Raw genomic sequence first — 72,089 nt, forward strand, 5'->3', positions numbered from 1 at the left:
GTTTGATTCACTAGCCATTGGTTTGTCATTTTGAACTTTGTTTATACCTTCCATCAGTCCCACTAAAGAACTTTGCATCAATGTGGTGCCTTACTCCAGAGCAGATGGCACTATTTTGTTGAACCGCCATTCATTTCAATAGCTGTACATCAAAATGGCACCTTCTGTTCGGGAAGAAGATGCCACAGTGGCATCACTGCAAAGCATCCTTCAGGTGGCTGATGTTATTTTTAGTCTCCAGAAGAAATAAAATGGCTGAAGGCCCAGTCCTGGGCCTTGGCGATAGGACCCGCTCTTAGGCCAGGCCCTGGCATCAGACCCAGGACTAGGCCTCAATCTTAGGCCTGGGCATCAGCAACAGCACCCGACCTCAGGCCTAGGCCCATGCCCAGGCCTCGGCAATGGGACTCAGCCGTGGTCTAGGTACCTGCGTCAGAGACTAGGAATAAACCCAGGCCTAGATCTCAAAGATGAGACCCTGACCCATTTTTTTGTTTTACAGCGAAGTCAATGAGGACTTCAAGGTACAATGAAAAAAACAAATGAAATGTAGGAACATTTTTTTTTTTTATTTCAAACAAACCTGATGAATGACTGTGACCTACAAACAAATGAATGAACCAAACCAAATTTTTGACCCTGCATATCCCTGCAGGTAAACTCTGTGGGATAGGGGTCCTCCTCTTCTGGCTCTTCCCCAGATGCAGCTCTTCTTCCTTCTTTTCTGTCACTTCTCCCAATACTCCAACATCAGCTAAGCCCCTGGCTGATTCTTTATTGTCAGTCAACAATTCTGTCAGATCTTCCTCTGGCAGACAGTTTTTCTTTAAATTCCCCAAAGGACAATCCTCTTTTTCTCCACACTTCTTCCAATACTCTGCTTTTCTCTAATATCAACTTGTGTTGAATGCTTACCATCTACAACTACAGAAAATTATCAAGGCACCCAATCCAAGCCACAAATAACATGAAAACTTCACCAGCATTGTTCAGACAAGACTAGGTCCACTGGGATTAATGCTCCAGCATTAAACACTATACAGGTATTCATTACTCTCATGGCTCCTCTCCAGTAATGCAAAATTACTTATAAAGGATAGAGTGAAATAGGCTGAGCAGGGCACATAATAAAGAGGATAAAATCCTACAAAGCAAAAGTAGGAAAAGAAAGAAAAGGAGAATGTAGGATATGGGAGGAGAGTTGAGCAAGGGGCAGACAGAAGAAAATGACTGGCCTGTGGAACAAGAGGCCTACCACTCCTCCCAGCCACAATTCCTGACTTTCTGCCAGAAACCTTGGCTCTTGAAACTAGCTGATCAGAAGCAAATAACCTGGTGGGCAGATGTAAAACAGAAGATTCAGAGAATAAGCTCTGACTATCTAACCTCTGATATGACCCCTGATATAGAGTCTGCTTATCACCCAAAACCTTTTCCTGACCCTGAAGTATCCTTCTTCCTACAAGACTAGACTAGGTAGCCAATAGCACTGTGTGTTAATTTAGGCGGTTGTGGCTTGGGAAACAGCAAGCGGTATAAAGGAAGCATACTCTGGCTGTTTCCTTATTTGCAATTTTATTTGCAGTGAAAAGCAAATCAGAAAATAATGCAGCTCTGGTAGCACTCAAAATTAAATACAGCAGGACTTTGCATATACTGGGTTCCTGCCTGCTCCTCAAGGCCTCTCTAACCCTTCTGGGCCCTGACTCCTTATAGTAGGGAGAGGGGAGCCTCCCTTCATGCAAAATCCCATGCGGGGCTGATCCTTAAGGAAGACTGGGCCAGAAAGCTGTGGCCAGTCCCTTAAGGTGGTTTGAGGGTGTTTTCTGTATACTCCTTCACATACCCTCCCCCTCAGCTCACCCTTATTCAGGTAAGTGCCTGCTTGTACCAGGGACACCTCTCTGGACAGTAAATCTGCACTGATGTTTTCTTTTCCTGTGCTATGTCATGTTTTATAGGTGAAGGGCTGTAGGGCCAGGAACCTCGCATTGGACTCCTTATTTCTGTTTATCCATAGGAGCAGTAGATGGTCCGTTACGAGTGTGAACTGTTATCCCATCAGATAGTACAGCAAGGCCTCGAAGGCGCATTTGACTGCCAAGGCCTCCTTCTTGAGAAATACCTCTTCTGTGACATCAGCTTCTAGCTAATGTATGCCACCGGATGTTCTTGCCGTTCTTCTTTGAACTAAAACTGCTCCCAAGCCTACCTCTGAGGCAATGGTCTGCACCGTGGAGGGTTTGGTGAAGTCTAAACTTAGCAGGACTGGTTCAGAGCATGACACCTCTTTCAGAGCCTGAAAGGCCTCCTCTTCTTCAGCACTGGACCTTCTCTGGTGCTTTCTTCAACAACAGCCTTGTGAGAGCTCCGCCTTCCCCGAGTAATTGGAGATATACCTTCTGCAATACACTGTGAGGCCTAGTAACACTCTCACTTTCACTTTTGTTAATGGGACCTGCACCCGGGTGATCGCATTGATCCTCTGCATCTATGGATGGACCTTGTCCTTTCCCAGGGTATAGCCAAGATACTGGACTTCTGCTCTCCTAGCAAGCACTTCTTAGAGTTGGCCATCAGTCTTACTTTCCTCAGACTGGTTAGCATGGCCTGGAGTTGGCTTAGATGTGTCTTCCAATCTGGGCTGTTCACAGTGATGTCATTCAAATAGGCAGCTGCATACCCTTGATGTCCAAGGGTGCCCTTGGACTTCATGGCACCCTTGCAAGGGTGCCATGAAGTCCAAAAGGGAGGATGGTGAACTGGAAAAGTCCTACTGGCACTGAGACCGCAGTCTTCTCCTTTGCCACTGGCATGAGAGGCACTTGCCAATACCCTTTTGTAATGTCCAAGGTAGAAATAAATTGGGATGATCCCAGATGCTCAATCGGCTCATCCACTCAAGACATCAGGTATGCATCAAGTTCTGAGACCTCACTGACCTTTTTAAAGTCAATGCAAAACTTTATGCTCCCATCTGGCTTTGGCATCAGCACTATGTGTGAGGACCCATCACTGTTAGACTCCTCTATAGCTCCGAGCCGGAGCATCTCCTTCACTTTGGTCTCAATGACATGGCACCTGGCTTCGGGAATCTTATAGGGTCATTGCCGCACAACAACTTCAGAAGGTGTAAGGATCATATTGCACCAGGCGGGACTGATCTGGTAGGTTCAAGAATATATCCTTGATTTACTCCACCAATTGATTTAAGTCAGCTGTCTGTGGAGTGGACAGCTGCTCTCTGAAAGGAATCTGGGTTTGGTTTCCTTCAAGTCTGATTTCTGGACCAAAGTCTTCTTGCACAAATCTGCACAACTGTGCGACCCACTTCTTCAGAAGGTTTATGTGGTAGATTTGAGTTTTCTTTCATTTATCTGGCTGAACTATTTTGTAATTCACAGGCTCTGTTTTCTACAAAACTTCCTATGGTCCTTGCCAACAGGCTAACAACTTGCTTTCTGAAGATGGGAGGAGGACAAGGATGAAGTCACCCAACTGGAATAATCTTTGAACCATGAGGCGAATGTAACCTCAGGCCTGGGTAGCCTGAGCCTTCTCTAGGTATAGGCAGGCTGCCTCCCCAGCTTTTTTTAGGTGATCCTGCACTTGGAGAATGTAGTCAACGAGGTTCTGTCCAGGGTTCCCTTCATCTTCCTAAATTTCATGAGCTATATCAAAGATTCCTATCGGCCTTCTTCCACACAGTAATTTAAAAGGAGAAAACCCCATCGAGCTCTGGGGTACTTCGTGGATTGACAATAGCACATAGGGTAGCAATGAGTCCCAATTCTTGCTGTCTCCATCCACAAATTTCTTCAACATTTGCTTGAGCATCTGATTGAACCACTCATCGAGGCCATTGATCTGCGGGTGATACATTGAGGTATGCAGAGTTTTTACCTTGAACAAGGTGCAGAGTTGTTTCATTATCTTGGGCTTGAACAGGGTTTCCTGATCTGTCAGGCAGCCCAAACTGTGGGAAAAAACCTCCATTAGGGCAATTGTCACCATCAGGGTCTTCATATTCCGTAGTGGTACTACCTCTGGATATCTTGTGGCATAGTCAAGAATGATGAGGATGTATTAATTTCCTCAATTAGATCTCTCTAGTGACCCCACTAGGCCCTTTTAAAAGGTGTCTTAAAGATGGTCATGGGTATGAGAGGTGCCATCCATACACCAGCAGAATTTGTGAGTTGGTAGGTAGGGCAGGACCAACAATTCACAATGGACCAGTTTAGGTAGGACCGTCCAATAGAACTGTGCCAATATTTTCTCTTGGGTCTTTCCTCTCCCAGGTGACACCCTAGAAGGTGGCTGTGCATTAATTTCATGATCTTCTGACAATGTGGTTTGGAACTAGGAAAGGCTTCTAGGAAAAGTAAAATGTCATAGGATAGGTGGTGATGACTTTTCGTGGATTACAAACTGGTTAAAAGACAGGAAACAGAGATTAGGATTAAATGCACAATTTTCTCAGTGGGGGGGGGGGGGCAGTGGAGTGCCTCAGGGATCTGTACTGGGACCTGTGCTTTTCAATATATTTATAAATGATCTGGAAAGGAATATGACAAGAGAGATAATCAAATTTGCAGATGATACAAAATTATTCAGAGTAGTTAAATCACAAACAGATTGTGATAAACTGCAGGAGGACATTGTGAGACTGTAAAATTGGGCATCCAAATGGCAGATGAAATTTAATGTGGATAAGTGCAAGGTGATGTATATAGGGAAAAATAACCCATGCTATAGTTACACAATGTTAGGTTCCATATTAGAAGCTACCACCCAGGAAAGAGATCTAGGCAACACAGTGGATAATACATTGAAATCGTCAGCTCAGTGTTCTGCGGCAGTCAAAAAAGCAAACAGAATGTTAGGAATTATTAGAAAGGGAATGGTGAATAAAACAGAAAATGTCATAATGGCTCTGTATTGCTCTATGGTGAGACCACATCTTGAATATTGTGTACATTTCTGGTTGCCACATCTCAAAAAAGATATAGTTGCGATGGAGAAGGTACAGAGAAGGGCAACCAAAATGATAAAGGGGATGGAATAGTTCCCTTATGAGGAAAGACTAAAGAGGTTAGGACTTTTCAGCTTGGAGAAGAGACAGCTGAGGGGGGATATGATAGAGATGTTTAAAATCATGAGAGGTCTAGAACGGGTAAATGTGAATCGGTTATTTATTCTGTCGGATAATAGGACTAGGGGGCACTCCATCAAATTAGTTTTAAATGTGCTATTTGCTAATCGGAGAAAGTTCTTTTTCACTCAATGCACAATTAAACTCAGGAATTTGTTGCCAGGGGACGTGATTAGTGCAGTTAGTGTAGCTGGGTTTAAAAAAGGCTTGGATAAGTTCTTGGAGAAGTCCATTAGCTGCTATTAATCAAGTTGACTTAGAAAATAGCCACTGCTATTACTAACATCAGTAGCATGGGATAGATTTAGTTTTTGGGTACTTGCCAGGTACTTATAGCCTGGACTGACCACTGTTGGAAACAGGATACTGAGCTTGATGGTCCCTTGGTGTGACTCAGTATGGCATGTTCTTATGTTCCATACTTCCCTTTGTGACTCGGTAAAGTAGGCCCCCTTTCATTACAAAATAAGGAGTCATAGGGTCTATGGAACTAGCTTTCCATCCACCCTTTGTATATGTTCCCAGACTTTCTTAAATAATTCATCGTCCATCAGGGCTTGTTGGAAGAGTCCCAGGTCACCCCCATTTTCCCACTCCAAGGGTCTAGGTATGACATTCTGGGTGGGTTGCTGCTCTTCGCCTGACTCTGGCCCTTCCTTTCCAGTTGCCTCTAAATTAGTCACATAACTGTATTTTTCCTGTCAGTGTTGCCTCTGGGATTTAGGAGTTTTACAGTCTTTATGAAACAGGTCTGGATCTTCTAAGGAGAAGAGCTCTGGAAATGTCAGGTCTTCATTATTGGCCTGAGGTGAGCTCAACATGAGCTGGTTCCATAGGTTTTTGAAATTAGGACAATCCCATCCTATCACTACAGAGTAGAAAAGCCAAGGAAAAGCTCCCATTTCTATTTGGTCCTGACCAACTGGGGTCTTCGGTTGTACTTGGCTTCTGAATACTGCTGTTTGTTCTCATGGATTTACACTATGGTCATAGTTTTCCTGCAGTTGATCTGGATCCACTTCACTAAGTCTCTTCGAATGAGCGTTTTCACACTCCCCAAGTACACTAATGCCTGAGTTGCATCTAACTCCACCCTAACCACAAATGTAGAGAGTTCCTAGTTGGTTACATCCACAATATTACAATAATATGGGGCCATAAAATTAACATCCATTCGCTCATCTTCAATGTGGGACAATCTCTGGCAAAATGGCCCCTTTCTCCACAGCTGAAACATGGCGATCTGGATGAGGTTTGCAATTCAGGTGAAAACTCCTGCCAGATCTGCACTACTGCTTGTTGGGTCTCTGGCTCATAGGACTCCATCGTCCTTTACCCAGGTTGAGTGGCTTCTCTGGGGACCTTGGCAACTCAGGCGGTCTTGGCCTGGTAATAGGCTCTGCTACTTCCAGCAAATTTTCAAGCATAAAGTTTGGGTATCGGCAGACTATCTAGGAATTGTTCCAGCAGAACTGCTTTAGCTACCTCCACCCTGGCCTTCCCTTTCAGGCACAGCCACTTCCAAGCGACATCTTTGAGTCTGTAGAATAGGTTCTTTGGATTTTCCCCAGCTTGAAGAACTCCTCGCCGAAATCACTATCAGTAGGCTTCTGGAATAAGTCCAGCTCTCTCTCTAGAAAGGTATGTAGCCTCCCTTCTGGACTGGCTGTTTGGAAGGCATTTTGAATACTTCCAGTGAATAGATTCCCCAGATAGTCCACCAGCCTGTCAGTCGAGCTGTACATTCATAGTTTTACAGGAAACAATCGGGGTCTTCTGGGGTCATCCTAAGTAGTACCGGTGTACAAGGGAGGTGGCCTGATCCCATCAGTCTGAACGGCCTGTGCTACCAGAGTTAGCATTGTATTTTGCTGTATAATTTGTTCTCATAGCACCTTAATTTGAGTTTGTAGAGTATTCTGCAGTTGTTGCTGTCCTATAGCAAGGATCTGTATCTGTATCAGTTGCTCCAACTTCCCTGCTTCCCGAGCTGCCTCCATACTGTGTATCTCTCCGAGGGAAGGAGAAGGGAAAACAAACAAAAAAATGTGCAGCCTATCCATGCCTTACTTACAGCTTTAACCCTGACTGCACAGGCAGGCTAGCCCCCTTGGCCTGCTGTAACCTAGGCTAGGTGAGTGGAACCATAAGGCTCTAGAAAAAAAGAAAATAAAAGGATTCTGTGAGGGGGTTCTGTTGCAGCTGTGGCTTCTGCCTGTGCTTCCTGCTTAGGCAAGAAGATCCTACTGCTGCCACCATATGTGGTAACTTGGGCAGTCGCGGCTTGGGAAACAGCCAATAGGACAAAGGAGGCAGACTCTGGCTATTTCCTTATATGCAGTTTTATTTATAGTGAAAAGCAAATCAGAAAATAATGCAGCTCACCTTGCAGTTCTGGTAGCACTCAACATTAAACATAGCAGGTCTGCATATACTGGGTTCCTGCCTGCTCTCCAGGGCCTCTCTAACCCTTCTGGTCCCTGACTCCTTATAGTATGGTGAGAGGAGCCTCCCTTCACCCAGAATCCCTTGCAGGGCTGATACTTAAGGACGACTGGGCCAGGTTTGAGGGAGCTTCCTGTACACTCCTTCACACATGAGTCTATTGAGGCTGGATCATGCAAATTCTTGGTTGACATTCTGTAGGAAGGTTGCATATTCACTGTTTCATGCTTATCATATGTTGCTGCCACATTTTCATCATTCTGTCAAATTTCATGTAATGGCCTACGAGCTCCTTATTAGATACATGTGCCTCAGAAGGAAGATATATAGAATTTGGATGGAGTACCAGTGAAATGATATCATTTCTTAAGCATTTCCCATAAGATGTGCTCAAATGATGCAGTCCAGGTATTTACACTCACCCATAAATATTTCTAGAGGAGTGTTTGTAGTGTGAATAAAGAGAACACACAGGCAGCAAAGTGTTGCTATATGTAGGGCAGTAACTGCAGACATAAAATTTACAGGCTGTAGCCTCTAGTCTCCTTTGTGGAAGAAACTTGGTCCCAGTGTTTACACATGCTATTTCTAATTCAGGAGTTAAGAGAGAGAAAGAAATTGGTCCTGCCTCCAGGTAGGCCTATTACATGCCAGGACAGTCAGAAATAAAAAGAGATTAAGAGGTGGGAGAGTGGTGGCGATGTACCATGACTCAATCAGTCTTGATTTGATCTCAGCCACCCAGGCTGAGAATGCAGAATGTTTAATTTTATAGCTCTTGGGTCATGATTCTTTAAATTTAATTTTAAAGTTGGTCTGCTGCTATTACCATGGAATTAGCTGATTTCATCTTGGCGTCTATATTGCTTCATAATGATTTTTCCTACTTGAAGACTTTAACATAGATGGGGAAATCCCACAAGAGGGCTTATTTATATATTATTTATTGATTTTCTTACCCACCTTAATGACCTGGGCCTACTTTAAGAGTCATTCTTTAGATCTGGTATTTAAATCTGAGAACTGTCCAGTGGAAAATGATATCCTTGCAGTTCCACTCTCATGGTCAGACCATTTTTTAATTAAATTTATTTTGACTTGAGTTTAGTTTATTAAACAATATGCTGCCTTTCTAATAATAATCAAAGTGGTTTACAATCCAAATATATACAATATCTAAACACAAGTATTCATTCAAGAACATTACAGATACAATTTACATAACGCATTTTAATAGCTGAAAATTAAATTATTCAAAAAACATCTTAATAAATAAAATACTTAAAATATACTAATAAATAAAAAATACTTTTTGAAAAAAAACAAACATAAAATCACAGTGATGGAGAAACTACCTCTAGCAATATGTCCAAAGGAACATTAACACATTAACAGAAAAATATTACAGAACCTGATTATCCTAAACAGGATTTCATCTGAATTTCAGACAGTTTGATTCAATACAAACTTCAAATGGCGTATTCCAAAGGTCAGGGACCTGGTATGAAAAAACAGTAGGTGGTCATCTCAAGTCTAATTTCAGAGGGAGGGTGAATCCTGAGGAGATCCAGATTAGCAGAACATAGTGTTCTTACTGGTTTGCAAAATATCAATATGTCAGTAAGGTATTTAGTTTGGCACTTGTACAATGTCCTAAAAAGAAGACAAAGAATCTTACATTTTATTCTGTATAGTACAGGAAGCCAATGCAGTTTCTCTAGTCATGGAGAAGCATGACCCTGTTTTTTGAAATAAAAAATGATTTTTGCTGCCATATATAGGGACAGATTTTAAAACCTGCGCGCGGGCGCAGATTTGTTCGCGCAACCCGGCGCACCTTCTTCTCCTCCCTTCCCCTACCTAGCCCGCCCCCACCTTCTTCTCCTCCCTTCCCCTACCTAGCCCGCCCCCCAGCCCTACCTAGAACCCCTCCTTACCTTTGTTGAAGAAGTTACGCGTGCCGGCCAATGGCCGGCCCGCGATCCCGGGCACAGCGGCAAATGGCCGCTGTGCCTGGAGGCTCAGGCCCCGCCCCACCCACGCCCACGCTCCACCCCTTTTTGCAAGCCCTGGGACAAACGCACGTCCCAGGGCTAGCGCGCGCCACCGAGCCTATACAAGATAGGCTCGGCGCGTGCAGGGGCAGGCAGAGGTAGATTTTCGGGGGTTGCGCGCGTATCTTAGGCGCGCAACCCTTTGAAAATCTACCCCTTATTGAAGATGTTTTAGGGCAGCCCTAGGGTGTCCCTGATAATAAAACATTACAGTAGTCAGTCTAGAAAGAATAAGGACATGCATAAGGGTATTCAAAACCAGTTTAAGATTCAAAATATAGCACAGCAGAAAAAAAGATCACATCAAGGATGCAATTTGGTTACCCATGGAAATATTGGAGTCAGCTTTGATCCCCAGTGCCATAACTACATCTGAAAGAAAAATAATTGTATCTACCATCTGAGGACTAATCTTCAGTGGATTATTCATTTTATGGATCCATAATGCTTTGCATTTATTTGGGTTGACCTTCAGTTTCTGAGACAATAACCAAAGGGCAATTTGGTTGAGGCATGAATTAAACTTATTTACTTCCTCTGGACAGCTAGAATTGGCATATGCTACAACCGTATATCATCAGCAAGAAAAGGAAGCAGCTATATCCTAGACTTTGAATTAATGTAGCTAATGGATCTCAATACAGATTAAATAATACGGAGGCCAATACAGAGCCCTGTGGGACCCTGTATCCCAATGGTCTAGGTCAGGGCTTCACAAACTGTGGGTCATGACCCCAATTGGGGTCACAAAACCTCTAGCTGAGGTCACAAGTGCCTCAGTGCTTTTCAGGCTCCAGAAGCAGCATTAGTAGTAGAAGGTAGCATGGGACCTGCGAGCTAGCATGCACTCACAGGCCCTGCAGTGGCCCTGCACTTGCCTGAGTTTCCGCGATAACAGAAAGCCCTGCATGATGATGAATTGGGGCCGCTGCTGGGCCTATGAGCTTGCATTGGTTCACATGCCCCATGCTGACATTTATTACTAATGCTACTGCCGCTTGCAGATCACCGGCGGGCTTGGGATCAGCCATGAGGTTGGGGAAGAACGAATATGCATGGGCTGGTAAAGATTGCCATGATTCTTTTCTTCTCATCCACCACTAAACCAACCCAAGAGAAAAATGTTGCCCCTGACATCAGCCTACACTCCAGTGACATAGACAGAACTGATATTTTGGGTGGGCATAAGATTAACATGGGTGGGCTTTAGGCATGCAGGTCTGAGACCTACTAGTTGTATTCTTATTGATAAATAATGCCATATACTGCATCCCTCATTGGCTTTCTAAGCAGTTTACAACAGCTATTATGCATCATGCATGAAACGTTAAAACCTTTACTTCAATTATTTCAAGCATTTATCAGCATTAAAAACTCTTTATTAATCTGTATTAATTTATTTTATATTTATTGCAGTTTATAAATGCACAAATATATCATATAAAAAGAAAAGAAAACAAGCATCCAATCAATCATGTAATAAAAATCAATTATTCTTTCATGAATTCTCTTTGCAGAAAGGCAGAAATCATCATAACTACAATAAAGTAGCATTAATCATTAGAACAGGTACAGAGCAGAGCTAGGACAATTCACATTACAACCAACATGAAAAAAAAAATCAAATTCTGGTGTCACCTCAGCAAAAATTAACACAAACTCCTGCAAATAAAGAGATGTCTAAACCCTTGCCATACCATAAAGTCACAGCACTGACTCTCAGGACTCAAATAACAAGTGACCTTATGAAAAAGCATTAATGCAAATACTGCACCAGGCTGTAGAACATTAATACATCACCTACTGGAATAACTGAACAAGCTGGACTATTACAGAGAAACTACACGCTAGCAGAAATACTGCACTCCAGTCACATACAAGCAAACAGAGACCGACCCTTACCTAATATAGAAATATGAGACTAAAAATTAGAAACAGAAACATGCAGACAAAACAGAAATAGAAAGCCTGAGAAACTAGACTCTGAACAGTGGAATATTGAAGAAAGAGCAAAATACAAAAATGTAAGAAATGCACATTCCCAAAGATGACCTATTCCAATTGCTAAAAATTTAAAATATATTTTTTTACCTTTGTTGTCTGATCTTTGTACTTTTCTAATCAGTTGGTCCCAGTCTCTTTTTTTCCATTTTTCCCTTGTGGGTCATTTCCTAATTCCTTTTCAGGGTCTCTCTTCTTGTTCTTTTTCTTCTACTGTCTTCTTTCCTTCCTTTCTCTCTCACATACAACAGGCTCATGCTTTCTCTCACAGACTCCTTCACACACACAAGCTCTCATTATCATATGCTCTCCTCCCAAGCTCTCACTCTCACATTCTCCAAATACACACACACACACAAGCTCACATGCTCTACCACAAACACAAGCTCTCACTCTGTCAACTCCCCTGGCTACCATTCTCATACACACAGGTGAATACCGAAGCTCCCAATCTCACCCACAGACAGATGCACACTCAGACTCTCAGTCTCACTCAAATACATATAAGAATCACCATACTGGGTCAGACCAAGGATCAATCAAGCACAGTATCCTGTTTCCAACAGTGGCCAATCCAAGTCACAAGTACCTGGCAAGTACCCAAATATTAAATAAATTTCAAGCTACTAATGCTTATTAATTAATAGCAGTTTATGGATATTTGCTCTAGGAACTTACCCAAACCTTTTTTAAACCCAGTTATACTAACTGCTGTAACCATTATCCTCTGTCAAAGAATTGCAGAATTTAACTATGCGCTGAGTGAAAAAGAATTTTCTTCGATGTTTTAAATGATCTATTTGCTAACTTCATGGAGTGCCCCCTAGTCTATTATCTAAGAGAGTAACATTACATTACATTAACTTTTTCAAGTCCTTCATGATTTTGTAGACCTCTATCATATACTCCCTCAGTCATCTCTTCTCCAAACTGTACAGCCCTGACTTCCTTAGCCTTACCCCGTTCCATGCCCCTTATTTTGTTTGTCCTTCTCTGCACGTTCTCCAGTGCAACTATATCTTTTTTGAGATGCGGTGACCAGAATTGCACACATGCCCAGGCTCCCATTCTCACCCACATACACACATTCAAGCTCCCATTCTCACCCATACACACACAATGGGGCCTTTTCATTAGGCACAGCCAAACTTCTATTTTTGCCTCCACAGGGGTGGGATCCCGTAATGGCCTTCCTGCTCCAGCCCTCTTCATGCAGTGCCATCGCGGGGATGGGATCCTGCGATGGCACTGCAACTCTAATCCTCTTCTTTGCTGTCTTGGGGATGGGATCCCGTGATGGCATTGCTGCGTCAGGCTCCGGCCCACTTCCGGGTCAGACAGTCCTGGTTTGATGGGCCTGAGCCCAAAGTGAGTGGGCCATGGCCCACCTAGGACCACCCATGGCTACGCCACTGCTATCCTCTCTTTTCATCAGTTAACATCCACCTTTCGCCTGGGTCCCAAATGAAAATATTGTCACTGGTCTTGGCCAAGGGTGATATTTAGGGAGGGGGCTGTATGAAGGGAGGGGTCAGATGCAGAAGGAGTTTGGGGGTTGGATCAGCTGGAGAGAAATTGGCTGTGGAGAGAGAAGGGGGCAAGAAAGATTTACCAGGGGGATATGAGAAAAGAGTTGGAGAGGAGGAGATGATGCTGGGAGGTGACAGATAGGGGATAGGGATGAGAGTGAGGAGGGAATGGAGATAGTGTAAACACCCTTGGGCACCAAACTATCTCAGGCACTTTCATGTGGGTAGCCAGATGGTAAGGCTATTGGGGTTTCTGCTTCTAAAGATGGTATGAAGATAGTTTGCACACCCAGAGTGTCTTTACCAGAAAATAAATAAAAAATTGATTTCAGAGGCACTTTTATAATTAAATGATTTTAATTTGTTGGCAAATGAATAATTTTCTAGGTTCTTCACCTCTAGAATCAAGTAATTATTGAACAATCAAATCTTTCAATAATGTCAATAATTTCAATGAGAAATAATTTACTTCTGGTGTACAAAAACAATTTTTTCATATGTGACTCTCACTCTAATTCTTAACACAGTGTGGAACAGAAACCGGATCCTGTACAAAGATTACTTCTTAATGAAAACAAATGTTGAATTTCAACTTTAATTCAATAAATTCTTTGTGTTAACTTCTTATACAAGGTCTTTATGCAGTTTTTTTTTCCTCTAAGGAAATAACATAGTGGTACCTTTATTTATAGGTCCTGTGCAGCACCTTTATCTACAGGTGGAGTATACACAATCTGAAGTCTGTGGGACTTAATGAAAACTTTCTTTCTGATGTGGTATACACTTCCATTAAATCAGCTCAGAATCAAACCATCAATTATCCACTTTTCTCACATCCACTTATCTATCAAAGCTGGCAAAAATACCAAGGACCAGCAATAGACAGTTAGCCATAAGTTTAACTAATTTCTTACCTCAGAAAAGGATTACAATTACAATAAGCACCATTTTCACACACTGTCACAACAGCTCTGCTTGCAGCAGCTTCTAATTCACAGCTTTCTCCTCCTTCAAACTCCATGTGCATTCTCTGCAATTTCTAACACAACCCTGCTTTAGATTTTCGGCACAGCAGCTCTCCCTGCAGCCTCCAGGCACACAACTCTCCCTGCCTCAGGCTCCAGCCAGCTCTCTCAGCAGTCTCCATGTGCGTTCTGAAAAAAAATCCCCCATAGAGATCCTTACTCCTCTAAAGCCTCTTCATTAAATAGTTCTCATCTACTTTAACAAACCTTCTTATCCACCAAGAAACCTTTTAAAAAACACCTTGATTAAGAAACACAGTTTTCAAAAGAAATTTTACTATGTTCAAAACATTCTTTTAAGGCAAATTACTTCTCAAATCTTTCTGTGCTTTGCTTCAACCAGCTGCCTTGCGTTACCATGGCATTGTCTACAGGATGGTTAAGATTTTTCTTTTTTGTTGTCTGACTCTGAAAGCTGCAAAATGAAAGCAGTAAGAAAACTCCACTTGCACAGTTCAAAATCACACTAAACTTTCAGGTTAACTTCTAAATAAATGTAACAGTAGCCCTGTGTCTTTTCATGACCATATAAGCAAGTTTGCTTACCATAAACAGTGTTTCCATAGAGAGCAGGATGAATTAGCCATGCTGTCATGGGAACTGTCCGTCAGGCCCAGGAGGCGGAGCTTCACTAGTGATGTCAGAGCTTTGCTCTGAGGCTGTGCATGGTTTCCCGCACTGGAAAACGACTCTCCTCAGTCTGTGATAAAGCAAGCATGGTTGTGTAGGCAGAAAGTCGATTGGACAGGTAGTTGGCTGGGTCAGCATGGCTAATTCATCCTGCTCTCTATGGAAACACCATTTACGGTAAGCAAACTTGCTTTTTCCCGTCGATAGTGGGGCTGAATTAGCCATGCTGTCATGGGAATCCTAAGCTCCCCATCACGCTGTATTGATATGCCAGTCTCTGAGGTAAGTGAAGCGTGATGTAGTTAAGTGTCCGTCGACTTAGAAGTATCTGCGGCAAATGCCTGTAGAAGGGAACGCCCAAGTTTGGCATCGTTCATTGTTTGTTGATCTAAGCAGTAATGGGCTGTAAATGTACGAAGGGAGGCCCAAGTGGCCGCTTAACAGATGTCCAATGGTGGAACATGCTTGAGGTGAGCTAGAGAGGCAGCCACCGCTCGTGTTTGATGCGCCGTGGGGCGTATAGACAATGACTCTCGTTGCTTGTAGTATCAAAACTGTATGCATTGAGTGATCCAACTAGATATGGTTTGTTGTGCCACTGGAAGGCCCGGCGCATTCGGGTTAAAGAAAACAAAGAGTTGAGACGGTCTTGTAGCCGACTGAGTTCGCTGCTTATAATATGCCAATGCTCGTTTGCAGTCCAACATGTGCAGGAGCTTTTCTATTTCTGTGGCAAGAGGTTTTGGGTAGAACGTTGGTAGTTCGATGGATTGATTCAGGTGGAACAAAGAGACCACCTTTGGAAGAAAAGAAGGTTGTGGTCACAACAGCACCTTGTGGTGGTAGAATTGGAGATACGGGCTATAGTGTACCAGTGCCTGTAGTTCACTGACTCGACGAGTTGACGTAATGGCAGTTAAGAAGACTACCTTCCATGTGAGGTAGTTGACGTGAGCCGACTCTAAGGGTTCAAACGGTGATTTCATCAGTTGCTCCAGAACCAAGTTAAGGTTCCAAGGAACTGGAGGTTTACAAGTTGGAGGGCGAAGATGTGCAAGGCTCCGTAGGAAATGTGACACCATTGGGTGTAGGGAAATAGGCTGTCCATCCTGTAGCCTGTGGAAGGCAGCAATCACACTCAGATGGACTCGAACGGAGGCCGTGGCCAGTCCCGACTGGTATAAAGTATGAAGATAGTCAAGGAGACGTGTCGGAGGACATGACAGTGGGTCAAGTTGTTTGGAGGCACACCAGGTCGCGTACCGTTTCCATTTGAATTGATAGTTACGGCGTGTAGACGGTTTTCGCGATGCCAGGTTCACCTCCTGAACTGTGAGGGAGAGTCCCTGTTCCGAGAGAAGGATCCAATCAACCTCCAAGCTGTGAGGTGCAGGGAGGCATGGAGTGGGTGAAGTAGGGAGCCGTGTTCTTGTGAAAGAAGATCTGCACGAAGTGGCAATCGAAACAGTGGTTCCATGGACAACTGGAGGAGATATGTGTACGACGGCTGATGAGGCCACGCCGGCGCTATTAATATGAGCTGTGTTGCATCTAGCATGCATTTTTGTAAAGTGTGTGTGATCAGCGGGATGGGAGGGAAGGTGTACATCAACGATTCTGTCCATGGTATGAGGAACGCATCCTGAGCTTGACGTAGTGGGCTGGGCCACACGGAGCAAAAAGGGGGTCACTTTCCTGTTGTGTTCGGTGGCGAACAGGTCGATTGTCAGTTGTCCCCATCTGCTGAATATGATTTCCGCAACTTCTGGGTGAAGAGCCCACTCGTGTGGGTGGAATACACAACTCAATCTGTCCGCTCGGGTGTTGGCAATCCCTGGGATATATGTGGCCTGCAAGTGAATGGAGTGGCTGCATGCCCACGTCCAGATGATGAGGGCTTCTCTGCATAGGGTCCAGGATCCCGAGCCCCCTTGTTTGTTGATGTAGAACAAGGCCACCTGGTTGTCGGTGTAGACCATGACTCTGTGACCTTGAAGGTAGGGGAGAAAGGTGCGTAATGCGTAACGTATCGCCTGTAGCTCTAGGAGATTGATTTGGAAGCATTGTTCGTGCTGAGACCATAGCCCTTGTGTCTGAAAGTGATCGAGGTGAGCCCCCCATCCCTTGCAGGAGGCGTCCGTGGTAAGGACTGCATTGTGAGAAAGGAGGGTGAAAGGTGCTCCTCTCGTCAAGATTCGTCCTCTTAGCCACCAGTCGAGTTATGAGGTTATGGCTTTTGTTAGCGAGAACTTTCAATTGAGTGGTTGCGTGTGTTGTTTCCACTGACGCTTGAGGTTCCACTGTAGCGTTCGCATGTGTAGGCGCTTGTGGGCGACTGCATGGATGGAGGCCGCCATGTGTCCTAGAGCAAGCAGACTTGTCGGGCTGAGGGAGCAAGGGGCGCCTGTAAGCGGCGGAAAATGTGGCGCATGGTTTGTCTTCTGTCCTGTGGAAGGAAGACTCTGTGTTTCATTGTGTCTAGTAGGGCTCCAATGAATTGGAGCACTTGCGTGGGTTGCAGGTGGGATTTCTGGTGTTGATGATCAGACCCAGGTGATTGAGGCAATGGATCGTGTCATAGAGGTGTTGCCGAAGGGTATTGGGGTTGGACGCTACTAGTATCCAATCGTTCGGGTAGGGAAAATGGATGATCCCCTGCTGCTGGAGGGATGCCACCACCAATGCCATGCACTTGGTGAACACTCTGGGTGCTGTTGACAGTCCAAAGGGAAGTACTTTGTATTGAAAGTGCCAGCCGTTGACTTGAAAAGAAAGGTATTGCCAAGAGAAAGGGTGCATTGGAATATGAGTATAGGCATCCTTGAGGTCTATGGAGCACATCCATGCATTGTGCTGGATTAGGGGCAAGATGGATTTGAGGGATACCATCTTGAACTTTTCCTTGATTATAAATTTGTTGAGGTCCCGGAAGTCCAGGATTGGGCGGAGGTCCCTGGATTTCTTTGGAATTAGGAAATATGGGGAGTAAAATCCCTTGTTCTGTAAGGATAGTGGAAGGAGGTGGATCGCTTTCTGATGTAATAAGGTTGTCACTTCCTCCTCCAGCCAGGTTGGATTGGATCGGGTTCCCCTGATTGGTAGGTGAGGGAGGGGTGAGGGTTTTTGGAATGGAATTCGGTACCCCCGAAGTACCACTTCCAGGACCCATTGGTCTGATGTGATGGATTCCCATTGTTGGAGGTGGGATGTAATGCCTCCTGCAAATACCTTTGGTGATGGTGGCATAGATAGCTCAAAAAAGACTGACTTTGTTCGTTAGAGGATGGCTGTTGTTGGTTTTGCGGACGCTGTGGGCGAGGTCGTCCACGCCTGTTTTGGTTTTGAGTGGGTTGTTGGCGTGGAGGCGGCTGGTATGGTTGTGGACTGTAGGACGCATAGGGGGCGGAATGGTGCCGATGGCCCTTTGCCCTTACCATGTGACAGGGTATCCGTGCCATTGGCCGGCCCCTGTCACATGGTAGGAGCACTGGGTGCTCCTACCATGTGACAGGGGCCATCGGCACCATCTTTATGAGTGGCAGCAGACGGCCCAAGAACGGGAGATCGCTCCCGGGACCACCACTGGACCACCAGGTAATTTTAAAATGTTTTGGGGGGATCGGGAGGGTGGGGGAAGCTAAGGGGTCATTTTTAAAGGGTCGGGTGGTTTTTTTTTTTAATCGGGCCATCGGCGCCATTTTTGAGTGGCAGCCAAAATGGCGCCGATGGCCCGAGAGCGGGAGATCGGTCCCCACGCCCCCACTGGACCACCAGGTACTCGTAAAAGGTTTTGGGGGGGTTCGGGAGGGTGGGGGTAGGTAAGGGATTAGTTTTATAGGGTCGGGGTGGGTTTAGGGGTTGTTTTGGTGTGCCGGTTTTCCCGTCCTCCCCCCAAATAACTCCCGTTAGTGGACACTAACGGGAGTAACGATTATTCACGATACATCAGGAAAATTTCTATTGTATCGCGCACTCTAATGATTTTTGACGATTTAAAAAATATCGGACAATTTTTTTAAATTGTCAAAAAATGATTCACATCCCTACTACTTATATCTCTTACAGAGATATATCCTGGATTCCCGGTCTGGCTCTTGAACCAGTTGCAAGTAATAACACTGCCAGCCAGTGTCAGACACACACGCTTAGTCACAACCAGATTTTTAGATTGCAGAAACTTTATTGGCACATACAAAAGTACCTGGAATCGTGCCAGGTACTTGTTACCTGGTTTGGCCACTGTTGGAAACAGGATACTGGGCTTGATGGACCTTTGGTCTGACTCAGTATGGCAAGTCTTATGTTAAAACATATATCTCCCTACACTGGGTTCACTACAGGTATCCTATATCATAGAATTATACACAATATACCCGTATTTCCACATTGAATATATTTAAATACTTTATTACAATATTCATTTAAAAACACACATAACACACCCTAAATTACCATTCTCCCTCTCATTCATTCATCTAAACAACCTGTAATAAATACACCCTAAAACCTCTCCTTAACATCATATACATAATATGCAATTAAATATAATTGGTATTAATACAATTTAAACATACTTCTCCAATTACATATTTTCAATCATGCATCTCGGCTTGTTTATCACAAAAAAAATGTTCACAAGTGCTAAATTATTTCAATGCAGGTCTAAACTTATTCTTCACAAAATATTTTCCCTTTATCTCATCACAAAAAAATGTTTTCACAAAAATGTTTCTTTTATTTCATGTCCTCTCAATTTTTTCCGTCCCTTTCCATTGCTGTCCCTGCATTGAAATAATTTAGCACTTGTGAAAAATTTTTTTGTGATAAACAAGCCGAGATACATGATTGAAAATATGTAATTGGAGAAGTATGTTTAAATTGTATTAATACCAATTGTATTTAATTGCATATTATGTATATGATGTTAAGGAGAGGTTTTAGGGTGTATTTATTACATGTTGTTTAGATGAATGAATGAGAGGGTGAATGGTAATTTAGGGTGTGTTATGTGTGTTTTTAAATGAATATTGTAATAAAGTATTTAAATATATTCAATGTGGAAATACGGGTATATTGTGTATAAGTCTTATGTTAAGACACATACTCTTTCTCAGGCAAAAAGACACCAACACACTGAGAGTATGTGAATCTATATCAGAGAAAGATACCAATATACACACACTCTCACAAAGTGTGTATGGGTGTGTGTCTCTGTCACGCTCTCTGACACAGACACACAAACTCTCTCTGACAAGCTAATGTTGTGCTGCTGCTTATGGGGAGGGGTACGGTTACTGTCCCGGGCTGTGCCCCGGTCCCTCCACTCACCTCGGGGCCGGCCCGCTGAAGCACCTCTATGGCTGGTAGGGCCCGTCCTGGCCTCTGCCGCAGCACTCCCTCCTCGAGGGAGACGCCGCCGATCCGTCGCATCTGGCCCCGTCCCCTAGGCGCGCGCGTGCGCTCAGGGGCTCTAGATTTAAAGGGGCCAGCGCGGGAAGTTGCAGGACAGCCTCCTGATGATGTCAGACGCTGTAAGGGTATTTAAACCCAACAGCTAGGCCTGTGTCTTTGCCTTGCAACGAGGTTCACTCTCCTTGAGATTTTCTAGTTGCTGCTTTGACTACTGGCTTCTGCGAGGCCCACCTAAGAACAGACGGCCCGGGTAACCAAGGGCTCAACCTGAGGGAACCCCGGGTTGCTATTGGTGAAGCTCCAGCTAGCTTCTGTCTCCTCTTGTGCTCCGCCTCCTGGTGGCAGGCGCTCTCCGGGTCCGACCGGAGGGCCGTACCAATCCTGCACCAAGCCAAGGGTCCACTCCCAGGGCAGCACATAAGTTTTCTGACACTGACCCCACACCATTTTGGTAGCCCTTCTCTGGACTGTCTCCATCCTGTCTATCCCTTTTGAGATAAGGGCACCAGAACTGAACACCTCCTTTTTCTTACTGGTTATTCCTGTCTCTATGCAGCCCAGCATTCATCTGGCTTTAGCTATCGCCTTGTCACATTGCTTCGCCGTCTTCAGATCGCTAGACACTATCACCCCAAGGTCCATGGACAACAGCCCTTCATCCCCCATCACACACAGCTCTTTTGGATTACCACATCCCAGATGTATGACTCTGCACTTCTTGGCATTGAATCTCAGCTAAACAGAGGGAGTACATCAGCGTTAGAATATACCATTTTTGCTTTAAATTTTTAAGTGAGCTTTACCTAAAGATACTGGACATTAAAAGTCTACCCATAAGGATTTGCATTTTCCCCATATTTTGTTTGTTGTTTGTTCAAGAGGGGAATTATATTTTTGAGGTGTGTATTGTTTGATTGAATCCCAGCTGCCAAATCTTCGACCACTCTTCAAGCTTTCGTAAGACTCTTTTAAATGCAATATATACTTTAGTTTTGGAGATTTTCATTATTTCACCCTAGTTTATTTTCTGTTTAAGATGTTTATCTTTAATATATTTTGCAAATAAACAAGTAAATATTACTTGGATTTTTATCTGGGGAGGCGCCATTTTCAGTTTTCACACAGGGCACCAGTTAGCCTAGAGCTAGCCCTGTCTCTCAGTAAAACACTGGAAAACTCAGGCTACAGCTAAAGAGGTTCATGTGGGCCCTGGAAGAGGAAGTTCAGTCATGGTCCTGCATGGGCAAAAAGGAGGAAGAGCAGTTACTGGTCTGTCAAGAGCAGAAGGAGTAGGAGGAGTCATCCTCAGGTCTGGCCCAATTAGCTGCAGCAACATTAGATGGCACAGTCAGAAAAAGAAGTTTTGTCAGTGCACCAGCCCAAAGGAAAATGCTGCTGCTGCTAGGGACGAAGGAAGAAAATGAGTGTGAGTGTTTGCAAGCATGTGTGTGCTAGAGAGTGTATGTGTATGTATGTGAGTAAGAAAGAGGAGTAACAGTGAGCAGGTGTGTGAGTGAAAGTTAGCATGCATGTAAAACAGTGTGAGAGTGATCATGTGAATGTGATTATATGAGTGTATTAGAGTGTTTGTGGGACAGTAAGAAGTGTGTGAAAGTGAGCATGTGTTAAAAGTTTGTGGAGGAGGAGAGGAGTGAAAGCATGAGAGATAGAAATGGTATGAGAAATAGTGTGGGAGTGAGCATGTGAGTGTGTGAGAATGAGTGAGAGGAGTGAGTGGCAGCATATTTGTGAGAGTGTGAATGAGCATGTGAGACTGTTAGAGTGTGTGGGAAAGAGGAGTGAGAGTGAGCATGTGAGACAGAGTGTGATTGAAACGGCATGTGAGTATGTTAGAGTTAATGTGCGTATATGGGAGAGTGAGAGTGAGCATATTTTTGAGAGAATGTGAGAATAAGCATGTGTGTTAGAACGTCAGCCTGGTAGTCTGATAGAGAGAGTGTGTAGAAGAACGAGTGAGAGTGAACATATATGTGAGAGTGAACATGTGTGTGAGAGTGTGGGAGCAAATATGTGAGTGTGTTACAGAGTATGGCAGAGAGGAGTGAGAGAGAATTGTGTGCGTGTAAATAAAAGTGAGCATTTCTGTGAGTTAGTGTGAGGAGACGTGTAATAAAGAATGTGTGTGGGAGGAGAGTGGAAGGGTAGTGAGCATGTGTATGAAATAATTTGAGAGTGAACATGTGTGTTAGTGTGTATGGCAGAGAGAGGAGTGTGTATGTGAATAAAAATGAGCATTTGAGTAAGACAGCATGAAAGTTAACATTTAATATGCTAGAGAATGTGTGTGTGAGGAGAGAGTGAAGTGAGTGAGAGTGAACGTGTGTGGGAGTAAGAATGTGTGTTACTGCGTGAGTGTGAATGAAAGTGAGCGTGTGAGTGTATTAGCATGTGTATATGGGAGAGAAAAGTGAGCGTGAGTGAGCATGGGTAGGAAAATGAGAGCTAAGTGTGAGTGAACATGCGCATACAGAGTGACCATGTGTATGAGAGAACGGCGACCTTTGGAGCCGCTCCCTGCTAACCCACGACAAACTCAGGGGCCTCGGAAATAATGTTTCCAGCTATGCCAATACAATCTAAAATGAGCCATTTGAAACCATGACATATCACATCATTGGCAGTTGAAGCCCGACTCTGAAAAGTGTTTATGCAAGACATTGCTCAGGTACACCAGTCAATGCCATTCATGAGCACCACGTATGGGATTGCACCAGATCATCCTACATCAAATATTGAGAAACCGCGGGAAAACCGACGCGGTGCGTGCCGACAAAGGGGCGTGGTCACACCAGGTAGCAATCACCTGGGCCTCTGAGGCGAGCCCACCATGTAAAGACCTCATGGCGTCACTGAAGCCTTGGGCAGGTGCTGGCTTCTGGGTACGGGTGCGTCGAAGGGAGGGGCGTCGGCATGCAGATGAGCGCTGACGTCTGCGGCGGAGCCGGCAGGTAGTTTCGCCGCCGCGGCTGCCGCTCTCCCGGGAACGTTCTCCTCGGGGGCATGGGGCAGCGCCGCTGCGGGAGGTGCAGCCTCCTCATTTGGCTGGCGCTGGTCTTTGACGTGGCGGGCCTGGCTCTGGTGCTGGTCGGGATCTTCGGCAGCCTACAGCGGCAGGGGCGCAGCTTCGGCGATTTCCTCATCTACAGCGGGGGCATCGTGCTGTTCTTCAGCCTGCTCTGGTGGCTGCTCTGGTACCTGTGCAACCTGGAGGTGTCGCTGGACGAGCTGAGCCAGGAGCCGGTCTGGGGCTACGGCTGGCTGCAACTGGCTAGGAAGGTGACGGAGAGGCTGTCCCGGAGGATGGAGGCCAGTGGAAAGAAGGAGGTGCTGGGGCGACCCGAGAAAGCCGGTCTGCCCGGAGTGCCGCTCTCCTCCATAGTGCATCTCAACAACGGCTTCAGCCCCCAGTCCCAGCGAGAAGGGGCAGCGTGGTGCTCGCACAGCGGCGCTCCCAGCTCCGCATTCCCTGAAGACCGGCTGGTGTGAGGCGAGGGGTCGCTGCCGATCTCGAAAAACAGGTACTGTTGCTGATGGGCGTGGGGAATCGGATTTTAGCAAGTCCAGGTAAAAAGGATTTCAAATCAGATCCTGCTAGAATTCGACTGTGCTGACCTAAGCAAATCTCATATATTCTTTCTAACAGACAGTTTGAGTTCATTTTCTTTTCTCAACTTCACCCCACGCTTTTTAAATATTGATCTGATAAACCTGTAAAAAGAAGTCTGTGAAAGAGTATTGAGGAGCATTTTTCCAGGTGCATGGGACACTATTCAGGTTGGTAAAATGGGAATTTGAAATGTGTGTGTTTTTTTTTCGATCCTGGTGCCGCAGAAAGTTTTGCAGATTTAATCAACAGAACTAGTTTATCCTGCGGAGTTTTCATATTATTGTAGCCGCACCACAGGTGTAACTAGAAGTGAATCATTCACTGTAGTGTCAAATATCAGTCCAGAAAGTTTGACATTTTTCATAATTTAACTTTCAGAACATTTTAAATTTGTTTTACTAATTTTGAAGGGGTACTTCTAAGGTAGTAGTCCAAGTCTAACGTAAGTTTTAGGTCATATGAGCTATTGCTATTACTATTAAAGTCTCCTAGCCTCTCTATACCACACAGTAAGTGTTTTGGAAAGTATGCATAGCAAGCAATAATAATAATTACCTTTGTATTGCTCAAAAGGGATGAGCCTGAACACCAAGCAGAAGAAGTACATTAGTATTTTGTATATTATTAATGTTGATAATCTTTAAACTATTTTCTCTAGATCTCTGGGGCAACTATATTGGCAAGATCACAGGTTACCTCAGTTTCATAGGACCTGTGTTAACAATGATATTACAAAAGGAAATACACCTGTGTGAATCAATGGGTCCTGTCTGGAAAAACTGTGCTCTGAATGTGAATGACTGTGTCCAGGTTTAAGGGGAACAGCAGGGCAGCTTTTAAAAGAAGTTAAGTCATGATGGCTTAGCTGATGAGGATGGTTATTACTAGTTTTGTGTCATTTTGACCTATTGTGCAGTATACAGAGGGTACAGCTTAATTTCAAAATAGCCCTTGAGCAACACTGACTTGACATGCAACTTTTGAAATCTTCCAGGTGGGTGTGTTCTAGTTCGCAAAGTTTTACACCCTTATGAGTAAGAAAACCACTTTTTTTTTTTTTTTACTACAGAAATTATTCCCCTCCAAATCCTGACTTGATTCAGGTGCCCACTGCTAGGCCCAGAGCAGGCCCTGTGAAATATCAGAGTTCTCTATCAAAACAAACAGGTCCTGGGAGGTACCTCATTGCATGCATGCCGACATCTCCTGCTTTTTATGGAGGGAAATCCTACTACATCATCATGCAAGCAGGGGGACAAAACCAGGATTGGCTTAGTCTATGTTCACTTATATGGTCACCCTATCTGGAGGGTCCAGTAGGAAGGGGAGAGACTGGACCAAGTGTATATTTACCCCCAAAATAAAGGCAAATGAATTCAAGAAGTTTTGTTCCCCTTCTAAAGGTGTATAGCTTTCTGAAATTGTGCTCCATACCCCATCAGAGGAGCCAGCTTTAAATTTATTTATTTATTTATTTATTTATTTAAGGCTTTTATATACCGACTTTCTTGATACAAATCAAATGGACTCACAGGCTGTTCTATTTTCCACAGTACTAACCATACTGTGCTACATAACTTTGACAGGATAGGTTTTTGTTGGTTTTTTTTTATTTGAGAAGCTCTCTGATATAAATGTGTTTCTTATTTTTTATGATCTTTTTTTTTTTCCTTTGTAAATGCTAGACGTGCTGCAGTCTCTTTACTTGCTTATTTTATTTATATTCCACTATTCGGCCCTTCAAAGTGGATTACGTTCAGGTACTGTAGGCTTTTCCTTATCCCCAGAGGGCAACAATCTATGGGGGTCATTCTTCAAATCGCGATGGGCATTATCGCATGTGTTAGGGCGTTATCGCACACTATATTTATAGCGGAATGATGAACCTGCGGGTAAGAGACAAATGCAGTAAGACACGCATTAAAACTGGCGCTCTTATTAAGCACCTGTTTTCCTAATGCGTGCACAGCCACAAGTCCTGGGCACCTGATTCAATATTTAAATGAACTGCTGCAGTAAAAAGGACACGCTAGGGAAGAATTGCGCATCCCTAGTGCTCAATGCATCTGGCACTCACAATTGCAATTTATCCTGCTTCAGGTTGATTTCGCCCAATATACTTGTACAGTATACAAAAAGTCAGCCGGGATCGTGTATATTGTGCATCCAGAATTTATTTATTTTTTTTTTAATATCAAGCCACTTTATTATATTTTTTTTTCTTAAAACACTGCAAGCAGTAAGTACGGCAATGATACTAAATAGGCGGGACCACGGAAGAGGTTTGTTTTTTTGTTTTTTTTTGTTTTTTTTTAATTTCTCCTATGCCCTTGAACTGTGGATTGACATCACCTCCGGGGCTGGAGTTTTTTTTGCCACATTAAAAAAAAAAAAAATGTGTGGGCGCCCAGCAATTTTCTGCATCGGTGAGTGATAGTGCTAATCACATGTAAATTCCATGTATTAGCTATCGGCTAGCATTTGTTTGGGCACACGATTTGGACTCGCTAATTTTATTGCCTCGGGTGCTAATGTAGTGCATCCAACCGTGCGTACACCTGTGCACTAGGCTGGCTAGGCTGGGCACACTTTATTGCATTGGCCTGTAAGTTTGTACCTGAGGCACAAGGAGCGGGCAGTAGGATTTGAACCCTGGTTTCCCTGGTTCGTAGCACACTGTTGTAACCACTAGGTAAACCTCTCATTTATCCACTCTCCCCAACCTGCAAAGAAATAGAAAAGCACCAAGACCAGGCCTAGCTGCCACTTACTTTACTCTCTAATCACTAGGCCACTCTTCCCACTTGTCCACGACCCACACATCCACTGTCCCCAGCCTAAAGAGAAATAGAAAAGCACAAGACGGGCGCTAGCTCTGTGGCTGCTTCAGCACCTCCAGCATTGCCTCCCGCACTCCTGAGGAGGTCAGGAAGGAAGGACTTCTGTTTCCTTGCTGTGGTTCCCACCTGCCCCTGCGGCCTATTTATTTGGGATTTCTTGCCCAGCTTTTTGAATGAGCAACTCACCCAAGGGTGGAGTACAATAAATTAGCATACCGTTGTAGCTCAATAGCAGCTTAACAACTGCAGTATCAAGAAGGTCTGTTTATGGATAAATTTGACAGGAATCGGCATGGATTACTAACCTGACGATGAGCAACATCTCAGCAAAAGGCCTAAGATTTAGCAGCATGTTCTGGTACTCCAAAAGGTGCCAACAATGTACCACAGCATTATGGGTGCAGGTTTAAACTGCTTTCTAGGGAATGTTTTTGCCCTGAAAGGCTGATGGAAGAGCTAGGCTTTTTCTTGCTTTCTGAAGTGGGGTAGTTTTGTGTTTGGCCGGGCTCCTCTGGGAGGAAGTTCCATAGGGCAGGTGCTGCTCCTGAGTAACCTCATCAGTGGTTATCCTTTCTTTTGATTTCTTTGGTTCTTAGTGGTCTGGAAGGCATGTGTAAAAAAGACAGCATTTCTCTCAAGTAGGTTGGTCTGTTTCCTCTTAGATCCTTGAAAATCAGTGTTGGGGTTTTGAGTTTGGCTCTGAAGGGGACTGGTGGCCAATGTAGTTTATGGTAAGATAGATGCGATGTGGTTGTGCGGTTTGCATCCTATCAGTTACGTAGCAGACTTTTATATTTACCGTAGATTTTTGGAGGGCTTTATCTGTTAGATCATTATGCAGAGTGGTTACTGTGACATAATGGACTACTGTAAAAATGCAGAGTTAAGCATTTAGGCTCCAAAAAAACCAAGGGGGAGAGAGTAGAGGGGGGGGTGAAATTCTTCTAAACCCTAGGTGGGAAACCTCAGCTCCTGGATCCAAATGCTGACATCTAGTCCAGATCCTAATTGCTCAGATCTCACCAAGATGTTAGTTCAGTTCTGAGTGTCCAAGCCTGCCTGTGGGGGAGGAGCTTAACCTCAAGGTTCTTTTACCTTGCTTACTCCCAAAGTCACCCTTCCAACTCCTTGTAAACAGCACCAAGGATCTCTCATAGGTAATTAGCAGCAATCATCGTGCTGGAAACAATGTGGGTTCCAACTCAGTTTTACTGATAGATTGTAAAAGTAAATTTCTGGTTGTTTAAAACTCACGATGAAAACAATTTCTTCTTAAAAAGTGAAATTTAATACATTTTATGACATTACTCTTCCAGTAAAAAAATCTTTGGAGTAGTTACTAGTTTCCTTGAGTAATGTAACTCTTTACTTCTCCTCAGCTTGTAATTTAATCTTCACCTTCTTCCCATAGCTAATGTTTAGAAAATGTATCCCAATTGATTATTAGTATAAAAGGTCCCAGTGTTGATACCTCTCCTGAAGTCTTCTCTATTCTCCACTCCTTTATTGGTAGTACCAGGTTGGCACTATATTACCCCTTTCTGCCCAAATTTTCTGCCACTGTATAAGGTGGAAACAAGTGTGAGCAGCCATGCCTTGCCCCTGTAACCAGCATTTCCTGCAAAAAAAAATTTGAAATAGAACAATCCATTAATTTGCTGCATGCAAGGCACCAAAATAAATCGTGCCGTCGACCTGTTGATATCTGCTCCATAATTCAGCAACACCTTTGGTATCCACCAAAGAGGGCTTACATTTGATTGTATAGAGAACTGTACACACTTTTGGCACCAGAAAGCATGCACTATTCCACTTTGTGTATCTACCCCGGAGAACTTACATTTTTACATTTTAGCTTAGGCTTTGTTTTGACTTCTATTTCAAACTTACCAAGCAACCAGCCTTCACTGAATTTTCCCTTCAGTGAGATTTTGAGCCAGCGTTGACTGCGGAAGGCCAGAAGAGTCATGGCTACTTCCGGAAAACTTGGAGAAAACACCATGGATCTTCATATGCACACTGCATATAATTTTTTATATTCAAAGACTGGTCCATGCTAGCCACTGTATTCTGGAAAGAGCCAGTGGCAAGAAAATGCAAGGTTGCGAGAAGCTTGCCCAAGCCTACATAAGAAATTGCCATGCTGGGTCAGACCAAGGGTCCATCAGGCCCAGCATCCTGTTTCCAACAGAGGCCAAACCAGGCCACAAGAACCTGGCAATTACCCAAACACTAAGAAGATCCCATGCTACTGGAACGGCATATCCACGATTGGTCAGAGATCAATGCTGTCTCTGATCTCTTCATAGAGAGAATTGCCCTGGAGCTCGGTGCTCCCGTCTCCCATAACTCCAGCAGTTTTGTCCTCTGGCAAAATATCTGCTGCCTGCCAGCCCTTCTGCAAACAGACTGAGCCAGGACAATCTGCCCCTCTCGCACCCTCCTTTCTTCTTTGACAAGAAAGCATCTTCTTTCTTTCTCTCCCCACTCTCAGCTATAAAGCTTCTTTCCCTCTAACTCTTTGGCCCATCAGCAAAACATACCAGAACATAAAAAAGCAGACATAATCCATGTTTGCCACAGAGAAGCCACCTACACACAGCACCACAATGGACTAAAATGGCATCAGAAGTGTGATTTAAGTTTTACTCCTGCCCTGACCCAGGTGTTACATTTTCCGCATTAAAAAAAAAAAACAATTTCTAAAATGTCTCCCTCCTAGCGCGACTCTCTGCTTTGCCCTGCAGTAGTTAGCTAATATCCTCTTACACGCGATTTGCATGCAGCTGTGTTAAGCATACCGCGGGTTGAATAGTGTTGGATTTTTCATTGCTGAAAACCCATATTACATGGCTGATTAAGGTCTGTGCTGAAAAACCTGCCCTGAAGCCAGAGCAAAAACCTGTGGAAAGCTCAACGTGGCTTATTACATTGGCCTCCGTGTGTGGCACTCTTCTTGAAAATGGGGCTTCCACCTAAGATGAAGGAAAGCTTTCATGATTTAACATAACAAAAGAACATTTTAAAGTTTCTACTCCTTATGTGGACTGTAAGTTGATCCTTTTTTATCCCCCCCCCCCCTTAAAATATTCACTTTCTGTTAGGGAAGGTGATTTTTCTTGTAGAATTACCAGAGAGCTCCAGCTCATGAGGGACAATCTGAGCCAGTTCTGGGTTTGCCTCAGTGCATCTATGGACTTGTAACAGAGGTGTAGCGAGGGTCCCAGGTGCCCAGGGACCAGTTTTTTTTGTCTTTGTTTATTTATTAAAATATATTCCGCAACTTCCTTACACAAAGCATTCAGTGTTGTCTCCTCTGAGGGGGGGGGGGGGGCCTTTCTCCTCCCTCCCATCATCTGCCAGCGCATTACCACACGGCACTGAGGAGGGATGGGAACACCCCTGCCAGCACAGGGGACCGCCATGCAGGACCAGTGCTAACTTTTCTGCAGCCCTGTGCAAACAATTACTGGGCTGGCCCCTCGTTCTATTTTTTTTTTTAAACATTTAATTTGTATTTTTACTAATCAGTCAGTACAAAGGTATTAGGCACCCTAAGTGAATCTTACAGCTTTGCAACCAGCCTTCCCCTACCACAACCCTTTCCGTAAACAATTTCAAATTATGCATTTATAATAAGATTTTACATGAAAAACACTCTAGTCTTTTTTGAAGTAAAAATACTGCAACAGCATGTATATTGCTGTATATTTTTTACTTTATTTTTATTTTATTTTAGATTTAGCTGAGGCCTTTTCATTGGTAGCTTAAGGCAAGTTGTATTCAGGTACTGGAGGTATTTCCCTGTCCCCAGGGGGCTTACAATCTAACAAGTTGGTTTTCAAAGGAGTTTCAGGCGTAAAATTAGCGTGTGTGTGTGTGTATGTATGTATGTATTTATTTTATCAAGTTTTATATACCGTCGTTCGGTTTTGCCATCACAACGGTTTACAAAGGGTGTCCAAAAGATTAGTGTGATTGTTAGCATAGATATTGTACACTTTCTAGACGTAGTTAATTTGTTATACTAAACAGGTTTAATTATATGTTCTATTATGTGCGTGCATCGGTTCCACATGTTTGCATAGTGCCGATAGAAGGGAAAATAATGTCTGAGAGTCATTGGGTGTTTTGGTAGGCTTTGTTGAACATCCAGGATTTTAGTTCTTTTTTGCATATATTTCATAAACATCAGAATTGCGCACATAGTTTTAATTTCATGCACACATTTATTACAGTGTATTTATATGTACAGCTGTGGGGTCAACCAGAAAACCCTGCATAAAAGCCAAAAAGACCTTTGGAACACACACAGTATTAAGACTATTGTAATGCATGTTGGATGTGGGCTTGGTCCTCAGAAAGCCATGAGCAAACTAAATTACAATATACTTCCCATTCCAAAACAGCACTAACCGCCAGCACTCAGTTATAGCCCTATGAAAAGGTGACCCTGCACATTTTACACTACGCCTTAAAACACCAATATATCTCCGATCAGGGAAACAGAGCAAACCAAGTTTCTACAGATACATACATAGAAATGACACATTAGCAGAACACTTAACCTCAATCACACATGCAGAACACACAGACAGATCCTCATCAAATACAGAATAAAGTGATCATAAAGTAGTAATACAAATGTGCAGACAAATACTGAACTGTAAACCATAACAGGCCAGACTATGTATGCAGTGCAACAAAGGAAAAAAAATATTACAACTCCTCATAAAACATCAAACAAAATCAAGAAATAGAAAATAATCAATAGAAGTAAAACTATAGTAATAAAAAGAATATTTCAGAACAGCTGACAAAAAGAATAACATCCAAAAGCTCATCAAGACCAATAAAATATTTCAAAACAGCAGACACATAAACCACCCAATACTTTAAACTTAAGAAAAAATACAACCTCTCCTGTCCATACCTGGAACCTTCGATTTCCAGATGCCCTGAAATTATGGATTAGCAGGGGAGAGAAGAGCGATTTATTGGTAACAGCCTTTCTCCTCTCTTATATACACATGTGCTGAATGTCAGCATGTCTGTGAGACAGACGTGCTCAGTTCCTACCTCCCCCCCATCAGGGCACATTCAGAAGAAATCCAGTGGGCACCCTCCCCTTCTTGCGGCAGTGGGGGCTGATGCCGCACTGCGGGGAGGGGGGAGAGTGGCATGCTGTTGCTCCTCCTGTGCTCCAGTGCTTCCTCTTCCTGCCCCCGCGTGGAGGACGCGCTGCTTTTTCCTCTAGTCCAGACTGCATGGCCTCTCCTTCCCACCTGCACAGACCCACCACTTCCTTTTCCGGGCTGCACGGGCAGGAAGGAGAGACCATGCTGACACCGCCCCCAGACCAGTGGCATTCTAGGCCAGTGGTTCTCCACCTTTTTCCCATCGTGACACACCTGACGAACAACACTCATGTGTGTGTCACACACACTGCTCATTACAATCCATGGCGAAAAAGGAAAAAAAGCCCGGTATTACTTTCATTGTTAAGAATGACACAAGAGAAAGATAAGTTCTCTTTCTGAACAGAAATTACATAAATAGTAAACTTCCCATACCAGAACAGCACTTTTAGCACTCAAAACAGTAACCATCTTACCTTAGAAAGGGCAACACTAAAAATATTACACCAGGCCTTAAAACATCAATACTCCTCCTATTAGGAAAACAGAACAAGTCAAGCTGCTATAGAGCCCTATGCAGAAAAAACACGCCAGCAGAGCACTTCACCTATAGAAACATCGAAAATGAAGGCAGAATAGGGCACAATTGCCCATCTCGTCTTCCCAGCAAGCTCACATCCAATATGATTCACAGACTGTCAGGGCATGGGCCTTGTAGATTACTTGTTTGAGCTGTCATGGTTAATTGGGTAAGGGTAATGGGGCAGATTTTCAAAGGATTACGCGCTGGGCCTATTTTCAAAAGGCCTGGTGGCACGCCTGTAAGTCCTGGGGCTTGAAAAAATGGGCAGTCCAGGGGGGCGGGGCGGTGAGGGGGGGGGCCAGAGGCCTCTGCAAGGCTGCTGGGCCGGAGATCGCGCGCCGGCAGAAATAAAAGTACGGGTTTTTTTGGGCTGGGGGCGGGAAAGGTAGGGGAAGGTTGGGGGGGGGGAGGGAACGGGGAAAGCCAGCTGGTCTCCCCGAGGGCTCGGCGTGCACAAAGTGCACTAATGTGCCAGGGCCGGTGCAAGGGTATTAGGCGCCCTAGGCGAAACATCAGCTATGCCGCCCCCCCCCCCCCCCCCCCGCCTCCACGCACAATTAACTTACATTGTGCATTAATGAAAATAACGAAGTCTGTATTTATAACAGAACACTTATTTGACATTTTTATGCCATGTAAACCATTGAGATGATTTGTCTTATCGACGGTATAGAAACTCTTTTATAAATAAATAAATAAAAATAAATAAAATAAACATAAACCAAAGCTATACTTGTTGCTCAAACAAAAAAAGCTGACACATCACATAATATTAAATAATTAAAATGGCAGTCAATCAAGAAAAATAAACTTAAAAAGCCATCTTTACTTACCCCCTCCAGCAGCTCTCTTACTCCTCTTCCATGCAGGCTGTAGTACACTCCAGAAGCAGCAGTAGTGGCTAAGCTCTATACTCATGGTCCTCTTCCTTAATGCTCATGTCTCTCAGACACACACCATATCAGTCATGCCCCCATGACCAGTTTCTGTCTCTCACACACCAATCATCTCCCAAACAGTCTTTGACAAACACACCAGTCACCTTCCTGAACAGTTTCTCTCATGCCATATACACACACAGGCTTCCCACTCCCATGTTCTACTTACATATACGGGCTTCTCAGTCTCATAATCACTTTCTCTTTCTCACACACACTCACCAGGCTCTCACTCCCATGCTTGTTCTCGCCACATGCACAGGCTTCTCATTCCCATAATTACTTTCTTTCTCTCACACACATACACAAACACACACCAGTCACCTGTTCTGTCTTACATATACAGGCTTCTCCCTCCCATGCTGAGTCCATCACACACCCAGGTTCTCACTCCCATGCTCACTCTCTTCACATGCACAGACTTCTCATTCCCATAATCACTTTCTCTCTGATACACACACACATACACCAGTCTCTCTCTCATTTCCATGCTCGCTCTCCAGGTGCACAGACTTCTCATTCCCTGAATCACATTCTCTCTCTCTCTCTCTCACATTCACATACACACCAGTCACACCGTCACCTTACCAACCAGTCTCTCTCTCATATATGCACACACACAGGCTTCCCACTCCCATGCTCTCTCTCACATAATCAGGCTTCTCACTCCAATGCTTTCTTTCATATACACCCCCACAACACCAGGCTTCTTACTCCCATGCTTTCTTTCACATACCTAGAGTTCTCACTTCCATGCTTTTTCTCTCTTTCTCTCACACACACCAGTCACATCCCTGACTGTCTCACACTCTCACACATCAGTCATCTCCTTGAGCAGTCACTTTCATTGTCTCTCACACATACACATACATCAGCTCTCTGACCAGTTTCTCTCAATCACACACATGCTCTCTATCAAATACATTCTCTCACTTACACACAGGCTCTCAATCACACACAGGCAGGCTGGCTGCTTCTCTCTCTTTCTCTCACTCACTTCCTCCCCCCCCCCCCCCCCCCGCACAAATGGTAGCTGCAACAGCCTCCTCCTCCAGCCCCCGCGGGCCAAGAAGGAAGAATCCCATTGGCCGTGGGAGGCTCGTGCTGCTGACTCCTTTCCCGATTACCGGCTGCTTCAATTGCTCGGGGGCCGATGCTGCTGTCGCCGCTATTTTTTTCATGCGGCACGGCTCTTTCTTCTTCCCGCGCATCACTTCCTGTTCCGGTTCAAAGGGTGGGGGGCGGGAAGAAGAAAAGGACAGCCGCGGATGCCACAGCTTTTTTTTTTTTGCACCGCTGCCGTTCCCACTGGGCTTGAACGTGCTGATAGCCCGGCGGCAACGGCAGCAGGGAAGGGAGAGACCGGGAGCGCGCGACACACTGGTTGAGAACCGCTGGAGGAGGTCAGATGGGTCTTTTGGGGCGGGCTGCCAGCAGCGGCTCTTTTATTTTTATCGGGGGGGGCGGCGGCTTAATGCAGCTCTTTTAATTTTACCGGGGCAGCGGCTGAGCGCGGCTCTCAATTTTACCGGGGCAGTGCCGCCCCCGGGAAGCTGGCGCCCTAGGCGACCGCCTAGTTCGCCTAGTGCTTCCGCCGGCCCTGTAATGTGCACCCCCTTGTGCACGCGCCGACCCCTGATTTTATAACCTCGCGGCTGTGCGCGCATGTTATAAAATCGGGCGTACATTTGTGTGCGCTGGGCTGTGCGCACAAATGTACGCCACACGCATATGTGTTAAAATCTGCCCCAATATGTGTCTCAACTGTAAGTCACCCCGCCTTGATTATTTGTATACCTATACTTCCTCTTGTGCTATTTGATTTACACTGGTACGTCACCCCTGCGTTTGCTTGTTTTTCCAGACTTCCCCTCCCCCCCCCCCCTTTTTCTTTTTTTTTTTTTAACTGCCTGAAGGATCCTGCCTCTAACGTGCCTCTTTCCTCATTTCACTTCTCTCGCCTCTAGGGATCTGCAGTGTTTATCCCATGCCCTTTTGAATTCCTTCACTGTCCTGGTCCTCCGGTAGTGCATTCCATGCATCGTCCACCATTTCTGTGAAGAAATATTTCCTGACATTTAATCTGAAACATCCTCCCTGGAGCTTCATTTCATGACCTCTAGTTCTCCTTATTTCTTTCCAGCAGAAGAGGTTTGTTATTAAAATTGCGTCATTTATGCCTTTTAAGCATCTGAAGGTCTGTATCATGTCTCCCCTGCTTCTCCTCTCCTCCAGGATATACATATTTAGGATCTTCAACCTCTCCTCGTAAGACCTTTTTTGGAGGAGACCCCCCACCATTCTGATCACCTTTCTCTGGACCACCTCCATCCTCTCTGTCCCCTTTGAGATACGGTCTCCAGAGCTGTACACACTACTCCAAGTGACACCTCACTAACCTGTACAAGGGAATTATCACCTCCTTTTTCTTACTGGATACTGCTCTTTCTATGCAGCCCAGCATTCTTCTGGCCTTGGCTATCGCTTTGTCACATTAATTTTTCATCTTCAGATTGCTAGACATTACTACCTCAGTCACATGTGCAGACCCTCTCCTAACAAAGAATAAAGAGACCGTAAATTATAAATAAAACTGAACTAGAAACTGCAACAAGCCAGAGATTCTGTATGCAGTGCAACAAAGGAAAAAGAGAAACATCACCAATCTTCATAAAACAAATTAAGAAATGTAAAATCAATAGCAGTAAAGCCATACTAATAAACAAAAATACAGATTGTTTGAAAACAGCTGATAAAGGAATATCCAATAATTAAAAACTCCTACAAAATATTTCCATACACAATACAATATTTCAAAATAGTAGACACAAAGTCCCAATAATTAAAAATAATAATGATAAAAAAAATGCTCTGCTCTCCACATCTCTAAACATTTGATTTCCAGGTACCCTGAGATGTTGTGAATTAATGGGAGGGAAGGGGTGGGGGGGGGGGGGGGGAGTTTGCTTGCAATTTCGTCCCCTCTCTGTCACACACACAGGCTCTCAATTACACATTTATACGCATGCTTTCTCTCTCGCTTACATGCGTAAGCTCTCAATCACACACATACATACTGCTGTGTCTTTCACACAAACAGGCCAATGCAATATCAGGCGCTCAGGTCAGTGCACTGCTTAACGCGCAGTTGGACACGCTAGACTTACGCACAGTGCAATGTGGGGATTAGCGCATTCAATCGAGAGTGTAATTAATAGCTCTTATCATGCAAATTCCATGTAGATGAGGCTATTGGCTATTACCCTGCAATGCCAAAAATTGCTGCGCGGCCAAGGCACCCATTTTAATGCAGCAAATTTGACGCCTGCCTGGGAGCAGGCATTAAAGCATGCCACACTCAAGAGCTCACAAAAAAAATCCTGCTTTCTGTGATTTCTCCTATTAGTATTGTCGCAATATTAAATAGGAGGAACCACAGAATGCAGAGTCATGCCATGCTCAAGACCTCATCGTGATACAGTAGAAGGAACCACAGAAAGCAGCATCCCCAAGTTGTGGCCTGATTGAAGGAGTGAATACATTTAATATTCAGTGTCAGGCGCTTTAATATTCATTCACTTCTTCACTTACTGCCGATTGGTCCATTCACTGTCGCATGTCAGTGAAAGGACCAATCCCCTTTCTGAAGGCCAATCAGGAACAGCCCTGCCGGGGTGCGGGGTGGGGAGGGAGCTCTGGCCAGGCTGTTGTGGATGCACAGCCTCTGTCCTGGGCGCCTGATTTAGAGCACTTGGGATGCACAAATTATCCATTGCGCGTCCCTTTTCATTTGCCTATTGCATTGAACGCCCAGGAGAGGTGGCTGTGCATGTGTTCAAACTGGGCTCACGTTTTTTGATCGCATGTTGTTGTTGGGTTTTTTTTGTTTTGTTTTGTTTTTATGCAATATTGCCTCAGCCTGAAAGGATCTGTCTCACACACACACACACTTTCTCTCTCCCCCCCAACCCGGAAAAACAGGTGGCAGCAGAAGCCGCCGCCGCCTCCTCTTCCAACCCTCGTGGCCTTGAGAAAGAAGTCCCATCGGCCACAGGGGCTTACTTTGCTCCTCTTTTGGCTCTGGGCCGCACTGCTCTTCTCCTTAGGGCCAATGCTAAACGCACTTGCAGGCCAATGCAATATGACGTGCAGTGAAATGGGCGCCTGTATTGAGTGCCCATTTTCCTACTGCATGTACAACCCACCTCTTCTGGACGTCCAATGCAGTAATCTAATGAGCTGTCTCACTAAAACGTACGAGCTGGAGGAAATTGTGCCTCCGCAGTGCTCCAAAGCATTGGGTGCCCAGGAGACGTGGCTGTGCGCGAGTTAGGAAAACACATACTTAATACGAGCATCCGTTTTATCCCCCCCCCCGCGTCCAGTGAAGACTGTGAGCTGAGGGTCTTAATGTCAGCTAGCTCACTCCCTCTGCGGCTCGTATGTGTTGTGATCACTTCACTTTACAGGTGCATGGCACAATCTTAAAAAAAGAAAAAAAAAAAAGCGTGTCAGCTAGGTGAAGCAAGGGAGTAGAAGCAGCAGTACAAGCGCACACATCCCTTTAAAAACAATTGTTGCAGACAAGAGTAGAAACAAAACCTGCATGTGCTGGTGGAAACAGCTTTGGACAAAGCAAAAGGACAGCAGTACTTTTGTTTCTAGTTGAGCCCTTGATGCACGGCAAGACTTAATGCCAGCTCTGGGGCTGGCATTAAATTTGCTGTGTTTAAAAAGTGCACGTCGGGGACACGGTGAATTTCTGCATGGCGGGGGGTGGGGGGGGGGGTGTTAATAGCTAATAGCCTCATCTACATGGCATTTGCATGTGATGAGCGCTATTAACAACTCGTGCGCTTGGACCTGCTAATCCCCTTATTGCATTAGGTGTTAGTCTAGCGCGTTGACCTGTGCGCTAGGCTGAGTGCACTTTATTGCATCGGCCTAGCACCGATGCAATAAAGTGCTGCACAGAACTTAGTCTTGAGGACCATGGGGGCGGGAAGGAGAGATCATTCTGCTAGTGCTAGTGAACATGTGCATTTTCCAGCCCCCACCTGCTGCGTTCCACCCAGGCTATCATCATTTCAAGCCCTGGCAGAGGACGAATTTGCATCTTGTGAGGCAGGGGGAGCAGCTGGGCCAGCAGGGGACGGGGGAAGTGTGGTGCCCAGAGGCAGAAGAGGAAGCCCACATCCCCCGGGGGGGGGGGGGGGGGGGAGCGCATGCTGCTGGGCGGGATGGGCTCCCAGAGCGGCTGCGGGCCTCCACCACCTCTTCTTTTACTGCCGGGCGGGATGGGCTCCTCCAGCCCTCTTCTTGCCTGGGAGGGATGGGATCCCTTGCGTGCCCCCTGCAGTCTGGCTCCTGGGGTACTTGGTGCTCCTGCCCCCCCCCCCCCCCCCCCATTACGCCACTGACCTGTAGTTCCAAATTCTCTGAGACGAGCAGGACTACAAGGTCACAGATGTAATGGGGCAAGAGAAGGACTGTTTGAATACCTGGAGCCTTCTTGACAATCCAGTTTATATAAAAACCCCTTATTTAAGGTGGCATTGCCATGATATGGCTCAAGCTGACCTAGATCTCCTTTTGGGGAAATGTGGGGGGGAGTAGGTGAAGGTTAAGTTTTACAGTTTTATTACTTGCAAAATTCAACTAGGATTTTAAGATTCTATGAAAAGATAGGTAGAAACATACAATGTTCTCCCTTTTTAAGTGTTTTTCAAGAGTATTGGCATGGTTGCTATTCATTTTTTTTTTCCTGTTAACTTTTCAATGAGTAATTACGCTAAACTCATATTTGGAAAGGAATAAAAACCATTAAACACTGAGGCCACCTCCATGGGATGTTTAAACAGGTCTTCCACATGCTGAGAGCTTTTGGGGCGTGTTCACAGGACCTGAGCTGGGGTGGCTTAACTTTCCAAGTATGTGTCAATGGCTCGGCTCTTTGTTCTGGGTGGTACAGCCCAGGGAGCAGTCTGGGTTTCTAAAAGAAGTGTCCCTGCTAATTAGGATAAACATATCTCAGAACAATAATTGCCCATTACACGGGTGTAGCTTGATTTCACCTTAGCTGGTTAAGCCCTGTTACTTTGATCACTTTAACAAAAAACGTGTGTGTGTGTGTGTGTGTGTGTGTTTTATGACAAACATTTGTATGTACAGTATTTTCAACAGAGCAGGATTAGACGCTGGACTGATAATTTGGAGCTCAGTGCCTGTGTTACTGCGTACAATGACTGACAGTTGTTAAAGCTGAATTAAACATGGCTTTGTAGGAAGGCATTTAAAGAGCAGCTGCAGGAAGGAAAGACTTAAGGGTGACAGAAGTTTTAAATTTAAAAAGTCTACCTGACGGCTGATGTCTATTAATCTATGTGTGATGATGTATGTTTTAATGACTCTGTATGTTACTTTGTACGCTGCCACGATCAGTGGAGTGAGTGACACACATTTTTTTGTAATTTATTTATTTATTTTATTTAAAACATTTTATATACCGATTTTCACGGAGGGTATCCGACCAAAACAGTTCACAAGTTCAAATTATAAAGAGATAAAAAAAAATAATAATACTAAAGAAAATAAAAACATAATAAATAAATAAAAAATAGTAAAGATTGAAAAAAAAATACATTGTATAATTATAATCCCTAACACTTTGCATGACTTAACTAAAAAGAAAATTTTTTAACAAAACAAGAAAAGTCAGAAATTTAAGAAGAATTAAGAAACCAAAGGTCCTCATTATCATGTAGTAAGCAGCATGTAGTTTTTAAATGCTAACCACATTATCATGTAGTTAGCATGTAGTTTTTAAATGATGTCTGTTGTAGAATTAATTTTCCAAAGACCTTCTTTTACCTAGATGGACCAGACATGAACAATTACCGAGGAAGGATGTTTACTAGCCCCTAAGGCAGGGGTGGGCAAACATTTTTGTGCTGGCATCATATTCCAAGTTATTGACCACAAAGAGGGCGGGGGGGGTAGTCCCCCTTGGAGTTCCTCAATAGGTCAACGAAACCCCCAGCATTTCAATATCCAGCAGGCTTTAAGCACCATCATTTTTTAGCACCCGAGGAGCCCCTTCAGTCAGGGTCGGCGCAACGCTTTGTGCAAGCCGTGCACTTCCACCGGGTGGCGGTGGCCTAGGTCCACCCGTGACCAAATTGAGCGGAGGCTGTGGGGCTACCCGGAGGACCCCCACCCCCCCCCCCACGGGCAGCCGAAGTGTAAAGGAAAAAAAAAGCCGCGGGATCTGTAGGTGGTTTGCCAAACCTCTGCCTGATCCGATGTAGGGGGAAAAAAACACATCCTCTGCGCTAACTGGCAGCAGGAGCAGCGGCAGCATTTGAGCGACATCATCTCCTGCTTCTGCGGAGTCAGTCTGTTTTGAAATATTTCTTTTTGTTATTATGGTTTTACTATTATGACTGAAATTTTATATTTCTTGATTTTATTATTTGATATTTTATGAGGAATGGTGGTTTCTGTTTTGCATTGTTGCACTGTAAAAAGTCTGGCTTTTTAAGATATCCAGTTCAATTTTTGTCTGCACATTTGTATTTCTACTTTATGGTCTCTAATCTGTATTTGGTGAGGGTTTATCAGTGTTTTGCATGTATGACAGAGGTGAGGTATTCTGCTAGTGTATAGCTTCTGTGTAGGTTTGTATAGCAGCTTGGCTCGTTCCATTTTCCTAATACGAGGTGTATTGATATTTTAGGTGCTGGTGTTATATTTGTAGTGTTACTTTTTCATAGGCAAGATTGTTATTGTTTGAGCACTGGCAATTAGTGCTGTTTGGCATAGGAGGTTTGCTATATTGTAATTCTTTATTCATGGTTTTCTGAGGGTCAAGCCCACATTCAACATGCATTATAATAGGCCTAATAACATATGGGTATTTTTGCAGGGTTTTCTGCTTGGCACTTCAGCAGTGGATGTAAATATAATATACAGGTTGTAAGGATAGTTTCACCTCAGCAGACTGAATGGCATTTTAATGCAAAATCTGCTATTATAGATGCATAATTTGTAATTGTGTTGTTTGTAGAGGGCCAGAGCGGGGGAGGGGGTGCTTAGGGCATCTAGTACTCTTGCATTGGCCATGAGTTCCAGAGGAGAGGGTGTGGACCTGGGTAGGGAGGAATGTCAGATTTTAAAGTTTAGATTACAGGAGGGAGATGAATGAATTACAGGGTGGGGGGGGGACACAGCACACCACTTGTTTGCACAGGGCAACAAAAACGCTAGCACCAGCCCTGCCTTCAGTCATGGATCCCAGCTTCTAACAAGATCAGCAAAATCTTCAGCCCAAGAGGTACAAGGCATTTTCCCGACTACCAGACTACCTCACCTCAGTCATAAATGCATAACACACAGACCCTCGCCAAATGAGAATAAAAAGGCCATATAGTACAAAACAGGTGCAGACAAACTAAACTGAAAACCACTACAAGCCAGACTTATGCAGTGCAGTAATGCAAACGGAAATATCACCATGCCGTATCAAACAAAATTCCCCCTCTTCATACCTATGAACTCTTGATTTCCAGTCATCCTGAGATTGTAGTGCATTAGGGGAGGGGACACACACTTTCTTCTCTCTCTTATACCATTCCTCATAAAACATCAAACAATAAGACCCTCACATCTCAAGGAAACCAGAGACCGCACATTCTTTTCTGCTGGGCCACTCCTATGGAACAGTCTACCAAAGGCAATAAGATGTCTCAGAGAGAGAACTTTCTTCAGTAAAGCCCTAAAAACTTTCCTCTTCAAGAGAGCACTCCCTAACCAAGACGACAATGGATTACCCCCAACTGGTCCCCCTGCAGGAAATGATACCTAGTCTTCTACTCCCCTCTCCTGCTGACCCTCCTGTCACAACTGATCTCCCTTGATGCTTGTCCTTTTCTCTTCCCCCCCCCCCCCCCCCCCAAAAGGTTTTCATTCATTGCCACCCTCTTGATTGTCTGTATATACGTCACATTGTACCCCACTCTGAACGAAGGAAGAGCGGGTAATAAGTGCTTTTAAATAAATATATAAATTATGTCCACACAAACACTCGCCTTTCTACCCTCCCTTCTCAATACAGTCTTCCAATTCTTCCCTTCCTCTTCCCTTTCATTCACCTTTCACTCATTCACTCCTCTCCATTCACTCCCCTCTGTCACCCCCCCACTCAGCCTCTTCCCGTCCCCCTGTCATTCACCTCTCCTTTCTTTGTGTCGTTCACCCACCATCCCATGCACTACTTTCCTCCCCTCTGTCACTCAGCCACCCACTTAATCCCTTTCATTTCCCTCATTCCTGCCCCTTCCTTCTGTCAGGATCCCCCCCCCCCCCCACTCCCTTCCCACCATGTGTCGCGCCCTTTCTGCCGGCTGGGTACTGGAAGCCCACCAACAGGCCAGCTTCGCCTCACCACCATGTAGGGCCTATTCTTGCTGGCAGGGGGTGGGAACCCCACAAAGCATGTCTCTCCATAGTGCCACAGGGTCTCTTCTAAAATGGCTGCCATTCTCACTTTTTCCAGTTCTGCCTTAGATCCTAGGACTGACTCCAGGGACTGCTGTTTTTTAGATAGCTTAACCTCTGCGGTGGCTAGAGTCTCTCCCAAAGGACCCTCCTCACCACTTGTATATATCACGCAGCCCTCATGGAGGCAGAATGGCCTTGTGTTCCCCACATGCAGAGCATCACTTCCCGTGCTGCACAGAAGCAGCCATGACTTATATTGCACGGGAAACAAAAAACTTGGCTGTCTAAGTCTCTCCCTCTCTCCCTCCCTCATGCAATGAAATCTGCTTCTAGCTGGACCACACACTGCAGGACAAAGCAGCAACTCAACTTGTGCTGCCTGTCCTAAACAGCTCTTCTTATTGCTGCTCTACTATGGGTTGCAAAACAAGTAATTTTTCCCTACAGAAGAGCCTTTCCATGAGGCAGGCCCAGATCCTTGATAGAGAGGAGAAGGAGGACAGGGAGCCAGTCCACAGCACCACTCTTCTTGCTGGTCTGGATTGGGAACCCTGCCAGAACGTTGCTCCATGGTGCTATGATGCAGGACAATCCTCTTCTAGCCTGATACAGGGCGTGGGCCACACATAATGTACATTTTTTAAAGATAGGTGGGCCAGATGAAACACAGTAATGGGCTGGATTTGGACCGCAGGCCATAGTTTGCCCATCCCTGCCTAAAGCATGCTGCTTCATCCTCCTCAACCTATCAGTGGCTTTTGACACGGTGAACCACTTTATTCTCTTAAATCGACTATCTGACATCGGCATCAAAGGCACCGTTCTCAACTGGTTCAAGTTATTCCTTCAAAATAGGTTTTACAGGGTCAAAATTAACAATAAAGAATCTCCCCCCATTTGCTCAACATTAGGAGTCCCGCAAGGATCTTTATTATCCCCAACCCTCTAACATCTACCTTCTCCCACTCTGCCATCTCCTCACCAAATTAAACCTAACGCATTACTTATATGCAGACGATGTACAAATACTTATACCGATCACCGATTCACTATACAAAACACTGGAATTCTGGAACACCTGCCTTCAAGCCATAAACAACCTCCTAACAAGCCTCAACCTGATCCTGAATACCAATAAGAGGGAGCTCCTTCTCGTCACCCAAGACGGTAATTACGCATTGCCCAACACATACCCCTCTACACAACCAGTTTTCTCCCCCCAAGTCAGAAACCTAGGAGTCATCATGGACAATCAACTGAACTGCAGAAGTTTCATCAATAACACGACAAAGGAGTGTTTCTTTAAACTTCAAGTCTTAAAACGGCTGAAACCTCTTCTCCACTTCCAAGATTTTCGGACAGTCCTCCAAGCAATCATCTTTTCAAAAATTGATTATTGCAACTCACTTCTACTTGGCCTTCCGGTTAATACCATCAAACCATTACAGATGTTACAAAATGCCTCAGCAAGAATTCTGACCAATACCAACAAAAGAGACCATATTACACCCATAGGGGTAGATTTTAAAAGAAGCGCGATCAGCCTACTTTTGCTTGCGCATCAGACTCAAGCAAAAGTACGCTGGATTTTAGTAGATACGCGCGGAGCCGCGCGTATCCACTAAAATCCTGGATCGGCGCGCGCAAGGCTATCGATTTTGTATAGCCTGCGCGCGCCGAGCCGCGCTGCCTCCCCCCGTTCCCTCCAAGGCCGCTCCGAAATCGGAGCGGCCTCGGAGGGAACTTTCCTTTGCCCTCCCCTCACCTTACCCTCCCTTCCCCTACCTAACCCACCCACCCGGCCCTGTCTACACCCCCCCCCCTTACCTTTGTCGGGGGATTTACGCCTCCCGGAGGGAGACGTAAATCCCTGCGCGCCAGCGGGCCTGCTGCACGCCGGGCCGCGACCTGGGGGCGGGTACGGAGGGCGCGGCCACGCCCCCGGGCCGTAGCCACGCCCCGTACCCGCCCCCAAAACGCTGCCGACACGCCCCCGCAACGCCGCGCGCTCCGGCCCCGCCCCCCAACATGCCCCCCTCCGAGAACCCCAGGACGTACGCGAGTCCCGGGGCTCTGCGCGCGCCGGGAGGCCTATGTAAAATAGGCTTCCCGGCGAGCAGGGCTCTGAAAATCCGCCCCATACTGCGGAACCTTCACTGGCTCCCAATTAAATTCAGAATCGCCTACAAAGTAATAACAATCATTCACAAAGCCATTCACGACATCACCCCACTGGAGCTTAAAATCCCACTTCAACCTCGCACACACGCCAGACCTGTGAGATCAGCATACAGAAACACTCTCCAGACCACTCCTATTAAAACTTCATTAATGAAGAGAGCTCTCTCCACGGCCGGCCCAACTCAATGGAATTCGCTCCCCCCTGGATCTCCGTCTAGAACGTTGTCCGATCACCTTTAAAAAGACTCAAGACCTGGTTTTTCAACCAAGTCTTCCCTTAGATCCATCTGACCATTTGAGTTATCTTGCTATGCGCAACTAGTCTCTCATCTCTAGTTAGCCTTATACTGTACAGACGTTCTAAGAATGCTTCTCCTTAGTACCGTGCTCCACTCTCTTTCTTAGTTGCTTGAGTATACTGCTAAGTCAGTATCCGGTTTGCTGACTAAAGTTCTGCGTTTATTTTCTCTGTTTAAACCCAGTTCCATGGATCCAAGTTAGTTCATCCTTGTTTAATGTACTGCATTCTCATGCGAAGGTTATCCTTATAATGTAAACCGATTTGATTTGTAACTTGTTATACGAATTTCGGTATATAAAAGTCCTAAATAAATAAATAATTAGGCTCATAAAGGTATCATGTCTAACTACATTATTGGCTCTCTTTTAAAATAGTTTGAAAATTATAAATCTATGTATAAACACTGTACATCCAGGGCTAAACATTTCAATATAGATGAGTTTTAATTAGTTATATTAAAATGCTGCAAAATGACAATTATGTACTGTTTTTAGATGATAAATGCAGAATATAGTATTGATAGAAACTCATCTTTCATAAAAGTAGGCACAAGACAGATCCATGTGGATGAATTACGTGAGATGCTGTTTGTGCAAGGACCTCAGTTGTGGAACTCATTACCACAGGAGATTAAAGATGAGCTATTATTGGTGAAATTTAGGAAGATATTAAAGCCTCATCTCTTTCAATATGCTTTAAAAGTTTGAATTCTTAGACTAAAACAGCAAATTTCAGAATGGACTATGTTGGGAGTAGTAGTTGCATCAAGGGCTTTAATGTGTGTTTTTATGGTGGTTTGTTTATCTTAATTATGTTTTTCAGGTGGATTGTTTGGGGGGGTTTTTTTTACTGTTTTGTTTTTTTTTTTAATTTTTGTTTGTATTAAATGTGATAACTGTGGCAAGTTAAATGTAAGACATTGATAAGACAGGCTAAGAGAGAATTTGAAAAGAAGTTGGCTGTAGAGGCAAAAACTCACAGTAAAAACTTTTTTAAGTTTTTACTGTGAGGGAGTCAGTTGGACTGTTAGATGATCGAGGGGTTAAAGGTGCACTTAGAGAAGATAAGGCCATCGCGGAAAGATTAAATTATTTCTTTGCTTCGGTGTTTATTGAAGAGTATGTTGGGGAGGTACATGTAATGGAGAAGGTTTTCATGGGTAATGATTCAGATGGACTAAATCAAATCACTGTAAACCTAGAAGATGTGGTAGGCCTGATTGACAAGCTGAAGATTAGTAAATCACCTGGACCGGATGGTATACACCCCAGAGTTCTGAAGGAACTAAAAAATGAAATTTCAGACCTATTAGTAAAAATTTGTAACCTATCATTAAAATCATCCATTGTACCTGAAGACTGGAGGATAGCAAATGTAACCCCAATATTTAAAAAGGGCTCCAGGGACGATCCGGGAAACTACAGACCGGTTAGCCTGACTTCAGTGCCAGGAAAAATAGTGGAAAGTATTCTAAACATCAGAATCATAGAAAGACATGGTTTAATGGAACAAAGTCAGCATGGCTTTACCCAGGGCAAGTCTTGCCTCACAAATCTGCTTCACTTTTTTGAAGGAGTTAATAAACACGTGGATAAAGGTGAACCGGTTGATGTAGTGTACTTGGATTTTCAGAAGGCGTTTGACAAAGTTCCTCATGAGAGGCTTCTAGGAAAAGTAAAAAGTCATGGGATAGGTGGCGATGTCCTTTCATGGATTGCAAACTGGCTAAAAGACAGGAAACAGAGAGGTCTCTATCTCAGTGGGTAACTCCCTACTGGAATTGACAGTGAGTTATTCGCTTCGGGTTGGGATATACCACCTAGCGACTTGTGCTTACCCAGCAGTCCAGCGGTCTGTCTCCTTGTGTTCTTGCTCCCTCTGACTTCTTGTTGGAGATGGGAGGAAAATCTATGGCATTCATGGTATATCTTAGTGTATAGCTGCAGGGAAAGATGCACCACGTTTTCCCTATATTTTTGCCAGGCTGTGGCTAATACTGCCTTTAGGTTTCTCTCTTCACTAGGTCACTGAAAGTGCCTTCCTGGTCACTTGACTGATCCTGTAGACAGGATGGATAACCCTGCCATTGACATTGTGCAGTGTGGGTGAGCTTCAGGCCTAACGTCCCTCCCTGCTCGGGAGCAGGGTTAGCGATCTTTTCAGGGATTGCTGTTTTCCCCTGAAACTCCTGATGTTGGTCGGCTAGGTCTGCTGTTTTGGCATGTAGGGTCGGTCTCAGGCCCTACCATTGTTGCTGATTATTCTCCAAGCATTGCTTCAGCTTTTCTGCCCATTGTGCCTATCAGTCACACATGGGCACATTTCTGCAGAGACCTTTTGTCCTTCAGATGTCAATGGACTGCAGTTACTTTCTGGGGAGTTCTCTGGCCCAGTTGGGTTTTCAGTTGTCTTCTAACACCGAAGGAAACTGTGCGGTCTTCTCCAAAAGTCCTTCTCTTGTTTGCATCTCTAAGCTTTTTCCTGTACCCAGGAGGTTCTAGGCCTACTTCGAAACCCTGCTTGTAATGTTTTTTCCATGATGCAGAGTATGCTTCTGCTTGCACTCGCATCGCTTCTCTGACTCAGGCGCCCCTGCTATGCATGAGGGGTTTGTGTCTGTCATTTCTATGGTTCTTCTTTGTAGAACTCAACTCTTCACCAGCCTGGACACCTTGGTGGGTCGGCTGCCTAACAGGCAAAAGATAGACAGGTAGTACTTCTATACTGTGTGATTACCCTCTTTGTCCTGCTCAGATAGCCTATAGCTAGTAGGGATGTGCATCCATTTTCCACGTATTTGTAATCCGCAACTTATTTTTTGCTATCTGTTAAATACGTGGGGAGGCGAAACGCATCGCGACTCCCCACGTATTAAACAGATTTCTGTTTTATTCGGCCTCCTAAATAAAAATTTAACACCCCCCCCCCCCCCCAAGACTTACCAAAACTCCCTGGTGGTCCAGAAGCCATCCCTGCACTCGTTTGCCGGTTCATTATGGCGCCGATAGCCTGTGTCACAGGGGCTACCGGTGCCTTTGGTCAGCCCCTGTCACATGGTCACCGGCGCCATCTTGTGCTCCTACCATGTGACAGGAGCTGACCAATGGCACCGGTAGCCCCAGTGACATAGTATGGGCAAAGGCTATCTGCGCCGTTTTGAGTCCTGGCATCGGAAGGCCGGCGTGCAGAAGGTCGCTCCTGGACCTCCGTTGGACCCACAGGGACTTTTGGCCAGCTTGGGGGGGCCTCCTGACCCCCACAAGACTTGCCAAAAGTCCAGCGGGGGGTCCGGGAGCAACCTCCTGCACGCAGGCCATCCGATGCCAATACTCTAAATGGCGCCGATAACCTTTGCCCATACTATGTCACTGGGGCTACCGGTGCCATTGGTCAGCTCCTGTCACATGGTAGGAGCACAAGATGGCGCCCAGTGACCATGTGACAGGGGCTGACCAATGGCACCGGTAGCCCCTGTGACACAGGCTATCGGCGCCATAATGAACCGGCAAACGAGTACAAGGATGGCTTCTGGACCACCAGGGAGTTTTGGTAAGTCTTGGGGGGGGGGGTTAGGAGAGTGGGGGGGTTTAAATTTTTAATTAGGAAATCCTTTCCCCGTTGACTTTAATGGGAACCGGGAAACGTATTGACAGATCGACAAAGTATGGAATTCTCCATACTTCCGCATGAAACTGAATCGACTATCCACGAATACGTATCACGAATGCAATGAAAACTTTTTGGCTGCACATCCCTAATAGCTAGGGGATTCATCCATGTGTGAGGACTACCATCCTGCTTGTCCTCGGTGAAAGTAGAGTTGCTTACCTGTAACAAGTGTTCTCAGAGGTCAGCAGGATGTTGGGCCTCACAAAAACCACCCGCCTCCCCTGGGAGTTGGTTTCTCCTTGTATTAGCTATATCATGGACTTTGCCTAGGGGGCAGGGTGACTACAGCTGCACGTGCTCAGTAGGGCATGTTGAAAGTTCTAGACTCATTGAGATCAAAGTTCTGTACCGGGCTCCATCTGATGATGTCGCCCATGTGTGAGGATTAACATACTGCTGTCCTCAGAGAATACCTGTTACAGTTAAGCAATCAGCTTTTTTTTTTTTTTCTTTATACAAATAGTCATGTACTGACATTCTGTTAATTTATTTGATTTTTTATTGGAGGAAAAGTCATCTTGATTGGGACTAGGGAGGAAGAAGAGGAAGGGATCTGGGAGGAGGAGATTGCAGAGGAAGAAGAATCAGGCAGGAGAGGTAGAAAAAGGATGGAGGAGGAGATGGAGAAGGGGGGATTCAGGGAGAATAAGGAAAAGGAATGAGGGGGAGGGGAGGGTAAAGAGATCAGGAGTGGTGGGGAGGAGGAAGGATCAGAGATGAGGGAAGAAAGGGAGTATTGGGAATGGAGGTTGAAAAGGAGGAGGGAAGATTGGGGTAGAGAAAGGAAGGAAGCCACAGCATTCCTGTTTTATGCCCCCCCCCCCCCCCAATCCACTCTTTTTTCCTTATCTTCATTTTCAAAGCTCCTTGGCTCCTCACACTCCCTCTCATTTCCTCCCTTCACACTCAGCCAGAGTCCCTCTTCCCCTCCACAAACCCCTGGCTTATTCCACTCACCCCCTCCCTCTGCAATCTCTGGTTTGCTCACACTCTGCCGCCCCCCCCCCCCCCCCCCCCCCCCCCCCCCGTGATCCCCTGTTTACTCCCTCGCTGTCATCTCCTGCTCCCCTCCACTCACTGGCTCCTAAGACTTCAAAACAGGAGGAGGACAACAGCCTTTCAGCTTTTCTGGAACGTGCTCCCTCCTCCGCTGCTGGGGCCTGCATGGCATGTCTGAAACATATGATTCAAAGCATGATGCTCAAACCCTAGCAGTGGAGGATGGAAGATGAGCTGCAGGGCCACAACACTCCTCCTCTTGATAGGAGCCAGTGAGTAAAGGGATATGGGTGGGGCGGGGTGAGGATAGATTGCATTCACAAAGGCTTGAGGCAATGTACAAATTCAATATGCATAAACTTTTAAAAAAAGAGAAAATAATATACAATAAAACCAATAGTTGCCCAAACTTGGACTGTTGATAAGAGGGTGAAACACACAGATCAAGGAGCCCCTCTCCTGACGCATTTCTTTTTTTTTCATTTTTAGGTGTCGGAGGTGATGACGTGTTGCATCAGTGTTTCTCCATGAAGAAAGCAAACATCTCGGACAGTGTTTCAAGACGTTCATCTGCTCTCCAAGGACTTTGATGCCAAAGCTTGCTGCCATGCTGCCTTTTAAAGAGTTACCCACTCTCTCTGCGTGAAATGTTTCTCCAGATTTTTACCTTGAACAGAGCGCAGAACTGGGCTCCTCTGTTTGTTCTATGATTTTCAATCTTGTTTTAAAATATTAACTACTGAATAGAATTATTAATTTAACAAGACATCCTCTGTGACCAAATCTTTATTTATATTTTGTAGCACTGAATATCAGGGAATTTTTTTTTTTTTTTTAACTTTCTGAGCCATATTTTACCTTCTCATTTTTTTGTGTGTGTTTGGTTGCACACTTACCATTGGGTCCTGTGTATCAGTGGATTTTCTTGCCCAAAATAACTTCTTATTGATGTTAATACTCCTACAATGGATTCCATTGGACTTTTGTTTTTCTTTTTTTTTGTGATCTATTTGTACATGTTGCAAGTTTTATTAGCCAACTTTTTTCATGAGAAATTTGTTTACAGAACACTCCCAATAAAAGTCAATTGTTTTTGTCTTTAAAAGTTGTCTTGACGTTAACAAGCACTGAGCAGAGCTTCTTCTGTTCACGCAGCATAAACTATTTCTCTAAACTATTTTTGCATAAATTTAGGCAACAAATGGAACACACAGCACACAGGGGCGGATTTAGGCGAGCAGGGCCCTGCGCGCCGGTGAGCCTATTTTACATAGGCCTACCGGCGCGCGCAGAGCCCCGGGACTCGCGTAAGTCCCGGGGTTTTCGGAAGGGGCGTGTCGGGGGCGGGGCCGAGCACAGCGCCGTTTTCGGGGCGTGTCGGCAGCGTTTTGGTGGCGGGCGTGGTTACGGCCCGGGGCGGTCCGGGGGCGTAGCCGCACCCTCCGTACTCGCCCCCAGGTCGCGTCCCGGCGCGCTAGGGGCCCGCTGGCGCGCGGGGATTTACGTCTCCCTCCGGGAGGTGTAAATCCCCCGACAAAGGTAAGGGGGGGGGTTTAGACAGGGCCACGGGGGTGGGTTAGGTAGAGGAAGGGAGGGGAAGGTGAGGGGAGGGCGTTAGAGGATTCCCTCCAAGGCCGCTCCGATTTCGGAGCGGCCTTGGAGGGAACGGGGGTAGGCTGCGCGGCTCGGCGCGCGCCGGCTATACGTAATCGATAGCCTTGCGCGCGCCGATCCAGGATTTTAGCGGATACACGCGACTACGCGTGTATCCGCTAAAATCCTGGATCGGCGCGCGCAAGGCTATCGATTTACGTATAGCCGGCGCGCGCCGAGCCGCGCAGCCTACCCCCGTTCCCTCCAAGGCCGCTCCGAAATCGGAGCGGCCTTGGAGGGAATCCTCTAACGCCCTCCCCTCACCTTCCCCTCCCTTCCTCTACCTACGTTCGCGTACTTTTGCTTGCGCCTGATGCGCCAGCAAAAGTACACGAACGCGCCGTGTTTGAAAATCTACCCCACAGAGTACTCCTCCATTCTTGGTTATTGCTCATTCCAGTGGTAAATGTTATAAATTGTTTAAAGCCCTTCCTTCTTGGTTACCTCCACTGTAACATGGAGTATTGCTGTGCTGTTCATCATTCTGATACATCTAATATGTTATTCCGGCCATATGAAAATAAGAACCTAAGAATTGCTAGGATGGGTCAGACAAAGGTCCATCGAGCCCAGCATCCTGTCTCAGACAGTAGCCAATCCAGGTCACAAATACCTGGCAGATTCGATAAAGTGCACCTAATTCCTGTTACTCCCAGGGATAGCAATAGCTTTTTCGTGGTCACTTGGCTAATAAACAGGCCGATACAGTAAAGTCCGCGGGAGAGCCGGCGTGCACACCGGCCACTCGCCGCTGCGCGCAATGCAGTATTTAAATTGGGTCCGGCGGTAGATCCGGGCAAAAGGAGGCGCTAGGGACACTAGCGCATCCCTAGCGTCTCCTTTTTGACAGGAGCGGCGGCTGTCAGCAGGTTTGACAGCCGACGCTCAATTTTGCTGGCGTCTGTTCTCGAGCCCGCTGACAACCACAGATAAGTGTGCGTTTCAAGATTTATCTGGATAAATAGTACACAGCTGCTATACTCTTGTATATTTGTTTAACTTTAAAAACGTCCACGTGGAGATTTTACCTGTGTAATTTACATGCATCTATCTCCCGTAAATCAGTCAGTATTTCACTTTTAGAATGTTTTTGATCATTTTCTCCAAAAAGAGCAGGGGTAAATTATACATGAGTAAGCTGCCAAATGTACATGTGCAAATTGCTTGTAAATGCTAGCCCATCCCCGAATGCCCCTGGCCTTCCAGTTTTTTACATGCACCGATTTACTCGTGTACACTTATACATGTATTTGAGGTTTATAAAATAGTAAATATGTGCATATATGCTATTTTCACGCATGTGTGCTGATACTTGCACAACCTGAAAATTCTAACTAGGTGTCTTCTTTTTTTTTTTTTTTTTTTTGTGACTGACCAGCAACATCATTAAAATTAGTCAGTCACTAAAATCAGGGAAGTGTGTTGCTCTAAATCACTAACAGACTGGTGCAGTATCAGCACGTGTAAAATGGGTGCCCACGATTGGGCGCCACCTCTCCCGGGTGCCCGATTTAATATTTAAATGAGATGCTGCGGTAAAGGAGGCGCTAGTGGAAATTGTGCATTCCTAGCACCTCCGGCTTCGGGTACCCGGGAGAGGTGGCTCTCTGTGCACAGTCACAGGTTAGGAAAAGAGACGCTCACTAATTGAGCATCCGTTTTCCCAACCTGGCCACCGGTGACTTTTTAAAAAAAAACATTTTTTCCCTTATTCCTTTTTTCAGTTCCTTCGAATTGATACTAAGTCAGAGGAACTACAGAAAAGCAGTATTTTCTGCTTTTCTGTTAATTCTTGAGGAGCCCCTAAATTTAATGCCTGCTCCTGGGCAGGCATTAATTTTTTAGTAAAAATGAGCGCGTGGAGTGCACTTTTTTTTTTTTTTTCATACGTGAGATAGCTAATAGCCTTATCAACATGAATTTACATGTGGTGAGCGCTAATAGCTATGCGCTGGCCTGAATGTGCTAATCCTTTTATTGCATAAGGGGTTTTGGACGCGTGTCAAAAGCCATGCACTCAGCTGAGTGGACTATATTGCATCAGCCTGTAGCTGACTTTATTTTGAAGATTTTCCTTCTAACTGGGTTGAGGTTGGGGAAGTAATCTATAAAAAATGTTTTGGGTGGGACTCAGATTAGTCACTAATTGCCCAGTAACCAGAACCTCTCACCTTTACAGATCAAGGAAGTGCCCTTTGCTAGCTCACTATTCTAATACTTTCAGATACTAACCTGTACTAGCTCACAAAATTAATCTAAAGTCTGTTATCCCTAACACACAGAATTCTTTACACTTGCAAGAAGTACTAGCCTTAAAAATTAACTCATAGCCAGAGCTTTTAAGAATTATTTTTTTTCAAGATTTAAGCATTCTTTTCTAGCAAGTTCAATTTACCAGCAAAAGATGAACTTTCTGTAATCGGCGCTCCTTCTTGATCTCGGAAAGGCCAGACTGTGATTAAACACTGTTCTGGTGGTTTATTTTATTTTATTTGGTTAGTCCTGGATCAGCGAAAACAGAAGAGATGTGCTGAGGTTGGCACTGGCTTATTGGAAGAGTAATGCTGCATTGAAGTTGGCGCCTGCTCACTAGAACAGGAATGGTATTCTGCAAATCGACACTGGGTCCCAAGAACAGTAGTCATGTTGTGTGGTTGGTGCTGGCTCAGAGAAACGGCAGTGTTCTCAATTAGCACATCTCAAGGGAACAGCAGAGGTACGCTGTGACTAACTCTAGCTCAGGGGAATAACAGTGGTGCTCTGCAGTTGGTATTAGGTCACTCTTCAGTTGGTGTTGGGGAACAGCATTGGCACTCTGCAGTTGATGGGTCAGAGGACTAGTAGCAGTGCTTTCTATTGGGAGCAGTAACTGCACTGTGGTTGTCATTGGGTCACAGGAACAGTAGCAGTGCTATTTAGTTGGTGGAGATTTTGATTTTAGGTGTTAATCAATTTTAAGTTTAGGTGTTTATTTTCCAGTTAGTGGGGGATTTTGGGGGGTTACCAAAAATTGGTGTTTATCTGTGTGCTTATGGCACAGGTACTGTGGTTGGGTATTTTTTTTTTTTTTTTTACCCATTGAATCAAATACATATACATGTACAACTGAGGAGGAGTTAGTATGGAAAAGGCACAAAACAAAGCAGAGGATTCAGAATAGACAAAGAAGGGGTGAGAAAGTATTGGGGGCTGAAGTGTCTATTAAACACTTTTTTAGGGTTTTTTTTGCATTGGGGGTGTTGTATCGAGGTTTTTCAGTTAAAAGCCGCCAATCAGAAGCCCTAATGTTAGGTAATAGAAGTAGTGGCAATGCTCCATGGTTGATATAGTGTACTCTAGCCTCAAATGGTGTTTTGTGGTTGTTGCTGGTATAATCCCCTTTCAGGGCACATAAAATGAGAGGTGTCACTGTCTGATGCCTGTATGAGAATTAAGCACCAACCTGTCGGTTCACAAAAAATAAAAATGGTCAAGCAGATGGTGTAATGGATGTAGCCCACAGGCAAGGGCTATATTTCTCAAATCTATACAGGAAAAGTCCCAAAATACTTCTTTCCCTACTGTCACTCCTTTGACTGCACCTCACCTGCTGCCATGGACTCTCTCAAACTCATACCTTGGGATAAAGAAGGGCCTCACACAAAAAAAAAGTATTTAACAAAGCAAAACTTTTTTAATTTCTGGGATTTCTAGCAGTCTATGATCAAGATTAAAATTCACTGATTACATAAGGGTTCACAGCACTGAGGTAACAGCAATGATGACAATACTCTTCCACCAAATTACTAGAATAGCATAGCTATTCTAATAATTTGAAATGAGTAATTTGAAATTAGGAAGTAATTTGAAATGAGGAAGACTAGGAGGCACAAAAAGTGCCTCCTAGTCTTCCTTATTTCAAGTGAGATTTAGTACTCTCATCGATTCACAGAATTCTTCTTAGTCATAGTCCTAGCAATACAATTCATTCACTTTCCAACAGGTTTCCACAAAGTTGTTGTCCAGTGGCAACCCAGGAAGAGTATGGACCACAGCACCCAGAGACCCAGCAATGGTTCACTGCAATCCCATGCTTGACCTTGCTGCCCTGCAAGTCTCTAAAGCTTCCCTCTCAACTCTCAGAATGCTTAGCAGAAAGAGCTCCAAACTCAATTCCCAAAGGAAATGACCCTAGTGATCTCCCATACACCTTTACTTAAAGGAATATACCAAATCCATTTGATAACTTCTATTTGTGGGTTTTGGTGATGGGTCATTCTGGCAGAAGTTAAGTGACATTCCTTAAAATTTTAGTGACCGGTCCTGATTTAGGCCCTGTCACACTGAATATTAGAAACCGTAGTGATATTCTGCAGTTAGCATTAACAGAAACTGTAGCAGTGATCTGAGATTTACACTGGCTATCAAGAATAATGATGTTTTGTGGTTGGTATTGATGTAAGGGGGTAATAACTCTATGGTTGGTAAGCAGGAGTAGTGCTGGGGAGCTGGCATTGAGCATAGGACCAGTGTCATTGTGCTGTGGTTGGCATCAGCTGTTGGGAATAGTGTGGGTGCTCTGCGATTGGTACTGGCTTTAGGACACTGTAGCAGTGCTCTGTGGATGGTTCTAGCTATTAAGGCCGGTGCTAGTCCTTTGTGATTGTTAGGTGGCGAGAAAACAAGTGGTACTCTGCATTTGGCAGTAATGTGAAGAGTAGTGGAGTTTTGAGGTTGCCAATGGGTATCCAGAATAGTAATGGTGCCCTGTCAATTGATCTTGTCCCAGCACTTTCCATACACACCTTTATAGCTTTAGGGAGTAGCATGCACCTCTCCCAGTATCTGTATATTAAACGTATACCGTCAGGAAGTGGTATGTGCCTCTCTCTCTCTCATTTGGGCACTGCCCTTACTAATAAGTTGCAGAGCGTGACTGCCACGCTCAGGAAAAACTAGTAGAAAGTGTGATATTCTAAATAGCTTCAGTTCAAACCCTTCTCCCTCCATCCCCATACCTTTCTTTTTGAAAGGTGCCAACTTTATACCCCTCCTGTGTCCTTCCCCCCTGCCACCCCCAACTGTAACATTTTATTCCAAACAACTAAAGTTCTTTATGTCTTCTGTGCACAGATTGTTTCAGTTGGATCAGCCCAGTAGTTCCTCTGAAAACAAGAAAAACCACATCTGCCTAAGAGCCTGTCTCCACACAACTTTGGTTCAGCTCAGTCTAGCTGTTTGAAAGTTGAAGGGGGGGTGGCACATACAAACCGAATCTCATACTGACATTTAACACCTTTTGATAAGCTTCCCGTCATAGAGACACAAGCCTAAAATGTCCAAATATCCACTCTCTATCATCTGATTCTAATACTAATGTCACCAATAAAGGTAACTTTATCCTTAGGACCCAGGTGCAAAGTCAGAGGAAACATTTACAAAAGATTTATCAGTATTGCTGTCCTTAAGCCCAGAGGCCTTCAGTTTGCAGAATTCATTCCTTCCCTTCTTTAGGTAAATAAGCATAAGTTATAGGTAGCAAAGCTGCCTCTGTGACCTCTAACACCTCTCTCGTATACCTTTTAAACATAATTAGATACAGGCCACTCATGGGAAAACTGTGCAAATTTCTACTTTTTTTTTTTTTTTAAATGTTTTTGGTATTTTCTCATTTTTGATGGAGTATAGCAGTGGTTCTCAACCCTGTCCTGGGGACCCCCCAGCCAGTCGGGTTTTCAGGATATCCACAATGAATATGCATGAGAGAATTTGCATAACATGCATAACATGCAAATTTTCTCTCATGCATATTCATTGTGGATATCCTGAAAACCCGACTGGCTGGGGGGGTCCCCAGGACAGGGTTGAGAACCACTGGAGTATAGTATTGTCATGAACCAAAACATTTCTTCCCATGGGTGTGGGAATTTCAGAGTAGATAAAAGCATCTTCTTAAACTTTCCTTAATGGATTCCTCACGAGTGCTGTTCAAATTTGACCACTACATTATGTTGCAAGCTTCAATCTAGAAGATAAGATTTGCCATACTGCACCAGATTGAGGGTCCATCAAGCCTAGTATCCAGTGGTCAATCTGTCGCAAGAACCTGGCAGAACCCCAAATAGAGAGTTCCCATAATACCAATGCCTAGGGATAAGCTGTGGTTTTTCCCAAGTCTAACTGGTTAATAATTAATTAATTATGGACACTTCCTCCAAGAACTTGTCCAAACCTTTTTTTAAACTTGGCTACGCTAACTGCCTTTACCACATCCTCTGGCAATGAGTTCCAGAACTCAATTGTGCATTGTGAGAGAACGTTTTCTATGATTTTGTTTTAAATGAGTTACTTACTAACTTCACGGAGTATCCCCAAATCTTTATATTTTGACAGTGTAAACAATTGATACACATTTACCTTTTTTATTCCATTGATGATTTTATAGACATCTTTTATATCCTTCCTCAGCCATATCTTCTTCAAGCTGAACAGCCCTAACCTATTTAGCCTTTCCTTATAGGGGAGCCATAACATCCCTTTTATCATATTGGCATTCCTTCTCCGTACCTTTCAATGAACTATATCTTTTTTTTTTAAGATGATGTGATCAGAATTGTGCAGTCTCACCATGGAGCAATATAGCTCCATGGTGAGAATGATGACATTCTCAATTTTGTTCTCTATGCCTTTCCTAACACTGTTTCCTTTTTTTTTTTTTACCGCTTCTGCAAACCTGAGCTGAGGGTTTCAAATTAGTGTCCATAATGATACCTAGATCCTTTTCCTGAGCGCCAACTCTTAATATGGAACCTAACATAATGTAAATGCAGCTTGAATTACTTTTCTCTTTGTATATCATTTTGTACTTGTCCACATTAAATTTCACTAGCCATTTGGATGCCCAATTTCACAAAGTCTTCCTCCAGCTTCTCATAATTAACTTGTGATTTAACAACTCAGAATTTTGTCATCTGTAAATTTGATCACCTCATCATTGTTCCCTTTTCCAGATCATCTACCTTATAAATGGGCTCTGACCGACGGCCCGCAAATGCGCAGTAGAGAGCAGCTCTACTGTGCATGTGTGGGCGAGCACGTCGGTCAGAGCTGAGCGTGCCCGAAAAAAATATGGCGCTGGGGCCGCAGGAGTGGCGGCGAGAAGCAGGAGCGGGAGGAGCAGTAGCGGCGGCGGCAGCGGCAACGACCAGGAGTGGCGCCGCGCGTGGGACACCCCCCCCCCCCCCCCCCCCCCGGAGATTTTCCATCTGCGGATGAGCTGAAAGGGGAGGGCATTGGGAGAGGGAGGAGAGAGTGAGGGGAGGGAGAATAGAGGGTGGGAGGGAGAATAGAGGGCGGGGGGAAGGTGAGAGGGAGGGAGAATAGAGGGGGGAGGGGGGAAGGTGAGAGGGAGGGAGAATAGAGAGGGGAGGGGGGAAGTGAGAGGGAGGAGGGAAGGTGGGAGGGAGAATGGAGGGGGAGGGAGAATAGGGAGGAGGGAAGGTGGGAGGGAGAATAGAGGGGGAGGGGGGAAGTGAGAGGGAGGGGAAAGGTGAGAGGGAGGGAGAATAGAGGGAGGGAGTGGGAAGGAAATGGACTGAAAATTTTTTTTTTAAATGTAGCCCGTTGTTACGGGCTTAACGGCTAGTTTAAAAATATATTAAAAGGCACCAGTCCTAATACAGATTTAATAATAGTGACCTAGGGTTGTAGGGCCCTTCATACAGACTGCCTGTTCAGGTGCCATCGAACTACTATGTACCTTGCTACTCAATTCGGACATCACTAGGGTACATGATGCCATACCATTATGGAAGTCCCTGTTAAAGTTATAGTGCACACTCAAATTTGTTTATCCTATTCCTTCCAATAGATTGAGGACCTAAAGAAAGCCCGATGGCTGCACTTGTACAAGAGAAGGTGGTTGGACTGGCTGTGGGCTCGGCGGGCTGGAGGTAAGTAAAGTTCCTCTCTAGTCATATTCACATTGTCTGTATAGGTCCTGTTTCTATCAGCACACACACACATGGGCCTACTGCTCTGCATGACCCTGCTTCTGCTATCAGCTTATCAAAATGCTCATTCAAACACACATCGAAAATGCTGTCAGGGTGCTGTCATGAGGTGTTCATTGAAAGGTACCTTCTGGCCTAACTGGGAAACCTACTAGTTCTTCTCAAACATTTCTTTGCATGCAAATGATCTGGGCCCTATCCAACACAACTGCTATGTACAGCCTCATGACCCTAGATGCCTTACTATGTAGACCACGACCCATCACGTCAAACACACAGCCTATTGCACATAAAAGGCAGCATTAAATAACAGCCTGGTGACATAGGTATAATGATGAATGTCTAAAGATTTATCTATCGGTTAGGAACTACATATAGGATATATTAGTTTCATTCCTATTATCTTTTCCCTTGCCCTATACCTTCCCAACTAGAAAGTGAAGCACATGACACACTAGTGTTGTTCTCTTTACAGATGTCAACTCTTCCCAAGAGGAGGCACAGGAGCAAATGCTTGCTGGTGACGACCCAGCCTCAATCCCACTGATCCACTGCTGTGATGGAGCAGGCTGCTCCTCCCCCATCCTAGCCATCAGCAGAAGCGCCAGTGGCGGCGGTCCAACCCCTCACGAAGGTGCACCCTGGGACCCAGCACCCTTCCAAGTAGGGCCTTCTCTCCTTTTGGCCCAGGTAGTAGGGATGAGGAGATCCAGACTGGCCAGCTTTTGCTGGCCTGGCTGGAGGACCAGGCTCAGCAGCAGTTTGCGCAGGCCACACGGATGATGGAGGCACAGCTGAGGGTGATATATGCAGTCCTTTAGACTCTCACGGAAGAATGCTGGTGTCAAGTGGCATCACAGCCTGATCGTGCTGGCCTTGGCTTGGTGCATGGGCCTTTATTGATGAGCCCCCTAACCCTGTGGTCTCTGACCCTTCTGCTGCCCTGGCCTCTTTCTTTTCTTGTATACAGTTTTGGTCCCTAGTTTTTCCCACCCCTATTCTGTTTTATTTTAATATTTTACATTAGTTTTCTGTAGAAATATAACACATTTTTAACTTTGTGTCCGTGTCTTCTTTTTGTTGCGCTTGATTAATTGTGTTCCACAGGTTCGCAGGGTTCATCTTGTTTGATCAGAAACACCCCTCCATTGCTAACAGTGCCTCAGCACTGAGATTTTCAATTTCTCTATCTTTCCCAGGGGTCAAGACTCCAACAGGCTGATGAGCGATCTCCTGCACTGCAGCCATCGGATGCCAGTACTCAAAATGGTGCCGATTGCCTTTGCCCTCATTATGTCACAGGGCAAAGGCGATCAGTGCCCGGACCCCCGCTGGACTTTTGGCAAGTCTTGTGGGGGTCAGGAGGGTCCCCCAAGACTTGCCAAAAGTCCCTGGTGGTCCAGTGGTGGTCTGGGAGTGACCTCCTGCACTCGGAGCGTCAGCTGCCAGTAATCAAAATGGTGCCGAGAGCCTTTTCCCATACTATGTCACAGGGGCTACCGGTGCCATTGGTCAGCCCCTGTCACATGGTAGGAGCACAAGATGGCACCGATGGTCATGTGACAGGGGCTGACCAATGGCACCGGTAGCCCCTGTGACATAGTATGGGAAAAGGCTCTCGGCACCATTTTGAAACCGGCACCGAGGGTGTGAGTGCAGGGGATGGCTCCTGGACACCCCCCCCCCCCCCCGCTGGACCACCAGGGACTTTTGGCAGGTCTTGGGGGGGTTAGGAGGATGGGGGTTGTAGTAAATTAATTTTGGAGGTCTTGGGGGGTGTCAGGAGGGTGGGGGGGGTTGTTAGATTTTTACTTTTTTATTAAAGATTTGTCTGCAAGCCCTGGACCCCTGCTGGACCACCAGGGACTTTTGGCAGGTCTTGGGGGGGGGGGGTCAGAAGGGTGGGGGTTTGTAGTAAATTAATTTGGCAGGTCTTTGGGGGGGTTGCAGTTAGTATGGCTCTCACGGAATTACATTTTAAAATATGTGGCGTTCATGGCTCTCCCTATGAGAGGCCCACCTAGTAACTCGAGGTGGGGATTAGGTAAGTGTGTAGGGGGTTAGGGGCCACTTTGACATGCTTGTTGTTGCCCAGGTAGAGTGTCCATCAAGCTAGGCTGAGAGAACCTTGCCCAAATCTCATCTTGGAGTGAGTTTCCTCACTCCGAAGGCCATCAAATCTTCACAAGAGACCACTGTTCTGTTCGTACGTCTCATGTTGAATGTGAAAGTGGCCCTAATCCCACCTCGAGTTACTAGGTGGGCCTCTCATAGGGATACAAATACCTGTCTAGGGAGTAGACATTATAGCAAGGTGCTCTCTCTCTCTCTCTCTCTCATACTGAAACAGGCTGTCCGGAAAAGTCGTGAACCGCGATACACCTTTCATGAAACAGCCTGTTTCCTGCAGTGCGATGATTCTTTGGTTGTTTTATCGTGCACCGCGAAGATGTTTTCGCGATTCGAGAATACATTTGTGCAAATCGCGAAAACATCGCCGCACGCGAAGTTTCCCCGCAGCACGAAAAAAGCCTCATTTGCATGGGAAACGCCCCTTAATGCGTTACTAATGCGATATTGGAAAATGAGGCCCTTAGTATAGCTGGGTTTAAAAAAGGATTGGAGAAGTTCTTGGAGAAGTCCATTAACGGCTATTAATCAAGTTTACTTAGGGAATAGCCGCTGCTATTAATTGCATCAGTAGCATGGGATCTTCTTGGTGTTTGGGTACATGCCAGATTCTTGTGGCCTGGTTTGGCCTCTGCTGGAAACAGGATGCTGGGCTTGATGGACTCTTGGTCTGACCCAGCATGGCAATTCCTTATGTTCTTATGTTTCTTATGTTCTTACATTGTGAGTTCCCACATTGTGACCCTGACTTCCTCAATTCTGACGTTCGACCTTGACCATTCTCAATTGCTGCCTAGACTCTTTCTTTGCTTTGGACCTGACCCCACCTTGTCTGCTGCCTGTTCCAACATCCAGCTTCTCTACTGGTTCTCATCCTTTGCCTGCCCTGACATTTACTTGGCTTTGAACTCTCGTTCTTACTTCTGCCCGAGGGACCCACCTAAGACCTGCTGGCTACTAGAACCCAAGGACTGTGGAGGAGGTGGCTGATTTAGGCGAAGTTCAAGTCAGCCCCGCCACCAGGCGCATCACCAGCTGATGGGGTGGGCCTTATGGGTTCATCCACTAGGCTGCACCAGTCACCCCTTTGGCACCAAGGGTTCACAACACCAGATCCATTGCAGGCATTATAGTGAGTGAATGTGAGCATGTGAGTGTGAACATGTGCAAAAGCATGTGTACATGAGTGTGAGAGTGAGTGAACTTATGTATGTAAGTGTGTGTGTATGTGAGAGAGAGCTTGTGATAGTGTGAGCGAGCATGTGTGTGTGAGAGAGCATGTGAGAGTATGAACGACCTTGTTGTGTGAGAATGAGCAATTTTGTTAGTGTGAATATATAAGAGTGGACAAAGTCTGTGTGTAGCCCCTATTCCCCCACTAATCCAGGACAATTTCAGAGTGACTGGAAATCAAAAGTTCCAAGGTATGGAAAGATGGAATTTTTTTTATCCTTATTACTTTTTATTGTTATTTGATGTGTTTGCTGTTTTTACATATTTATTGGTTTTTTGGGAATTTTGAAAATGTTTATATGAATTTAAATTTAGAATGTTATTCTGTTCGTTAGCTGTCTTGAAATATTTTTTTATTAGTATGGTTTTACTATTATGTCTGTTTTATATTTTCTGATTTTATTGTTTTATGAGGAATGGTGATGTTTCTGTTTTTCCATTGTTGCACTGCATACAGAGTCTGGCTTTTAGCGATTTCCAATTCAGTTTTTGCCTGCACTTTATGGTCACTTTATTCTCTTTTTGGTGAGGGTCTGTCTGGGTTCTGATGTATGACAGAAGTAAGTTATTTTGCTATTGTATAGTTTCTGTGTAGGGATCTATAGCAGCTTGTCTTGTTCCACTTTCTTTTTTGTTTAATTTATAGTTTATTAAATTTCTATTACATTTATAATGAAAGAAATCAAGTAATTTTGGAATACATTTCAAATTCAAAGAAAATCTAACAAGAAAACTTTAGACATAGTGGAGAAGATTTTAAAAGAATCAGTATTGAGCAAATGAATATCTCACAATAGATATTGAGCAAATAAATATCTCACAATAGATATATTATTAAGATCTTATAAATATTAAGAAGAAATTTATATAAATCAATAAACATCTTTTTTAAACATTATAAAGATCTAAATTTAAAATCAGACTAATGAATTTCAATAAAAAAGTTAAAATACATAAATACACATAGAAATAAATACATAAATAAATAACAGTGACGTTAGACAATAACCTTTAGACAATACTTTACCTCCAAAATTCAAATCATTAATAATGTTTGATCCACTCAAATCAGATAATGTGCCAACGATGATAAAACAACTAGAAGAGAAATAACCACCATTGCAATATGTGTCAGTTTCACAAAAAACTTAATATATTTCAAACAACAAATTACCACATATGCATATCTGAAAATATGATATTAAAATAAACCAGCACACCAAATAGTAAAACTATTGTAAAAAATTAATTATATAAAAATCTGTAATACAAAAATCTATTATATAAAAATTATTATATAAAAATACAATAAAAATTCAGCTAGAGAGTGTTTCTAACATCAGAGGATGTTCTGACTAAAAACAGAATATATAACAGCGAACAGCTAATGATGTATAAGATACTCACTTAATGATAAGCTACCGCTAAAAATAAAAAAAAAACAAAAAACGTAATAAGCTATTAATTATAATAGAGGCTAACTATCAATGATACAAAAAACTTAGAAATATTGATGTTTAAAAATGTGTCTAAGCTCAATTTTGCATATGAACCACAGTCTTCGCTATTTAACTAGTATAAACCACGCTTTGGTAGCCATTTTCAAATGCTAATTTTGGCGCCAAAAATTCTTAACAATCTTGACAAACCAAAGCTAAGTAAGTTCTCAATTATATGGAAAAAACTCTATAGATAGTATGAATTTGAATTTAAAATAGCAAAGGAATAGTTAATATATCGATTTTTACACTTCACTAAAATTATGTACTGCGGTCTAAGGAATTAGTGTTATCGGAAAGCCTCTCTAGTGCGAACTAGTGATGGCTGTGTTTGTCGGCGTTGCGGTTGCAGAAACCATGTTCATGTTATCTTAGATCCAGAATTATATTCCAAAGTATGATCTCTGCTGTGCAACAATTGCAAGCCTTGTCTCAATAAATAATTTAAAGCACCAAATTCGAAGAATCAGATAGTGTCTAAACAACAAAATATATAATTAAAAACTACTGCTAGAGTCAATAGCTGTTAGTAATTGACTATCAATAATATATAAAACATCAAATATTGCAACATGTAGCATAAACTATTTTAAAATTACCTTCACAACGATGGGTCCAAACACAGATTTGTGTGTAAACCGCAGTCTCTGCTATGCAGCTAATGTGAGCTGTCTTTCGGTAGCCATTTTTAAAGTGTCACTTTTTGGCGCCGAAAAAATATCACAAGGGGGGCGTGGTTAGTATCTATTCGAAACATGTCAATCACAAAGGGGGCGTGGTTGGTGTCCCGATTCTTACACTTTTTTCGGACTGTGCACTGCGGTACATGAAAAACTTCTTCAATGAAATAAGCATATTAAACTAATCAGAGGCTGTTAATATACAAACGTTGCCTTTCATATATTAACGTTCACAAAATGGGCGTGATAGTTATCTAAATACTGATATTTCAATAAAATTGTAGAAACACTCTCCAGTGAAAAGAAAGTGGAACTTTAAATAACTACTGTTCACAACTTTCCTAACAAAAATCCAATCTATTGGTGTGGTGTGTATTTCAATAATATAAAAATCAAAAAAGATATAAAAAAGCATATGTAATAAATATTACCAAAAATTAATTTAAAATTTTTTGTAAAAATTCACATGTCTATAGTGGTTGTACTCATAAAATAACATAAATAAAATATATGGCACTAAAACAGTTGTAAAAGTGCTGGTGGCACAAAAAGCAAAGATCATAAAAAGACTGACAAATCAGACTCCATATTTAAACCATGTGGTACTACAGTATTAAATTCAAAAATATATTTTTGCTCAATTTGTAGTAGCAATTTATCCAAGTCACCACCTCTCCAGCTTAAATGTGGTTGTTGGATCACACAGAATTTGAAATCTTCAAATTTATGACCATTTTCAATGCAATGATCAACCAACGGTTTTGAGCTTATATTTCTTTTAATACTGCTCTTATGTTCTAGAATCCGTTTGTTAAATTCTCTGATAGTTTTACCAACGTACAATTTGTTACATGGACAGATAGCTATATATACCACTCCTTTGCTTTTGCAGTTTGTAAAGGAGAAAAGTTTAAAATCTGTATTACATCCAGGTATCTTTAAAGAATTAGTCTTCATATTTACTTTGCATACTATGCAGTTCCCACATGGGCGGTGACCTGGCGGTCTTTTATCATAAATGATTTTCCTGGGTAAAGCAGAAGGTGCCAAGATATCTTTGAGATTCTTATCTTTCTTGTTGGCTATCATGATCCCTTTATTCTTAAAAAATGGTAAAACTTGTACTATTGGCCAAAACTTCCTCAGAATGGTACTAATTTGATAAGACAAATGTGTAAACGTGATAGGACAAACAAAGCGATCTTTAGCTTTTTCAGATTTCTTTCCTACTTTCAATAAGGCTCGCCTATCTTGTTTTTTCGCCTTATTTAAACCATTTTGTACAAATTGTAACGGATAATCTTTTTCTAGAAATCTCCGTTTCATCTGTGTTGATCTTTCATCAAAAATTTCTTCAGTTGTGCATAAACGTCTAAGTCTCAAAAACTGTGAATAAGGGAGGTTTTTCAACAAGGATCTGCTGTGGCTGCTGGTGTAATGTAGCAATTTATTCGTATCGGTAGGTTTTCTGAATATATCAGTGACAAATTTACCATCTACCAAAGATATTTGTATGTCTAAGAATGAAATAGATGAATTACTATGATTCATAGTAAACCTGAGATTGTGATCCAATGAATTCAACCAGTTAAAAAACTCAATCAATCTCTCCATGCTTCCTTTCCACAATAAAAAAACATCGTCGATAAATCTTTTCCAAAGGAGTATGTTATCGTTAAATATATGTGATCTTAAATTGACCTTTTCAAATTGTGCCACATAAAGGTTTGCTACCGAGGGTGCCATCTTAGACCCCATTGCGACCCCTTTAATTTGTTGATAGATTTTCCTATCGAAACTGAAAAAATTTTTTGTCAATGCCAGTATTGCTATTTCATTCAAAAATTCACATGGAATCCGCTTATGTATTGTGCGAGACTGAAAAAATTGAGTCAAGATCTCTAATGCTGCAGCTTGGGGTATATTCGTATATAATGACTCTATGTCTAACGTTACCATAATAATGTCATTTGAATCATCGGAAATCTCCACTGATTCTAGTGTGAGAATAAAATCTGAAGAATCTCGGATATAGCTTGTTGTTTCTGAAACATATTTTTTAAGGAAAATATCTAAAAATGAAGAGAGTGGTTCTAATAGAGATCCTATTGCTGATACTATCGGTCTCCCAGGGGGATCTGTTAAAGATTTATGTACTTTGGGTAGAATATAAAGAGTGGGCATAATTGGATTATCCACTTTAAGATAGCTTATTTCCTTATTGGTGAGAAAACCTCTATCGTTTGCAATCTTTAACAAAGTATCTATTTCTCCTTTTATTGTACTTGTTGGATCTTTGTCAAGTTTGAGATAGAAAGTTTCATCTAATAATTGCCGTTCCACCTCTTTAATATAATTTACAGTATCCATAATGACTATGGAGCCTCCCTTATCTGCAGATTTGATCACGATGGAACTATCCTTCTTCAAATTATTCATGGCTTCTCTTTCTTTTTTAGTTATATTAAAAAATCTTTTGTTCAATGTCTTATTTTCCATCTTCTCAATCTCTTGTAAGATGAGACTCTCAAAGGTTTGTATCACAGGATTGGAGGTTCCAGGAGGTATCCAATTACTTGATTTTTTAATCACTGAAATATCAGTATATTCTGTTTCTTTGTTTGAAAAGAATTCTGCAATCTTAAGTTTACGAATAAATTTAAACAGTTCCACCCTGGTTCGAAATGAATTATAGGAGGGAGTGGGAATGAAGGATAGGCCTTTGTTTAGTATTTTGATCTCTTCTTCATCTAATGATCTGGAGGATAGATTAATCACTCTGTTTTCTTTTAATATTGGAACCTCCGATCTTGATATGTCTGAAATCGGTTGTTGTAACTGCCTCTTCTCCCCCTCCCTCCATTAGTCTGATTTTAAATTTAGATCTTTATAATGTTTAAAAAAGATGTTTATTGATTTATATAAATTTCTTCTTAATATTTATAAGATCTTAATAATATATCTATTGTGAGATATTTATTTGCTCAATATCTATTGTGAGATATTCATTTGCTCAATACTGATTGTTTATTTGTAGCCCCTGAGGCAGCGGCTAGAAGGCCGCGAAACTCGGCCAGAGTCGGGCAATTTATCTGGAACGTCTCTGCATCAATAAAGTATTTGGAAAAGATAACGGCATCTATTCCTTTTGTGTTCACCTGACGGTATCATAGATCGCCTACCTCTTTGTTTTCTTGGAAGATTTTAAAAGGCCTGCACAAGTAAATCCAGCTGGATTTACATGCACAGGGGGGTTAAACGAGCCGAGCCTATTTTGCCTAGGCTCGGCGATGCTCACAAGCCCCGGGACGTGCGTATGTCCCAGGGCTTTGAAAAAGGGGCGGGAAGGGGCGTGGGTGGGGTGCCAGTCTAGGGGCGGGACCGAGGCCTCTGGCACGGCGGCTGTGCCGAGGGATCGCGTGCCGGCACTTGGCCGGCGTGCGCAACCTACGCCTGCTCGGAGGCAGGCGCAACTTTTTCAACAAAGGTTAGGGGGTTTTTTTTAGATAGGGCTGGGGGGCGGGTTAGGGAGGGGAAGGTGGAGGGGGCGGAAGGAAAGTTCCCTCCAAGGCCACTCCGATTTCGGAGCGGCCTTGGAGGGAATGGGGAAAGGCATTGTGGCTCCCCTAGGGCTCGGTGCGCTCAAGGTGCACAAGTGTGCACCCCCTTGCGCGCGCTGACCCCAGATTTTATAACATGCGTGCGGCTGCGCGCACATGTTATAAAATTGGGCGTAGATTTGTGCACGCCGGGTTGTGCGCAAAAATCTATGCCTGCAAGTAAGTTTTAAAATCTGGCCCAGTAATTCCAACTATTAAGTCCACATTATCTGGAAAGCCAATATTAAGAAAAAATAAGGTAAATTGTCAATCCATATAGATCTATGGAGATAATATTACTAATATGACCAGTTTAATTATCCATCTCATAGGTTAGTTATGAACCCATCATCCCCCTTTATCTGTAAGAAATACTTCCAAGTGATCAGGTTGAAGAAAAACAAACTTGTTCTTTTGGTAAGTAATAAGACACTTACATGGAAATTTGTGGAAGAATTTGGCCCCAAGGGCCAACACTCTTCCCCTTAAGAGGAATTGCTTCCTTCTCACCTGGGTGCTTCTAGAGATATCCGGGAATACTTGGACTATTTTACCACAGAATAAGAAATTTTTATTTTTAAAGTACTTCTGTAAAACAAGATTCTTTTCTATTTCTAACCCAAAAGTCACTATCAAGGTGGTTCTTGTTGTAATATCGTCCCCAGAGGCCTCTAGAAAAGTTGTCAAATTGGGACTATTGTCTATTATTTTATCCGTTCCACCCTCCATTGCCTTCACATCTTTTTATAACCAGATATATAATAGATATTTGATATAAGCAAATCATTATTTATACCCAATATCTCTTTTACATACTTCTTGAACAATTCTTGTGCTGAAAGCAATCTGGTATATGGAAAATTTAAAAATCTTAGATTTTTACTACGTATGTTATTCTCCAGCATTTCAAGATTTTTATATATTATATCAATATATCTTTTTTGAAATCAGTCCCACTAGCTTGCAAGGTAGTAATCTGAGTACTCAATGCCTTATTTACAGATTTCAGCTGCTCTATCCTTTTCCCGTGGTCGTCCAGTTCTACTTTAATCTCTGAGGAAAACACAATGGATTGGGTCATGGACTGAGTCAGTCTCTCTTCCATTTTCATAACCGCCTTCCAAATATCTGCCAGGGAGATGTTCTCCGGCTCAGCTATTTCAGCTTCTCCTTCCCTTCACCAATAGGCAGTACTGACTCCAGAATTCTGGTGTCACCATCTGTTGAAATTGGCAGTTCTTTAACAATACGAGTATTTGAATCATTTACCCCTATGTTACTATGTTCTTTATCGGATATCTGGGCTTAGATGGGACTTGCATTCACCCCATATGAGAAGGATATATCTCGTGCAATCTCTCTCGAAGATACGAACTAAATGGGTGTCCATTGGGCCTTTCATCTCTTTGGATGCAGGTGTAGAAGTTGCAGGCTTTACTTTCTTTTTTTTCCCTATTAACTTCAATGAAGAAACTTTCAGCAAAATTTTACCCAGGGGCGTGCCCCTTTGGCACACGGCTTTGGAGCGCAGCTTCGGCAGCACGCTGGCGGCTGCGTGCCACTGTGCAGATCTTTAAATAGGCACAGCCCGTCTGGTGGAAATGTCGTCAGGGGTTGGGAGGCAGATTCAAATGCTCCCCAGCTGACAGTCCCTCTCATCCTCACCCTGTAGCGCCGTCTCTCTGGAAAAGGCTTCCTGCTCCTCTCAGCTGTGCAGGTATTTAAATAGGCACAGTCCATCTGGTGGAAATGATGTCGGGGATTGGGAAGCAGATTCAAATGCTCCCCAGCTGACAGTCCCTCTCGTCCTCACCCTGCAGCACGTCTCTCCGGTAAAGACTTCCCTTGTTCTGCTTTCTTAATAGGTGGTATATTGGTATTTTAGAGCCTGTTGTAATATTTGTAGTATTGCATTTTGATAGGTAGGATTTTTATTCTTTCAGTGCTGGCAGTTAGTGCAGTTTTGATATCTGAGGTTTACTATATTGTAATTGTAGTTCAGTTTATTCAAATCTTATTGAGGACTAAGCCCAAACCAAATGCACTTTACAATACGCCTAATACCATATGGGCTCCAAGTGTCTTTTTGCAAGGTTTCTTCATTGGCATGATCATAGCATTACAAGAAAATATTGTTGTAAAGTGATATTTTTACATCAGAAGACTGTACTTTGAATGCCCTTTTATAGGTAAAATCAGTTATTCATAATTTTAATTGTGTGTGGTGAGAGCTGGGGAAATGGGGGAGCACAAGGGTATAAGGTTTGCTGAGTGCCTAATAACCTTGCACTGGCCCTGAAAGAGAGTGCCACACACAGACCTCACCATTCACCTAGTTCCCACATGCCCAGGGTGCAAATACTGAAGAAGGGTGGGAAGCATTTGGTAGGGTTCCAAAGAGTGTGGGAGGATTGCCAGCTTCTTAAAAATCTCTCTCACACTCTTATCTGTCACACCTCTGGGAACTCTGACTCCTGCCTGCCCTCTTCCCCAGCATTTCACATCATCAAAAGGGCCAGATTCCAAGGCAGACATCACCTCTTTGCCATCTCAGTGATTTTGACCTATGCCGCACCTCGGTGGGGGTGGGGGGGGGGGGGGAGGGGAGTGCCATCTCTTCCTTCACCTCAGGCAGCAGATTGCCTTGTGCCACTTCGATCAGTGTCCTACATAATTGGAGCATGCTCTCTAGTTTGTGTTACTTCACCAGCTCAAAAGAAGATTAACTACATAAAAGCTGGATTTTTTTTTACCTGAGGCAGATACTGTATATAGTGTAGGCAGAACAACAAACGTACATGAAAATTGATTGTTGAGCCAAAATAAAAATTTATACCCCCTCACCCTCCTTAATCCCCACCCCAGACTTACCACAACTCCCTGGTGATCGAGCGAGGAGTGAGGACGCCATTTCTGCAATCCTTGGCGAGAAGCATGTGACGTCGGCGCCACGGGGGGGTCAGGAGGCCCCCCCAAGCTGGCCAAAAGTTCTTTTTGGGCCGAACGAGCCTTCCGGCGCGAACTCGCCGGGAATCACGTGACGCCGCGTCACTCGACGTGGCGCCGACGTCACATGCTTCTCGCCAAGGATTGCAGAAATGGCGTCCTCACTCCTCGCTCGATCACCAGGGAGTTGTGGTAAGTCTGGGGGGGGGATTAAGGAGGGTGAGGGGGTTTAAATTTTTTTTTTTTGCACATATGGACATATACCCAACTCATTTAATTTTTTTTATGTCCATATTGACCGCAAATGGGACCCCCTTTGGACATATTGACAT

General features: G+C 44.1%; 1 protein-coding gene across 1 annotated transcript; it reads left to right on the forward strand.

The window, feature by feature from the left end:
• Positions 1 to 23,107: 23,107 nt before the first annotated feature.
• LOC115089505 (transmembrane protein 238-like) lies at positions 23,108 to 51,199 on the forward strand. Its single transcript, XM_029597581.1, has 2 exons — positions 23,108 to 23,790; positions 50,516 to 51,199. Exon 1 carries the CDS (start codon positions 23,273 to 23,275, stop codon positions 23,756 to 23,758), a length of 486 nt encoding a protein of 161 aa, XP_029453441.1. The 5' UTR covers positions 23,108 to 23,272; the 3' UTR covers positions 23,759 to 23,790; positions 50,516 to 51,199.
• The last annotated feature ends 20,890 nt before the right edge of the window (positions 51,200 to 72,089 follow it).

The sequence above is a fragment of the Rhinatrema bivittatum genome, chromosome 4 (genome assembly GCF_901001135.1).
Source record: "Rhinatrema bivittatum chromosome 4, aRhiBiv1.1, whole genome shotgun sequence".
In the NCBI taxonomy this organism is placed as follows: Eukaryota; Metazoa; Chordata; class Amphibia; order Gymnophiona; family Rhinatrematidae; genus Rhinatrema; species Rhinatrema bivittatum.

Bases quoted from the DNA above. Each gene is read 5' to 3' on its own strand.
- LOC115089505 (XM_029597581.1), top strand. From the start codon at position 23,273: ATGGGGCAGCGCCGCTGCGGGAGGTGCAGCCTCCTCATTTGGCTGGCG.